This window comes from Populus trichocarpa, chromosome 12 (assembly GCF_000002775.5).
Source record: "Populus trichocarpa isolate Nisqually-1 chromosome 12, P.trichocarpa_v4.1, whole genome shotgun sequence".
NCBI lineage: Eukaryota > Viridiplantae > Streptophyta > Magnoliopsida > Malpighiales > Salicaceae > Populus > Populus trichocarpa.
In genome coordinates this window covers 6180546-6252354 of record NC_037296.2, presented here as the reverse complement: position 1 = coordinate 6252354, position 71809 = coordinate 6180546, and the positions used below count along the sequence as shown (strand labels likewise).

Here is a 71809-nt window from a genome sequence, read left to right as displayed (position 1 = left end):
TGTCTTTATAGCATCTTCCTTATACTTCTCGTTCATGATTTGCTAATTGTTGGGTGGGGGTTCGAATTCTAATTGTGTTGGTGCCTCAGTTCAAGATAATTGTTATGTCATGCTTTCTATCTCAAATCTTATTTTTGACTTTTCTAGGATTGTGTTCAAACTTACTTGTGGGTTTCTGAATCTTTATATCCATGAAGTTCACATCAGGTCCAGCCCACTCTCTATGCATAAGGGCAAAGGAAAAGTTCGATCTTGGTCGATATGGAGGTGGATAAGCAAGATGATGTGAGTTAACTAGCACTTGTTATCATAAAATTCTCGAGGATGGCAAGGAAAATGACGCTTTATTTTTTCCTTTGTTTTTTTCTCTCTTTGTTTTTTTAAGGTTGGCTGGATGTCTTTTCATGTCATGTATAAGGGAGGATATAGTGTGTGTGTGTGTGTGTGTGAATCAATTGTTCTAGGGATTTTCTTTTCAAGATTATTTTTTAATTGAACTAGGCTTGAACTAAAACAACCTGGGCTCACCTATGTTGTTTAGTCCAAGCCCACACCACGCTTTTTATTTTTTATTTTTTTTCTCATGGACAAAAATGGGGTGATTACACAAGCTATCACTAAAAGTATAAGAATATAGATTAGTTTGAAAAAAGATTATACTAAAAAATTTAAATTTTAATTAGGGGTTTTAAATAGAAAGTAATTATAACAAATATACTAAAATGGAAGGTATTAGGGTAGATTACACATGCTATCCAATGTTTTAATGTATAATAAAATAACCAAAAAAACCCCAAGAGTAAAAAAATCAATAGTTTTGAGTAGGGGTATTTAGGTATTTTTGTTTTTTTACACACTGTAGAATTATATATGTACCCTTGGATCCAAGAAATTTAAATCATATCAGGGATATTAGGGTCTTTTAGTCTTGAATTTTTGTCAATTGTCGGTATGGTTAAGGGTAGTGATGTGATTTTACATTAGAATAATATTTTTTAATATGAAAAAGCTGCCGGCGTGTTTTGTACACGAGTTAGCATGTGGGAAACACCATGTACTTTAGGTGGCACGTGTAGCGGCTCCCAGTGGTAAAAAATGGGATTTCATCGTGTCATTTTATTCTTCGTCGTCTCCTCTTCCATTTTGAGTGGCACGTGTCATCCAAATATGGCCGGTTTATTGCCAATGACCCTTTTTTCCCCTTCATTTCTCTCTTCTACCCCAATAAATACACTATGGTTCTTATTGTTATTGGTATTTCAAATTTAGCCCTTTTAGTTTTGATTTTTGTATTTTTGTCATTTTCTCTTTTGTTAAAGTTTTATTTGTTTTCAATTTAACCCTTAGTTTTTAATTTGTATACATATAATGTTTTTTTATTTGGTTCTTTTACTTTTAATTTCTTATTTTTTTCCTTTGCCATTTTGTCAGTTTTTATGGCTTTCAATTTTATCCTTCAAATCAAGTTTATGATTTTTTTTTTCAATGATAATAATAATGATTCCAATTTGGTCCTTCTTTTGATTTCTTATTGTTTTTCTTGATCCTTTTGTCAAAGTTTTATAGTTTTTAATTATATCATTCAAATCAAGTTCATGATTTTTATCTTGATCCTTTTGTCAAAGTTTTATAGTTTTTAATTATATTATTCAAATCAAGTTCATGATTTTTATTTTAATAATAATAATAATGATTATAGTTGTGGTGGTAGTGGTAATAATAATAATAATAACAATAATAATGATATTTTTATTGATGATTGTAATAATTGTGGTGGTAATAATAATAATAATAATAAGAATGATGATGATGATGATAAAAATACTAATAATAATAGTAGCAATAATAATAATGACAATAATAATAGTAGTAGTAGTAATAATAATAATAGTGATGATGATAGTGGTAATAGTTGTGAAAATAGTAATAATATTAATAGGACTACTACTATCATCACTAATAATGCTAATGCTAGTAATAATTGTGGTAGTGGTGGTAATGATGATGATAATAATAATAGCAATGGTAGTAATAGTAATAATAGTAGCAGTAAAAATAATGGTAGTAATTTTAATAATAATAGTGATGACGATGATATTACTTATTAATAATAGTAGTAATATTGATTTTTATTTTTATTTTTTGAATTGTTATTTTTTTTTAAATCATGTATGATTATTATTATTTTTTTAATTTCATCATTTAATATTTAATTTATTAGGAATTGAATTTCATGGTTTTTCAAGATTTAATGCTTTAGATCTAATGACTCGATTCACTAGTTTAAGAAATTAACATATTTTTTTATATAAAAATACTTTATAATTCTCCTCTTTTTTTTTTCCAGGTATTCCAGTTATATGACTTGGGATGTAAATAATTAGCCCCGTAAAATACTATTTATTAGGTCGCCTTTCGGCACTCGTCAGCTTTATCTTTGTTTTATCGAGTCATATTTGTTAGTTGGCACAGCCACGGTTGAAGTTAGTTATCTGTTAATTAACCTGCTGATATATGTACACATTTGACATCAATGTGAAGGAAGAAATGGTCTCTTTTCTATGATATTGATATTCTCACCTGTCCGTCGAGTCACCACCCATGGATATTCTCACCGTCCTTTGTTTGGTGACTGATTCCCCACATGCAAGATACGCGAATCTGCTGACAATAAACAGGAAAAGCTAGTAAACAGGAGTCGTCGAACGGCAAGGAATCTTAATTTTCCAGAAGATCGTAGTTACAGAAATGAACACAACGCTAGAACATCCCTTGGGAAATTAATTTGGACGCAAATTTGACACTTTCATGGTCAAGGAGGCATCATCAGCTGCATCGCACAGCAAACCTTACACAGATTTCACTAATTATAGTAGATTCAAATAGTCCTAATGGCTATTCTTCAGTGCCTTCACGATATCCACCCACAAATGAATGCGTGAAGAAGAACAAAAATGCAGCTATTTTCATTGCGTTGTCAAACAAAAAAAGAAAAATGTCGATCACAAGTCACTTTTGTTACATATACATCCGATGAACTTTTATGGACGATCAATTTCGTCCAGTCTCATCAATAGAAACCAGAGAAAAGTATTATACACTAGAGTGCATGTGGGAGGTCCAGCTTTTTATCTCCATCGAAGGCCTCACCGTGGCTGCAAAGACACAATCTTTAATAATTTGGCAGAAAATCTTAAAGAAAACGTAGATATTGATTAAGCAATGACAAATGATCACCTGAGATAGCTCAGAGCTGACATTCGATAGAGACAGGTGAACACCAGAATATGTAACCCAATTGTATAGAAAAATGCAAAAGTTCGAGCATATCTGCAATAGTTATTTTAAATTAGAACTTGAACTTTTGAAACATTGGAAAATACTTGCATAAAAAGAAGGTGGGAACTAAGTGCACGGTGTATAAGATGAATGCTGTGAACAGGAAAAGCATGTAGCAGCACACATCGTACAGGGGCAACAAGGATACTCAACCACAAGTGAACATGACACATACGGAACACGAATATCCATATTCATGGGTGAAAATTATATTTTTCCAAGCATAAGCTGAAGAAAAAAAAAAAAAGTTCATTTATATAAATAAATATAGCCTATGCAATGATGTGACAAGAATGTGATTGGGAAAGACAGGAAATAGAAGTGATGATAAATTGAAGGAATCAATAAAAATGTGTTCTGATTTGTTAGCACATATTATAAAACTGGCAAACAGCATCCAAGCAGTGGTGAAAATAAACAAATTGTGGAGTAGACAGGAGGAAATCTGGTCACAGTTCAAAGGACCAGAAAACTCAGTGAGCTGCCAAACACTGATTCATGTAAGATACCATTAGTTATGATGGTGAACCATAACTAGAGACCATAGTAATGCTGGTATTTGAGAGATGCATAGTTCAGGATCTGCACTATGTACTGAGAAATAAAGGGGGTAAAGAACAGTTGCAATACGGAAAAAACCAAACCATACTTGTTACCCAGAAGAAAGCGTCCACTACTAAGCGTGATTCTATCCCTGAAACCCAACTCCTTGTATCTTTGATCCCGCTCCTAGTCACAAATAAATGGTTGGTCAGTACATGATAAATGACTTCAAAAAGCCTAAGATATGCATCTGAATATTGAATCTGAAAATATGTCATTAAAGATCTCTTCGTTCAAAGTATGATAAAACAGACTATTACTAGCCCACCCCTCTCAACTATTAGAAAATAAAAAAATGGAAAACTGAATTGAGTTTTCTTGAAGAGCAACAATGACAAAGCCCTAGCGCAACAAAATCAGTCAGAACAGGCATGAGGTATTGAGGTTTATGCCCGTTCCATTCAATTACTACCTTCAAATGGGAAAACAAAAGCTAAAGAAGGAAAGTGACTTGGCAGGCCTTAAAAACCACTTTATGATCAAACATGTGACCATGAGTTTTGTGATGAAACAACTTTTAGCAGATGTGCTCAAAGAATACAACCTTCTTTGAAAAAGCAGCGAACGGATTTATGTCATCTTCATATATCTTCTTGTACTTAGATTCAACATCTGAGGCAAAGCCACTTTCCAGATCCTCAGCATGCTGAAAATGATCATATAACATTAATAAAATAGAACACTAGAAGCAAAATAAGGAAATAGAGATAAAAATGGATATGCAATGAGGTACCTTCTTTGATCCTCGAGAAACTACTTTCTCAAGATTGTAATCTTGGACATAGCGTATCTTTCCATATAGTTTGACATTATCAGCTTTTGTTTTCTCCAAGTCTGCTGCTAGCACCCCTATCTTCTCCTTCAATTGCCTCACCTCCTACAATATTTGAAAGAATTCACTTAAATCACACTAACATTTGATCTAGCAATGTGAATATTTCGCAATGTGCCAAACAAAAAACTGAACTATAATGAAAAGTCAGCATTTACAAAAAGATTGTATAGCATATAACATGCCTCTTCGGTCTCCCGCAAACGTGCCCTAAATCGATCTCGCTGATTGCAGATCACCTTAAGCATTGAGCTTTGATCTTGATCTACGGAAACATGTTTCTGATCTGCATTCTGGACCAAAATAGGCAAGTATGAATAAGAAAAAAAATTCATGGAGAAGAAACAAATCTCAAGAGAAAAAAATTACAAAATAACACTAAAATATTTAAATTGATGTTCCTTACATGATTTCCCTCCTTGGAGGTTCACTAGCCAATTAAGTTAATAATCCTTTAATTTTTTCACAAAATGTATACCCATATGTTGCAATTCCCTACCATTTTATTAATCAAAACAAATAGTAAAACCTGGCATGCACAAGTATTAATGAGTGAAAACAATGGCATCCATTAACTATAGAGCAATGCTATGCAGTGCGAAAAGAAATTTATAAAATAATCATGACAGACAATGGCAGCTGGTGAAATTTTATTTAACTTCTAGGTCATTTATTTTTTTAACTCTTGTTTGTGTTAGTTTCAGTACTCTTTTCATGCTAGATAGCTTTGCTCTAAACTATCTACTAGAGATGAGTGAAAATGATGGTATCCATCGCAATCACAAAGAACACATCAGTGATCAATGACTTGTTAATTTTATCTCGATAAACTCATTAATGGAAATTGCGGTGTAGGAAGAAAGAGAGAGGTACCTCAGATAACTCAACCCCCCCTGCTTCCGAAAGATCCCAAGCATCAAATAGACTGCCTTTCCGATCTTTGGAGCTATAACCCTGCATCAGGAAGAAAACTACTTAAATTTCACATTTTGAAGTGTTTGTAATCATCATATATGATGGGTGGATGTTATTTATTTATTATTTATTTGCTGATTATGTCTCTGCAAGATAGTAAATTGTCTAAAAATTGGATGCCTATAATCCTTTGACAATGATGTGTTCATTCAAGAATAGAATGATCATAGATTTGGGAACTTAATGGACATTTTAACACAATTAACAAGTTAAGACCTGTTAATATACATGCAAAGCATAATAGATTCACGGAGGCTAACATTAACATGCAGAGTGACCAAGTTACAGAATAGGCAATGCAAGAGATTAAAAAGTCATTGATCCAAACCTTTAATATATCATCTTCCAACTTTTGTATTAATTTTTGTTGTTCATTAACCTTTGCAGTAAGCTCTGTTATCTTGCCTTCAGCTGTTTCCAGTGAAGTCGCTTTCTCAGAGATTTTTACCTGAAAGCAGCAAAATTTGAGCATCATAACCAATCCTTAAAATCTTTAGCCACCACCTAAACATTCCCAAAGTATGGCCCTCAGCCTCGAACTACATGGTCAATGGATGGGGTAAAGATTGAAATCTTACCATAAAAAATGAATAAAAGAACAAAAAATAAGAAAGCATTTAGACAGTATTTATTTCCTTATAGTGACTTCAGCAAGATCTAGAATATCAAACACTAAAAGGAAAACTGGAAAGTAAACGAGGTAATGCAAGGACTACTTGGTACCTTCAACTGCGTGAGTTCATGTTCCATTTTTCTGTTTTTATCAAGAAGAAGAGACTCCATTTTGCTCATCTCTTCCCCACTTGTAGCTACTTCCCAATCCTCAGCCTCAATTGAATTGTAACCTACAGCCTAAATCAAATAATAGTGAAACCATTAACAGAGAGAAATAAAACATTGTAAAGGGTACAGAGGTGGGAGTTGAATTCAGACCACTGGGACTTATCAATGAAAAGACTTCAAACTGGCAATAATGGTGTGAAATCTTGGCTAATATAGCTAGATGTACGAAAGACAAGAATCCAGAGATTGAACCTATCCAATCTAAATAAAAAAACTTAACCTATCTGAGTTTAACAACCCACTAAGCAACTAACTTCACAGAAAAGACATGTTATTTCACCTTCAATACATTCAAAAGGCTATTTATACCCAAGAAATAAAAAAAAAATTTCAACAAATATTATCAGCAGGAACTCTTGTGTAAATCACCAAAATGGTGAGCTAACTACCTGCAAAATTTTCACTTTTTTACGCAAATCATCAACTAATTTTTCAGTTGGTTTTGCTTGAAGCTCTTTCTTCATCTCCTCGAGAGCAGCTTCCTGCATAAGAAAATGAAGGAATACCCAAGTAATTAACAAAAAAAATTCAAAAAGAAGAGATATATAAGCAAATATAAACATAGATCATTTCCATACTGAATCATTTTTTATTGGCATAGCAAATTAATTTCTTACAGCCATTCACAACAATCCTCAGTCATATATACTATGCAACATTACTTCATCAAAGTCAATGACATAAATCTTGGATATCTTATCCAATCCCTTTCACTTTGCAGCAAAGATCATCTATCAAAACCTTGTTGCCTGGGTTAAGGTGGAAGTATTGGCTAAGGATATTTATCTGTGTCTAACTTGTTATGGCCTAAATCCTTGGATGAAGGAAAAGATCTGGAATTGCATGTGTTGTAATTATTATCTATTCTTCTAGAGCTCAGTTTTTCTGATGGGCCATGCTATGTTAATAAAGCCCAAAAAAATAGTTTTAAGTTGAGCAAGTTGGATCGACCCCAGTAAAGAAGGCCGCAAACTAGAAATCTCCAGCCCAATAATAAGACATAAAAGAGTTTGTTATAAATTCCCCCTAATCTCTCTCATGAATCTGACCAGATCCAGAGCTCTTTGCTAATGAATAAGGATAACTCTTACTTCTCCTTCAGGAAATCTCCAGCCCAACCAATTAGTAGCCTAAGAGAAATTTAGCTCATACAACACCCTCGGTTCAGAAGATGCCAGCTTTTAAGATATAAACAAGAAACTGAGAGGCTCATACAGGCTCTATTTTCATTTATAATTTATGTAACTTTTCACATTCCTAGCACACAAATTTTTCCTGAAGTGACTTATTTAGGTACTGCTAAATCCTCAAAGCATAAGATGAACTTGTTAAGAAGGAAATTTTTTATGCAAAAAAAAGATTCATTTTGCATTCTTACAGAAAACTTGTAGCCATAAATTAGATGGAACTGCTAGAAATTATAAATGCTTCATTTTTACAGGTCTTATAGCACCACCTGAGAAATGATACATCCAATTCATTTGATTTTCATGGAGCAAATGAACAGTATCTCATGAGAACAAAAAGAGAACCTAACAAGTTTCAAGCTCAACAGGGTTAATATCTCTTGATAAACATTGAACCAACAATAAAAGAATAAAGTGCCATACCTTCTCGTTAAGTAAAATATTCAATTTTTTGATCTCATTAATGTGTTGTTCTCGCTCATTTGTCAATGTGGTTTCAATGTTGTGAAGTTCCATGTTAAGTTCAGAGATAAGCTTTTCTTTGGTGCTCAAAGAACTCTCGAGAATGCTAGTTGAATCTGAATTGTCACTGTGACACAGCAACAAACAAAACTCAAAAACATTGCTGTAAGAAAAAATGCTAGGTAGATTCAAATGATGCGAGCATTCATCATGGAAAGAAACAATCACTGGAGGAATGAAATATCATGAATGTGCAAATCCAATCCAAATCTTTAAAAAGGCCACCGGTTTATGTAGAAGCAGAAGCAAAGATAATGACAATGGTGCTGAAGTACATTACCCTTTCTTATCTTCAATCTCTTCATTTGCTGACTGCAACTGAGAGCGTAGGACACCCTGTAGAAATATCTAGTTAAAATTTCAGACCATTAAAAAGAAAAGAAGTCATTGATAAAAAGTCCATTCAAGACACTAATCATCTAGAATCACACAGAACTTGGCAGTACAGATCATATCATGGTGGAAGGCTATATGGCATGATCTTTTCAGTTTCTATTAGTACAATTACACATTCCTCCCTAAGATTTAATATGCAGTAATAAAAACATAGAAAAAAAAAACCCCAAAGTGCTTGGGATAAAAAAAAAATTGAAGAAATTCTTCAACAAATTATAAAACAAAAACTAGATCCTCTGGCCTAGGATTTATCGATACTCACAGATGCAGGTACATGACCATAAAGACGAGCAGAAATGAAAGCCTAAATCTGATTGCTAGGTGTCAAGAGGAAGGTTAAAGTCACATATTAGAACTGTATATTTTATTAGCCAAACAAAAGACATTGAGCTAAAATCACAGGGTAAAAACCCCTGCTGATATGTCCCATGAAGCAAAAACAACAAGGCAGTTTCATTTACTTGGTGTTGTTAACTAAATTCAATGAATGCTGAAATCTGGCACAAGATCCATGACCATTCAATACCAAATGTTCTATTTGAATAAAACTCTATGCACTGAATTGATTCATGATGAATAATAGTAATAGTAATAATAAGATTCTTCCTAGCTTATTCAGTTTTCCCTGCACAAGTTCTAGCAGTTAAAACAAGAACATACTGATTATCAAACAATCCAACAACATGTCTAGTAGTCCACCATAAAAACTGAACAATAGAAGATGACAAGAAAGCAGCTAAGCTAATTAGTTGTAAGAAGAGGAGGGAACAAATTGAGAAGGATAGATTACAAGTTGGAATAAACAAACTGTGAAACACATACTTTCTCCCTCTCAAGACTATGCAGACGTGTTTGTGCCCTTTCCACTTCATCCATCAGAAAATTGACCTCTGATTGCTTTGCTGCCCATTCTTCCTCTGATATTATTAAAAAAGAAAAAAAAGGCATAAGATACTTGCAATAGAAATAGAATTTACAGGTGAGCGTTTCTTGTAATAACAATTATGGACACGATAGATTTGAGAGCATGATTAGGACATAATATAGGAAGTCAGGATTTGAATATCACCTGATTGAGCACGAACTTCAAACAATTGGCTTTGTGCAAGTTCATGTAATTTCTGTATAGTTGCAACGCTGTCTTTAGCTTGTCGTAATTGATCTTGCAATGATTGCTCCCTGACAAGAAACAGAGATAAGTAAGATGAAAATTCAAACAACCACCAGCAGAACTTTGTTTTTATTTTTGTTTCTTTTCGTTTCTTTTTTTTTTTCCGTTGAAAATGAAAGATATCTCTGTCACCACAACAAACCACGGATAGATACCTTTCTTTTAAAACCTCTAATGTTTTCTGGTTCTCTTCAGCCAAACTACGTTGCTTCATCTCCACAATTTCCTTTACTTTTTCCTCCATCTGCATCAAACATCACCAAGAAGATAATCACAATTCTTATTTCAGAAATAATTTGCATATCAATATTGACTATGGATCTGACATATAATAGCAGTGATCTATGGAAGGACATCATATTGCTAACTGATAGAAGGTCTGCTACTTCAAAAAAAAAAAAACAGAGAGAATAAAAGATGGCCAAAGAGTTCCCATGTAGTAATAAACCCAATAGCTCAACCAGCTTACAATTAGTCAGAACAGATTGAATATCTCTATTCTTGTGTCCTATATACATATACATCTGAGTCTGACAATAATAAGTACTTCAAGACATGAATGAATTGATATTTTTTTGTACTTCTCCTTTGTTTCCAATTATGTGTGATGATATCAACTTTAGGGATGGAATTTCTAGCAAAGAAGAGAAAATTATGCAGCACATACAAACAATGTATGCTAACACCTCAAATACGAAGCACTTATGCATGAAGATATACGTCATTCATTTAACTCTTTTGTAACTATTAATAAAGGAGAAAAAATATAATGCCTTGTAAGAAAATGTTAGGCTCACATATAACATAGCAAATGAGCAAATAATATTCTAATCAGTACAAATAGCAAATCTCATAAATGATTGCCAAAGTTCAATAATAGATGGCTCAATATTTTAACCAAAACAAATTCACAAAGACAAAAAAGGATAAACCCTGTGCTTTTCTCTATCAGCCAAACTGCTTGCTACAAATCATGTAAGCAATATCACTATCATAATAGCGGTCAAACACCAAGGTCCTAAGAGCCCATGTGATTCCAAGACTTGCCAGCTACAGTGAGGGAACATCAAAATTCATTTCCTACTGGTAAGTAATGCATAGAAAAACAAACGCATACCTGCTGCTCTAACTGACGGTTGCGCTCTTCAAGTCTTCTTATTGTTGCTTGCTGATTCTTTAGGTGAGCTGCCTCAGTCCTGAACTCCTCTAGCTCAACTTTCATCTTCCGGCTCTCAGACTCTAACTCGGACAATTTCAGATCTTGCTCCTGCAAAGAGAAAACAGATTTTGCATAATGGATTGATGCTGTGCGGGTCATAAGAATTCTTATGCTGGCAGGAGGAGAGCAAGATGAAGAAGTCAAGATTTTCAGATATAGCTCCTGTACTTTGAGCTTTCACTGATGCTAAGAAGAGCACTTGTTTCCAACACAGTTACTAAATCTATGCCTAACTTAAAATAATGTTTTAACACGACTTCCCAAGCTTGCGCCGCAGACATCAATAGTAAATGTTAACAAGAATACATTGCCAACATGTGAAACCTTACGTCATTGGGATGAGACCTAAAGGATTACTCAGTTCTGAGACTTACATCCAACACTAAGCACTACAATATATGTGAAGGGCGGACAAATTCCTGATATTCATAAGATTATCACCGAGAAAAACAACAGATACTAAGCACTTGCCAGTTACAGATTACATTTGCAGACAGCATAAAGAAAAGAATATAACAATGCTACTTACAGAAATTGAAGCAAGAGCAGGATAAGGATCTGGGGCCTCATAAAGTTTCTGATAGATATTAAGAAAAGCATTTTCTCCAAATTTGGCTCTCTTAGTAAGATTATCGACTTCTTCCTGGAACCCTTTTAGCAATGAGTTAAACAAACCTAACTTTTCGTCGGATGAAGCCTTCTTGAAATCTGCCACCAAAAATAAATAAATAAATAAGAATCGATAAACCTTAACTTTTAGCAATTTAATTAATTGGTGATGGTAAGGGTACCTCTGGTGCTCTCGGCAAGCTTCCGTCGGTTTTTCTGGCTGTTTTCCTGATTTTCAGCAATTCTAAGCCCCTGCTCATCCAACACACTTTTCTCCTTCTCCAGCTCAAAGTCTAGATCAAGTATTAATTTGACAGAACAGATCATCATTATTATTATTATTATTCCTACTCTTGCAAAAATGCAGCATAAATTAAATATTAATTGCTAAATCAAATCATTATTAAAAAGGAAAGAAAGACATGAAAAATAATCATCGGCTCATAAATCGGGACAGGTCAATATTTAGCATCAATCAAAGGTGAATTCAAATAAAATTAGGTTTTAATTGATTAAAATGATACCTTTCCAGAAATTGGAGACGAGGGAGACAGGAGAAGTGGAGATCGTTTTGTCCCTCTCGGATCCTCCTTGCGGAGCCTCCATTTTTTAAGCGAATTTGGATCTGAGTACAAATTCAGTTAGGGAAGAAAATGTGAATAAACAATCAGATTCATATATTTACTAGCAAGAGATTAGATGATTTAAGGGTGTGAGTTTCAAATCAAAATCTTTTCGTGTTTGTAAAGTTCGCGACCGTCTGAAAAGGGAGTGGAGTGGGTTCGGTAAAGCCCAAATGTAATCTTTTTTCTAGATGGTCCATTGGACTCATCCAATATTATAGAATTCACATTGTTTCCATGGGCTTGTCTAATGTTGTCAAGATAAATAAAGATTATTAGCTCCTTCACTCTTTTTGAAAAAATTAAAATAAACAGTGTAGTACTTCTTTCATTGCATACAAAAGTGTAACTTATACATGCTTATTATTATGGAAACTATCTAATAATTTATTAAAATGTTATCGGTCTTGCTTGAACTAAGTTTTAAAGTCAGTTGAATTCACAATCATTCAGTTAATTCTATTGAAGAAAAAACTAATAGCCATAGTTATCATATCTGACCCGGGAGTTGACCTGATCAAGAAGCCGGGTTTCGAGATACACGGATTGACCCAGGTCAATCCGAATCAACTTGGAAAAATTTTAAAAAAAATATTTAAAATTTTAATATTTCATATGAAAAAATTAAGAAACAATCCATATGAATATAGGCTATACGTGTTATAAATAATGAAGTTTAAAAGATTATTTCAAAAGATTTTGTATCTCACATTGAAAAAAATACTATGTTACTATGTTATTCTTTTAAGTTGAAGTATTTAAACTAAAAAGATTTTTTATTTCACATTGAAAAATCATAACTTTTTTTCTTGTAAATATAAAGTATATATATTAAAGGGCTTCAAATCCCACATTGAAAAAAAAAAATTATGTGAACATAGAGTATATATACTAAAGAGCTTCAAATCCAACATTTAAAAAATAAAACATTCTTCTAGCATTTATATAGTGAACTTTGAAAAGGGTTAATAACCAACTAAAAAATATAAAAAAAAAGGAGTCTCTGGCTAGGAGAAAAAACATATTTGAAAAAAAAAACTCGGGTCTCAACCGGTTTTTGTCGAGTCGCCCGAGTCACGGGTCAACCGGGTTTCACTGAGTTTTTTCTTATTCCGATCTTTTACCTACCCAGACCGATCCAGCCACCAAGTCAACTGGGTCCCAAGTCGACCCATTGGGTCGGTCCGGGTTTAATAACTACACTAACAAGTAGCGTTTCAAACAGTCATAAAATAAAGAGACAAAGATAATGAAAATAGAAATGTATTTTCTTGGAGAAACAAAAATAAATATATCCTACTATTATTTTGGAGTGAGCTTCAATTATTCTAAAACAAGAGGTACAAAAAAAGCATGTTTCTAAATATATTATTTTTTATTTCTAAAATATCATTCTAAGAAATTCTAAATTCCAAAATTATCTAACTAAGACATGTAAAGATAAAAATAGTTATTATTATAGTTTTAAAATCCAACTTGGTCAATCCAAGGCAAGACCTGGGTTACAGGTCAGGAGAGTCAACCTAGATTTACCCGGGTCAATATAAGAATAAAAACAGTTATTATCATAACTTTAAAACTTGACTCAAGGTTCTACCCACAACAAGGCTCAAGACACAGGTAAATAGGGTCAACTTTAAAGATAAAAATAATTATTATCATAGTTGTCACACCCGGATATCACGACGACCGATTAAAGAAATAATCTCGATTGGAAAAGGAACAGATATCTGACATCTTGTTCTTTTAGGAAAAAATATCTTGTTCAAGGAGTCGCCACCTAATATTATGGTCACTAAGAACCCTAACTGGTCAACAGAGATTCTATGGTACGGGACTGGTTACGCAAAAGGAAAGATGTTATCACCCCTTAAGAGTTCTACCTAAGGCAGACTGCATTGCTGGTTTTGTCTAAAATTGCTAAGAATCTGTTCTCCTTTTTCCCTTTTTTTTATTCTTCCTTTCATGTTCTTGACTCTGGCGTCAGTGAACAATTCCAATGAATATTTCCAACTCTGGCATTGGTAAATATCGCACAAATCCAAAAAATACGATACTCCTGACTTTGGCGTCAGTGAATATTTTCGCAAAAAATGAATTTGAAGAAGAAATTTTCTATGTTATTTTTTTCTTGTTTATCCTTTATTATTATTTGCCCTTTTTAGATGGAAGTAAAAAAAACATTGCATGACATATTTGCATTTAACAGTAATAGTCCACAGATTGAGCACATCTACAAAAAATACAAACACAAAGAAAAAAAATAAAACAAAGTGCGAGGGGCCCACAAATAAATCAACGAAGGCCCCAAATATTTTTGGAATTTTATGTTATTGAAAAGGAGTTCGTTTGGTCAAATATCAAATTAGAATGGGCATAAAAATTATGGTCAAGACATAAGGGTGTGTTTTGCCAAGCACACCCTTAACAACACACAATTTGGGTCGGCTAGGCCTAAAGCCCAGACCCGACCCACTTTTTTTTTCTTTTTGGGCTGGATCTAGCCCAGTCATGCATAAAAGGTTCACGCATGCATGCAATAGTAACCAATTAATTATTTTAGCAAAGAAGGAAGGAAACTTACCTAGGCGTGCGGCCGCTGGAGGCGAAGTCGAGGGAGACTGGGCTAAAAAAAAGGGTTAGGGTATGAAAACAATTGGAGTTTAGGGTATAAAAACAATGGAATTTGAAATTAGTTTCTACATAGAAGTTATAGATAAAGTTGTTAACTTTACAACGAAACTAATTATGCATAATTTGGAGTTATAAATCTCTAGATATAGGCAAAAATTTAAGAATTAATGAATTGAAATTCATGCTAGACAATTTCGCCTAGTAACGATATTGAGTAAATTTAGGTACGTTAAGGTTGAATAAAATCTCCATTCTTTTAGTTTAAATGTAGTATGATTGTTAGAGTAGATAAGTTACGAATGAAACTATATTTTAGTAATTATAATTGTGAAATAAATGAGTGATGACTTCCTTGACTAAATAACCTAAATTGATTGGATTTGGTTAGTTCTATTTTCATAAAGAAAGCTATTTTGTTGTGGAACTTATTCAAATAATGAATATAAGAAGAAATTTGAATGTGTGTGTGTATTTGTGGAATGAGCATGCAGTGAGTAATAATATGAAATACCTATTGATATAGGAGAGGCTATAGGACCTGCGTTGCAGTAAGGAGGTATCACTCGAGCTATGATAACAGGTAGGTGTCATACACCTTGTCATTATCTTCCTTAGCTTATTATAGAAATACGTTGGAAATATTATTTTATATTGTACATAAATTTGTGGTTTATAGCAAATGAATTAGCTTCTCGGTGATGGAAACTAATGCCCGGTAAGGGGTGAAGAAATTAACTTTTCGATTATAGAAACTAATGCCCGATAAGGGGCGAAGGAATTAGCTTCCTGGTGACAAGACTAATGTCGGTAATGGACATAAGGGAATTAAAATTTTCCCTGTATTGAGACTAACATAGGAATTAGCTTCCTGGTAACGAGACTAATGTCGGTAATGGACATAAGGGAATTAAAATTTTCCCTGTATTGAGACTAACATCTAGCACTAAACAATGAAACTAGATTCTCAAAAATAGAAATGGGAATAACATCTAGATAAATGCGAAGAAAGGAATTACCCAGTATTGGGTATTACTTGGAAAGATTGAGTTTTAGAAAATAAATGTCAGGAGAAGAATGATTTATTAAGCTATTGATAAATAAAAAATCTCGATGTAGTGAAAGAATAATGCAGATTAATAAATGGATCACGTTGACAAATTATTGATCAATAATTAACAATAATGAGATGTAGTCTAAATGCAATATTATATTTTTTCTATTTGCTTAAATAATTTGCATATTATACAATTAATATATATTTATAAATTAATTACCGTTACCTCACAACAAAGATTAGAATGTTACTAGTTGCATGACCCGCACGATGCCGCGGGTCAATTTTTTTTTTCCATAAAAAATATCAAAAAAAGTTAAGATCTAAAAGTGTTAGGTCTTTCTACAAAACTATACCAAAGAGTCTTGGGTTTGGCTGCAACGCCTGATCCAAGAGTAATATTTATAATATTAATAATAACATTAAACTTGCATAACCCAAGTTTAAGTGGGTCTGGCTGCAATACCAAACTCAATAGCCTTGGATGTGGGTATGGCTGCAAGGTCGTGTTATAAAAGTGTGATAATTAAATAGATTAATTAAAAAGAAAAAAACAAAGAAAAAAAACCAACAAGAAGAAAAAAACGAAGAAAAAAAAACCAACAAGAAGAAAAAAAACTAATGAAGAAAAAGAAAAAAAATATGAATTAACTGGGTTAACCCTTTAAACCAGGTTAACCCGTCAAACCTTAGATTTGTGTCGTGAAAGTTTGATAACTAAATAGAAAAAAAAATTGACGGGTTAACCCATAATTAACTGGGCTAACCCGTCAAACCAGGTGAACCCGTCAAACCCGGGATCCGTGTCATGAATGTTTGATAACTAAATAGAAAAAAATTTAACATTAACAAACTAAATTAAATGAATAAATTAATTAAATAGGAAAAAAAACAAAAACAAACAAAATGCATCAGCCTTTTCACTGTGGACTACACTGTGAAGAAAAAGAAAAAAAATCTGAATTAACTAGGTTAACCCTTCAAACCAGGTTAACCTGTCAAACCTGGGATTCGCGTCATGAAAATTTGATAACTAAATAGAAAAAAAATATTGATGGGTTAACCCAGAATTAATTGAGTTAACCCATCAAACCCGGGATACGTGTCATGAAAGTCTGATAATTAAATAGAAAGAAATTTAACATTAATAAGCTAAACTAAACAAAAACAATTAATTAAAATGAAAAAAATAAAAAAAAAATTCCGGGTTAACTCGTCAAACCAAATTAACCCGTCAAACTCGGGATATGTGTCATGAAAGTCTGATAACTAAATAAAAAAAATTAACATTAACAAACTAAATTAAACAAAAAAAAATTCATTAAAAGAAAAAAAACAAAGAAAAAAGCAAAAAAAAAAAAAACCGAAAGGCATAAAAAATAAAAAAAAATGAAAAAAAAAACGGGAAAAAAAATGAAAAAAAAAGACAGCTCAGCCTTTAGATTGTAGACTGCACTGTGCAGTCCAAAACCAGGTCAACCTGTCAAACCCGGAATACGTGTCATGAAAGTCTGATAGTTAAATAGAAAGAAATTCAACATTAACAAACTAAACGAAAAAATTAATTAAAACGAAAAAAAAAAATTTCGAGTTGACTCGTCAAATCAGGTTAACCCGTTAAACCCGGGATCCGTGTCATGAGAGTTTTATAATTAAATAAAAAAAATTAACATTAACAAAAAAAATTAAACAAAAAAAATTCATTAAAAGAAAAAAAACAAAGAAAAAAGCAAAAAAAAAAAAACCCGAAAGACATTAAAAATGAAAAAAAATAGAAAAAAAACTAAAAACAAAAAAACTAAAGGTATAAGTGTAAAAAAATAAAAACAAAAAAAATTAAAAAAATAAGAAACTAAAAACATAGTGTTTTACTGTGGACTGCACTTTGCAGTCTACAATAAAACACTAATGAGTTGTATATGTTACAATATATATATATATATATATATATATATAACAATTTTTGATAATTTTATTTAAGAACTTGTATTAAATGTTCATTCGTATTGTGAAGAGTTCTATATTTAAATACCAATTATCCTCAAAATTATATAATTTTAAATGCGACTTGACTTAAATATATACCTTTAAATATAATATTAATTCTCTTTATTATGTTACAAATGATTGGTGCATGATTATACCCTTTTATTCTTTATGTTACGAAGTTTGAATGTGTGAATATATATATATATATATATATATATTTATTTATTTATATATATATATATAAATTTTTATGCGGTGCATGTCATGGGCTATGATTGAGTTTAATTTTAATCGACTATTTATAAAATGCAGTAGTTATGGTCGAGAGTTCATTCGAATGCTGGTGCAACCTGTAAGACAAATATGGAAAATGCTACCTCTATTCTTAGAGACTAAAAGACAGTTTGAAGAAATAAAAATATTAAATGTAAAAGTATTTTTGTTTTTGTATTTTAAAAGTGTTTTTGAAAAAATAAATTTTTTTTCCACTTTAAATTAATATTTTTTTTATATTTTTAAATCAATTTATTGAGTTAATATCAAAAATAATTTTAAAAAAATAATAATCATTATTAAACCCACTAGATTAAAAATATTGGCAGAGCATGGAACGGAAAGACTGCACACTCGGAGAGAATGGGAATGGGAATGATTGATTAGCTAGCACAGTGCTAATTAAATAGTGTCTTGGCCAGGTATTTCCATCCAGCCGAGCAGACACGTAACGCGCACATGGTTTCGGTGGTGGCAGCCGCGTTTCCATGAATCAACACCCTTATAAGTTTGTCCTGGTCAAAGTAAACCCTCTCAAAAATTCCACAACTTGTTAATAATTTGTTTTCTGTCACTGCACTCAAAGTCTTCCTTTTGCACTCTCATTATTAGTCGTCGTTGCCACCCACAAAATGTCAGAATCTCCGCAAGTCAACTGGTGCTTTGCACCTCTCCGCCACTCTCTGATTATTATTAGTCGTTTTCGAAAATGCTCCTGCTTGCTTCTACACTCTTAAGCTTTCTTTTTTCCAAGTTGCCCTCTAATTGTATGCGAAGACTTGGACACGGACGTAGCCTTTATAAAGCTCTCTCCTTAACTGCTAACCATCTTGCTATTATCAACATACCCCCTTCCTGCCTGCCTCTCCCTTTCTTTTTAGCAAGTAAAGAGAGCAGAGCAAATGGGACGTCCTGAAGCAGATTCTTCTTCGTATGAAACTGATCAGCCACAGGAACATTACGAGCAGACATCAGAAGCTACACAAACTCAAGATGATTTCTCTTCGCATGCATATGCAACTAACTATAATGATTCAACCCAACAAGATCACTACGGATCCCAGTATGAGGACACACCCGCAAATAACCCCCAGGATCAACAACCACCACCACCACCACCTCCTCAGCAGCAGCAGCAGCAGTACAACCCGCCACCAGCTAATCAGGGATATGGGGGTCAACCAGCCCAGCCCTCACAGTTCCCGCCCCAAGGCCCACAAACCAATCCGATGTACTCAAATGGTCCCACTCGGCCTGCACCATATCCACCACAAGGACCACAAACAAATCCAACTCAGCCCGCACCATACCCACCACAGGGCCAACAAACGTTTCAAACTCAGCCCGCACCATACCCACCTCAGAGCCCAATGAATCCTGCAGCATACCCACCGAAAAGTCCACAAACATTTCCAAATCAGCCTGCTCAGTTCCCACCACAACCCCCACAAACTAACCCAATGTATCCAAATGGGCCAAATCAGCCAGCAAGATTCCCTCAAGAAATGCCCCAGGCATTCCCACCACAGGCCTTTCAAAATGCTTACCAAGCCCCTCAGCCTCAGGTAGCTCAATTCCCTCCAAAAAGTCCGGCACCTGGAATTCCAATGCAAGTCATGAATCAACAACAGCAGGGATGGACAACTGGGATATTTGACTGCATGGATGATCCAACAAATGGTAACACATAAAAACCCTTAATTAACACCTCCGTTCCTCAGCACCCTTTTCTTTTGCTCTCTTCTCTTTGTTTTGTTTCTTTGTTATATAGGAGTAAAGTGTGGTTGATCCAACACCCTTTTTTCCCACACCTATCTCTTGTAATCGAGCAATAGAAGGAACTGATGTGTTTGCTGCTACCTTTCAGCTCTCATAACAGCTTTGTTTCCATGCGTGACATTCGGTCAGGTCGCAGAAATTGTTGACAATGGCCAGACGAGTAAGAAAAGAAACCTTAACCCTTTTTACATATATAAATCCAACTGATTATATATAAAAGTATAATAATGTTAATATTTTGTAGCATGCGGGACAAATGGAATGATCTATGGTATGGTGGCCTTCTGCATTGCCATGCCGTGCATAGTATCTTGCGGTTACCGCTCCAAGCTTAGAGCCAAGTACGGACTCATCGAGGACCCAGCACCGGACTGGCTCACTCACTGCCTTTTTGAATGGTGTGCTCTTTGTCAAGAATATAGAGAGCTTAATAACAGAGGCCTGGATCCTTCCATTGGTATTGCTTTTTATTCTTTTCCTTCCATATGTTTTTCCTTGTATATGATTCTCATGGATCTTAGTCCTCAAATCTTACATCTTCGCATTAATTCTAGATTTCCTTGAAGTCGTTTTCTTTCCCATCATATTATGAACCACTCCTCCAATCAACAGGATCTTGAATGACAAAGAATTATCCTTTGATTTGTTACTGTTGCTGTAGGATGGCAGGGAAATTTAGCGAGGCAGAATATGATGCAGGCTCAAGTTGGTATGGTGCCTCCAATGAACCAAAGAATGATGCCTTGATGCGCTAATGTTCATCACAAGGGACACGGATGTAATTTACGTTTGCCAATTCTTATATTTTCCATCTTTTTTTTTTTTTAATCTCAACCATGTTTTCTATGTAATGTTGAAAATTTAATTTGAGAAGTGTACTCATGCTTGTTGTAATCTTTCTTTTTTTAATGTAGTTTTCTTTCCCTTTCCTTTCATTTTTAATATTGGATTTATTAAAAACCGAGTTTCATAATTTATTTTAATTTATTTTCTTAGGATTGCTCTGCTTTGATAACTTGGTTACGTGTTTGGTGGGTTAATTCGAATTGATAAACTCGAGCCCGTTGAGTTTCCACCTCAAAGCTCTAATCTGTTTGCACTGTACCCATCCATAGCGAGAAATGAGTAAAAACATCAACAAATCAATTAAATCAAAAAAATAAAAAAAATAATTTAAAAAATTGAATCATGAAAGAAAAACCGATAAACCAATTAAAATATTTTAAAAAATATTTGGTTTGGTTCGGTTTCATAAGCTTGAAACCGGAAAACCTCAACCGAACTAAACCGGTTTAGTTAAAAAAAACCGAACCAAACCAAAACCAAAACCCATCAAAAAGTCTAAAAAGAGCCCAAAAAACAATATGCCTTTTGGTTTTTAATATAAAATAACTGAACCGAACCAAAATCAAACCGAACCAAACCGAAACCGGTTGGTTGAGTTTCGATTTTTTATATAAAATAATTGAACCGAACCGAACTGAAACCGATCAGTTGGAACCAGTTTCGGTTTTTTTTTTATATTTTATAAAATTTCAATTTTATTATTTTTATAAGTAAAGACCGGATTCAACCAAAAATAATCACCACTGCCCATCACAATTCCCTGACAAATCCCACAGGATTTTCATCCTAATACCCCCACCACAAGCCTTTCAAGATGCTTACCAAGCTCCTCAGTCAGTGCACTTCCGTCCAAGAAGTCATGTTAATGGAATTCCAATTCAAGTAATTAACTAACAACATGGGGCTCGGAGCTCTGGGATATTTGACTTCATGGAGGACCCAACAAACTGTAACACGTTAAGAATCTCTTATACTCCTGGAAACCTCAACTATCCCGATAATATCTGCTTTGATTCTTCTCTTGTAGTTTTCTTTACTGTTATTATGTACTCCGAAGGAAAAACAAAGAAGAAGAAATTTGGTGAAATCGCAGAAATTCTTGACAATGACCAAACATGTATATGAGCTTTCATTTTATTCTTTTGTTTTTGTTTTTTCTTTTTTATGGGAAGTGGATATTATTAATTTTAAAAATTATACATATTTCTCTCTCTAGTTCTCATGCTTTTAACAATGGAAAATCTACCATCTAGGTGGTGGTCTGGTGGTAAAAGCTTGGGACCAAGAGGTTTGCTCCCTCTGTGATCTCAGGTTCGAGCTCTGTGGTTGGCTCATATGATGACCACTGGAGGCTTACATGGTCGTTAACTTCAGGGCCCGTGGGATTAGTCGAGGTGAGCGCAAGCTGACCCGGACACCCACGTTAAACTAAAAAAAAAAAACAATGGAAAATCTAATGCCTCTTTCGGTCACTTTTGCCTACTCTCTCTCTCAATTATTTTACCATCTCTTCCTTTAATAGTAATTGATGCAGAGCACTAATAGTGTAAATGCTGCTATGTGGTCTTGCCTGCTTCCATCCTTTTTATTTTTATATTTTAAAAATATTTTAATTTTTTTCTTTAAATTAGGTTGGCCCTTGAACCTTTCTCTAGACTAATGTTTGGTAGTATGGTAGCGGTTGTTTTTCAAATAACTTTTCGTGCCGAAATACATGTCAATGATATTTTTTCATTTTTTAAAAAATTATTTTTGATATCAGCACATCAAAACGATCAAAAACATAGAAATTATATTAAATTTTAGCAAAACAAAAAAAATTGAATTTTTTAAAAATACAGTTTGCACCGTGTTTCCAAATGGTTTCTAAGCTAGGTTGCTTTCTCTTTTTCTTCTTCTTCTTCTTTTTTTTTTTTTTTTTTTTGTGTGTGTTTATTAATCTCATTCTCTAGGTTAGGTTGCTTTCTCTTAATCATAAATTCACGCTTCACGTGAGGGATGTTAGAATCCCACATTAAATAACACCATATTATTAAGTCCCTTGGAAATCCTCACTGCCATGAGAATGAGATTAATAAACACACAAAACAAAATGATGGTGGTAATATCTTGGCAATGTCTAGGAATTATTTAATTAATTTATTTCAGCATCTCAAGTCAGAAGATAATATTTCGGCAATGTCTAGGAATTATTTAATTAATTTATTTCAGCATCTCAAGTCAGAAGATAATAATTAATTAATTTATTTCAGCATCTCAAGTCAAAGAATTAGTTAAAATTTTGATTTATAAAACTTGTTCAAGAAATAGGCTTGCTGTAAGGAGAAGAAAGAAATAGGCATTGTTGACCCCAATTAAAAAGCAATTGATGGGAAGAAACAGTGGATGAAGATGATGATACCATGATAACAAGTTTAAAGAAAATTATAGAACACTGAGAAGACTTTATACACAGGCGTATAATTAGATAACAAAGAAAAATTGCAATGCGAGATGATATATAGATCAAAAGCCTCTATTTCTTCCCAATGATAAGAACTTGGGATCAAGACGGTTTGCTCCCTCTGTGGTCTCAGGTTCGAGCCTTGTGGTTGCTCATATGATGGCCACTGGAAGCTTACATGGTCGTTAACTTCAGGGCCCGTGGGATTAGTCGAGGTGCGCGCAAGCTGGCCCGGACACCCACATAAAACTAAACTAAAAAAAAAAGCCTCCATTTCTTGGCATAGATCATATGCGTCAGCTTCATTTGTTTATGGAGGTAAATTAATTCTTAAATCTCTCTTGGAATGTTTCTATATGCTGAAAAAGTTTTAGGATCGCATATGACTCGGTGAACTTGACTCACATGCTTATTTATGTTTTTTTTTTTTTTTTTCCAGACCATTTCAACAATCTTATATATATGGTATATGCCAGGATTCTTCCTTCAATTTTAAATAATGCTTTTATAAAATGTCTGCACGTCATCAGGATGGCTAGGATAATTTTATTATCATGCAAGAGAAGTTTCAAAAGATATGAGTTGACTTACATTTATTTACTTATATAGCACACATTTATTCTTAACGATGATGAAAGAAGAATGCACCTTGTATTTTAAACATCAACTCAACTAGACTATACTATACTATACTACAACTTTGTGGTATACTTGTAATTAATACCCTTAAAAATTGAATAGAAAATGACAACATTATCATTTAATTGAGTAATTAAAGGCGATTTGATATAGATGAAGAGGAACATCAAAGAGGAGATTTGATCTTGATCTAGGAACAAAATATTTGTTTTCTTTTATCAATTTAAGTTGCTTGTTCTCTATCCTTACTTTTTAATTAAGTTTTTGCAGCATGCATGTTAGGGTTATTGATAAATGTTTAGAATTTAGTTTTTTGATAAGCGTTATGGTTGAAATTTAGTACCTAGTTATAATATGTCATATGCTCTTCTATTTAATAGGTAATTTTTTTAAATTAAAGTTGTGGATGATTGGAATATGTTACTCGAATATGTGATTTTTTAGTTATAAGAATATAAATTTTTTGAAACTCACTCTTGGTTAATTAGAGAGTGAAAATCACCCTAAATGTTTTTATGGCTCCAAAAACTTGTTATTTCTGTTTAATATGTTACTAAAATTTTTTAATGTGTTTTTAATATTATTTAAGAAATTTTACAAATTTATGAAAAAAAATTTCTAATTATTGAAATTTAGTTGTTAATAACTAAAATTTGAAAAGTGAACAATTCTTAATAATTCTATTTGAAACATTTCAATATACTAACATAAATTGAATTTTTCTTCTAGAACTTGAATGCGTGGAAGATGTTTAATAAAGAGCTTGATTTTTATACAAATTAATCTATTTAATTGATAAATTATTTTCTAAAAACAGTCACGGTTAATAGTTTTTGACATCTCCATTTTAATTATTCTTAGAATACTAATTTACTTGAAATAAAAAAATTTCTTAGCCTTTTCTGATAAGATTTTGTAATGTTATTAGTTTTTTTTACCATAATTTGCATATGTTTTACACAATTATTTTTGGTACTTAATTATTAAAAATAGATATTTTATAAGTAAAACAAGGAGTTGTAATAACATGGTTATAGTGTTAGGTGATTCTTGGAGGGAATTTTAGAGTCATTTAAGCTAGTTATATATTTAAGTTTTGATTATATAAAAAAATCAGAAACAAGCTCATGTATTATATTAGATATTAGTGAGCATATAATTTATGGTGATTGTTATTGTTAGGAGTGCTTGATTGACTCTAAGGCTAATCTTGGACTTGCATATCTGGTAAGTAATTGATCATCTCTTTGATTAGTTATTTTGAGTTAGAAAATATATATTCATGCATTAAATAAGTTTTTTTTAATTAAAATATTTATTGTTTCATAAACTAGGTTGATCAGGCATGTTAAATGATTTATAAATAGTGTTAAGTGTTTTGTAAGAGTATGTTTAGGATTGCAAAAATGTTTTGAATATGTTTTGTTTTTATGAACTCATTTGTGGATTGAATATGAATATTAATTTGATTGACTATATTTTAGACCCGACCTTTGGGGGTTAAACATTGACACTTATAAACATGTCTGTTTAGAATTTGATCCCTAGTCATATGATAAAATATAATTAGTGATCTATGATGAATAAAGAAGTGATATTTTTGAGATTATAGTGAATTTTTTTTATTGCAATAGTAATTTTTGGTATTGAATTATTGGGGTTATGTTAAGTTCTGAGGACAAAACTTTTTAAAAAGTGGAGAGAATGTAATACTCTACAAAATTGAATAGGAAATGACAATATTATATTTTGATGAGTAATTATAGATGACAATGGTTGAGGGGAAATTAAGATATTTCACATAATCTAATATATATACACATACACACGGAAAAAAAAAGTATTAATAAATAAAATAATATAATTAATTAGGTTTTCTATTATGCCATTTTTATTAATTAAGGGTATTATAAGTACTAGTGAGTATATTAGTAAGTACATAATAATTCAAAGAATAAAAAGAAAATAAAACCCTAGAGTAACTAGCACTCTATTTTGTCTGTAAGACCCCGCACTTTCTCATCCATTTATACTTAAGTTCATTGATTGTGTGCGTTAAATAATAATAAAAAAGGATAATTTGTTTTTAATAATAATAATAATAATAAAGGTAATCTAAACTCACAATCTAACAATTTCATCATTTACTACAATGATAAAAAAAAAAATCCACACGTTTCTAATTACAACACTTACTAAATTACATACATATAAATTGTTCTTAAGATAGTCATTTAAAAATACAAGAATTCCTTCAACATGGAAATCTAGTTAGTTCGATGTCACTTTAAAAGAATTTAAGATCTTCAAGGAAAAATACATGTAACACATACTAGTATCTGTAAATTCACCACTGGAACCTCTATTAACTTAAACACAACAAATCAAATTATACACATGCATATCTATTGCCCGAAAACTTAAATCAACTATAGAAATAATCACTCCCTTGTGACCATTTCTCAAATACATTTCTTCCATACAACTTCATAATTTCTTTTAATAGTTATTTAAAATGTTATGTTCTTCTTCCTTCACCCCCATGAAATACTATCACAATCCTTATCATTTTAATTCAAATTCCTTTAATTATGGGCTTTATAGTTTGTTTTATTATACTAATGAATGACTATTTAATTTTAACAAGAAATTCATTAGTAATCGAACATATCAATAATTTTTTTATTTTGAAATTCTTAAAAATTAAATTAATTCCAAGGAATTATCACAATTTCGTTATCCAATAACCACATTCACGTTCTAAATAATCAATTTATATTTTTCTAACTTGACAGTCGGAGACGCATTTGTAGTTCTATATCAACTCCTGATTCACCCTTAATATCAATGGCTTAATATCTTTGATATCCAATGTTTTGAAATTTATTTTATGCTCACCTAGTGTTGTGGACTTAACTATGGATGTGATAATCGAATAATACTCATAGATCATACTCAGATTTAATTATGGATTCTTCAATCTATGTAATTCTCTCAACATTCATGAACAATTCGTTAACTTCAACAATCATGTTTATTCTTTTAAAAACATCTTAACTCAATTTCAACATTTAGGGACATATTTATAATCTTTTAAGATTATCAGTATCTTTACCAAAATTTCAGCAGGGTTTCTCCTTAAATGGATCATTCCTAAATTTTCTCAACCTATAAATCAAACAGACAACTCAACACACACACACACACACACACACACACAAAGATGTATATCTGATTCAATCATTCTGGATCTTATTCCAACATGGCTCCATGACAACCACACGACTACCTTATTAACACTCAACCATGATCAATCTTACAACATTCCATACCTTTTATGTTTGCTAAGTCATATTTTTCAAATTCAGACGTTTTTTTAATACCGAGTTAAAGTTGACGACGTAGAATTTCATTAAACCTTATACCAGAACATTCATTTTCTCTTTTATCTCTTCCATTTGGTTTTTATATGCTTTTCTTTATTTTTTATTTTTCCACTATTTTCATACTTTTATTTTCTAAACTAACACATGAATATTTTATTTCAAATTCTCAAAATTCAAAGTCATCTTTTTAACTCCAATACTTGATGTTCTCATTTAACATAATAGCTTTCTTATTAATTTCATAGATTTTATCCGGGGGTTTACATTATCAAACAATCAAAACCTATATCAACATAGAAAGGGAGAGGAAGATCAAGGATGAAATTTGATCTAGGGCCAAAATCTTTGTTTTCTTTTATCATTTTATGGAGTGTGTTCTCTATCCTTATCTGTTAATTGAGATTTTACATGCATATTAGGATTATTGAGAAAGGTTTAAGAATTAAGGTTTTTATAATATTTGATTTTTAATCACTTTTAAAGAGTTTATGTTATACTAATGGAGTCTTAGACTGATAGAAAACCATTTAAAATGATTTTATATGTTTTTGGTATATTAATTTAAAGTAAAAGTGAAATTAAGAAATTAAAAAAAAAGATAATAAGTTGGTAAATTTAGGCCACCAGAATTGGTTATAGTTGAAATTTAGTACCTAGTTATAGTATGTCATGAGTTCTTTAATTTAATTGGTCATTTGTCTAAATTGGAGTTGTAGATTAAGAATTATGATCATTGAAAACATGTCACTTCACTATATAATTTTTGAGTTATAAGAATATAAATTTTTTAAAGCTCACTCACGGTTAATTAGAGAATATAATTTTCCCCTAAGTTTCATGGCCTCAAATATTTGTTGTTTCTGTTTAATGTGTTGCCAAATAGTTTTAGTGTGTTTTAAATTTTCTTTAAGATTTTTTATGAATTTATGAAAAAATATTGCTAATTATTGAAATTTAGTTGGTAATAACTGAAACTTATTTTGGAGAGTGAACAACTTTTATAGTTCAATTTGAAACATCTTGATATACTAAATTAATTGATTTTTATGTAGAATTTGAATATGTGTAAAGTGTTTCATAAAGAACTTGGTTTTTATACAAATTAATCTATTTACTTGATAAATGATTTTCTAAAATAGTCATAGTGAATAGCTTTTGACACCTTCATTTTAATTATTCTTATAATACTGTTGTACTTTAAATAAAAATGTTTCTTGGCCTTTTCTTATCAGATTTTATAATGTTATTATTTTTTTTTACCATAACTTGCATATATTTTACATAATTATTTTGGTATTTAATTATTAAAAATAGATATTTTATAAGTAAAACAAGGAGTTGTAATAACATGGTTCTAGTGTTGGGTGATTCTTGGAGGGAATTTTAGGGTTATTTAAGATAGTGATATATTTAAATTTTGATTAAATTAGGAATTAGAAACAAACTCATGTATTGCATTGGATATTAATGAGCATATAATTTATGGTGATTGTTATTGTTAGGTTGTTAGGAGTGCTTGATTGTCTCTAAGGATAATTTTAGATTTGCGTATTAGATAAGTAATTGTTCATCTCTCTGGTTAGTTATTTTGAATTAAAGAATATATATCTATGCACTAAATGAGTTTTTTTTATTAAAATATTTATTATTTCATAAACTAGGTGGATCAGACATGATAAATGGTTTGTAAATAGTGTTAAATGGTTTTTGAGATTATGTGTATAATTGTAAAAGTGTTTTAAATATGATTTTGAATATGTTTTGTTTTTGTGAACTCATTCATAGATTGAATATGAATATGAATTTGATGGACTATACTTTGGACTTGACATTTGGGGTTAAACATTGACACTTATAAACATGTCTATTTAGAATTTGATGCCTAGTCATAAGATAAAATTATTAGGTTTCCCGAAACACACACACGCAATGGAAACAATAAATTCAAATTTTTTCCAGGAGTTCCAAGGATCCCGTTAGACAGATCTAGGGTTATTTAGGGTTTATGCGAAGATTACCTGAAGATCTGAACTTCTTTTCAACTTTGAATATATACTTTAAGGTTGGGTTGTCGCAAACCACAAGCTGTACAATTATCCGACCTCTAATAGTAATCCATTTAAACCACTGATGAGAAATCTTCTAAACCTTTTTAGGAGAGATGAATTGTTTTTTTTTTTTTTTTTTATCAAATGTAAGTATATATAAAGATAAAAAAGAAACAGAGCCGGGAAGCTAGTAAGTCACATATACAAACATGTAAAACCTAAGGGAACATCTTCCCAAGATAAGCAAATTAAGTTAACATATACAGATTACAATGCAAAGCTGGAGAGGGAAACAAGATCCCTTAACATAAAAATATAAACAAAATTGGTTAACTAAGGAACCTATAAGTAGAACAGGTGCTGAAGTTAACCAACAAAAAAGCCATGCAGCGCCAAAAAATCCAGCCACAACAGCATATCAACCACAACAGCATATCAAGAAGAAAAGAGAGGCCAGGCCATTCCGAACTCACCCACCAACAAAAACAAAAACCACAGATTCAGCACTGCATCCTAAGACCAAGCAGAAGCCAGCCAGGGGAGAGATGGATTGTTATACCTTAGAGTTCTAGCTCTTTTTTTTTTATTATTTTTGTGTTTTGGTATTGATATATTGTACTCTTCTCACTTTAAAACTCTTCTTGTGCTCGTCTCTAGGTTTGGACATTGTGTGAGGGTGGTTATCATAGTGTTGATGTCTTGGGGCAGGTCATCTATTATTTCATGTTCAATTATCAATTTCAAGCCTGAATTAGGTAAATCTTGGGTTCGTGAAATCAATTAAAATTCCTTTAGGGTTTGCATCAATACCTCTATGAATATCAGGGTTTGAATCCGACCCCTGGTCATGACATGATTCTAACCTATACGTACCAACCTGCCACGAGCCAGCTTAACTATTGAACCGATTAGCTACTGGCTACTAATATATAAGCTTAAGTATTAACACAATTGATAATAACATATTTTATCATCGTGCGATATGATGAGATTTGTTTTAGGTTGTAATGTAATAGCATTTTTATATGCTCAGGGTGTGCTATTAGTATCCCCTCATAATGAACAACTTAAATACACAATTGATAATATCGGCAGAATCTTAAATAGGAATGATGACTTAATTCAAATAGATAGATGCCAACCCAATCTGCTTGAATGCGTGTATTTTTTTTTAATAATCACTTTATCTAATAAGTAATATATAATCTATGAATATTATAAAACCCGATCTGAAACTTAATCTATAATTAACCCAATATATATTATTTTATGTTGAATAATAAATAAGTTGGATGATGAATACCTATATTCCCAATATCTTTGAGTATAAATATCTAAATTTTTTTATAAAAAAAATAATAGATAAAATATAAATATAGAGAAAGTCAATCAGTAATACTAATTGTCATCCCTAATTTAAGCATTTAAGCTGAGAATCTCGGCTCAAATAAGCAATTCAATAAATACTATTAAAATCTCGGATGAAGCCGTGAGAAGAAAACCCATTATCACCCCAAATCTAATTATGACAATGAACCAAAGATTTTGAAGGAACGATGGGGCATTTGAATGGCAAACTAAGATGGGCATTTTAGTGGGGTTGAATTAATGAATAAATATGATCACTTCTGTTTCCTTCATCACTCAGAAGAATGATAAACGAATAGGCAACCATAATATCCTTCACCGGAATACTGCTTCTAAAGGAAAATGAAACCATTTTACCTTACAACGGTAGCGAAGTGGCGGAGAGGGATTAGGCAAAGGAAAGCACAAGGATCACGTCAACAAGAAAACAAATACATTGAAAACATAATATTAAACCAATCGTCCAATACAAGTCGTTGAGGTCTAGCCTAGCAAACTTCATCGTGTTTTGATCATCGGCAAATAGCTCTACATGCCCAACTCATATTTTGTACAAAGCTGATATCCGTAGAAAGAAAACCGAGATATGTGACTGTTTATTAAGATACAATGAAGACAGCAAAAATTAGCCCCCATGCAAAATTTGGGGTTCATCTCCAACGCTTCAGACAATTTACACGCTCCGAGGTTGATATCGGATTTGGATAGCGCCACCATCAACATGCAAGCACTTCTCACCGCAACCTTTGACAATTTAAACTCTGATGAAAGATGTGATACAAATTAAATATTGATGGTCGCCTCCCATAACCTAAGAACTCCATTACGACCACCACTGCATATCCTTTTCCTTTCGAGATCAGAAGCCACACATCTAACCTGAATGCCACAAACAGAAAAGAGGTGAAACTCGTAAAACGATGACCCATGTTTTCCTCTACAATATTATTGTTTCCAAGGGACAGCAGAAACAAATGCCTATGAATATATCAGAACAAATATTCAGGTTCGACATTGATCAAAATTTAAGAAATATGCATCTAAGGAGAGACATGGTTGCATATGAAGCAAATATTAAAACATGTAGAGTAACCATGTGAACTGCAGCCTTAAAATGCCCTCAAACTGCAGGCTGCAACCAATTGTTATTGCATATGTGATTCCACTGAATGGAAGGCTGCCATTTGCTTATTTAGTTAAAGGTTCGACTGGCAGTAAGACACTGACAGAGCACTTTAACTGGACTTGAGCTTACATCAAATGGTCCTATTTAAGAATCAAACTAGTCTACTAATAATATTAGTTACATACCTATTGACTAATAAGCAAAATAATCAACTGCCAGTGTTTCTGGTTGAGTAGTCAGTTCTGGAGAGAAATTGAACACATAGGATGCCAGAACAAACAACCAGAACAGCACATCTGCTTTCTGGAGTTGTGACAGATCATTTATCAATAGGGGCTTATGACATCAGACAAGACCAAATGAGATTAAATGGGAAGGCAAATGATTGCTAGATTACACCTACCAGGCAAAGGACTTGCTGGCTTAAAAAGCAGGTAAAAAAAAAAGCTTGGAGGTATCAACTATCAAGTAACCACAATATCTTCTAATGGCTGATCAGGAGATAGAAACTTTGACACCAAGAGAAAGCTGAATGAAGAAAGATTTATAGATGGAATAGAACATTCAATTCCCTTGCAAGATCATTATCTAGGAATGTTAGATGAAAGCAGACAACAGCTGAGTAGGAAGTAGGCTCTACATGTCGAGGATTCAATTCCACCTGAGCATTAAGTGTAGATTAACTAAACACTTTCAAAACTATGGTTAGGGCAAAGCACAATTTCAACCACATTTCATCACACTACCAACAAGGCCCTTAATCTAAAAAAAATAGGTTTGGGTGTTTACCTAGAGGGGTTGGGGAAGGAAATGATGGTGGGTTGTGTGGCGTGTGATTGTGGAGTTTGTGCAATGCTGTTTTATTTCTCAAATCCATCTTTTACTTTCCTTCTATTTTCCTGGGTCCCACAATAGTACATTAGTTTTTATTTTTAAATTATATATGGTTTCAATTTAAATTTAAAAAATTGTTAGGCCCTACCATTACACAATTTTTACACCCCTACCACAACATCCTTTACACTCAACCCTTCAACCACATTTTTACACCACTCATCCTTAACACTTAATCTCCAACTTTCAACACCGTGCCAGAACAACCTAATACTCAATCCCATATTATAGCGAGTTTGGAGTCAAAATGTATTCAATGCACTAAATCACCTTGAACTCAACATTTAACACTCCACACTTGACATTTACTTATTTGACATTTTCCTTAAAACTAGAATGAAGATGCAAACCAAACAGCGGAAGAGATTGTTTAAACCTTCTCAACATATCTAAGCAAATTTTGAGTGGCACTGGATGAGTTTGTAAGGTTAAAAGAGAGAGTGGGGAGGCACCCCAGAGGACATATTAGATTTGAATGGGGTTGAGAGGGTTTATGGGATGAGAGAGGGAAATTCTTACTGTATTACACAAGGTCCAAAGTACCCAGTGAACAGACACACATGAGTAGCAGAAATAGCAGTAGTAACTAGGAACATAGAACAGTTATATAAAACCACCAAAATTCATACCATAGCAACTGTCCTTTGCGGTGTCCTGTAAAGATGCCACCCAGCCATTTTTGATCCTGTGCTAGAGAAGCTGCCAAGTCTATCTTGAGGCCGGTGAAAGAGAGACATAGAATTGTCAGCTGCGCCAATTCCCAACCAGTGTTCCCCAGCATTGATGGATAATATAGGAGCTGAATGAATGGTAACATTCTTCACGCATCTTATGCCTCCTGCACACATTATGTTAAAAATGATATCAGTGGTGCTCAAAGGAAAGGACGGACAAGAAAATTTTAATCAGAAAAATGATTTGTAAATGGAGAGGGACATGAGAAATTTAATTGGAAAAATGAAAATACAAACTTTTTTCTTGTGCCATATGACATATCATGCAAGACACTGAAAGCAGGCCATGCAGAAATGATACCCTTGTACAAAGTATAGAAACTGTTAAATTTTAAAGGAAGAATGGTCAAAAGGCTTTTTTTGTTGCTTGGCTTTCAACCATTACCAAGGTAAGACTACAGGCAAAATATGTTGCAATTCCAAAAAAAAATTCACAAACCAAACGTGGGTAGGCATTATGTTTTTACCATTGATATGGACTGCACTGGTATCAAATTATTTTAATTGACCTCTCAATATAAGTACATAAAAGACATTCACATACATAGTATATGTAAAAAAATAAAACAAATAGAAATGGAAAAAAATCCTCTTAGATTAAGGATTAAGTAAATGCCATACTTGCACTTACAACATGTCAATGCCAAATAGAGGGGGATAGAAAAATAAAAGGAGAAAATTAGAACAAGAAAAAGTCAAAATGGTATTGTTTGCAATATGCAACAATAAACATGAATGAAACATTAAGTGCTTATTAGCTGGTAGAGCTTGGTAAGTATAGTATAACCACAATTACATCCATTAAAATACATGTGTTCCTTAAAAATTCTGAGACACGATACTGGTATTTTGTGGACAAACACTGCATTACTTCCTAAATTAAATGAAACAGAGAGATGTTATTGGCCCATGTATGGACAACTCCTTCATGATATAATATCCTCTGATGCAAGTCAGATGAGACTCTCAAGTTGGAAAAATTACGTCTTAACAGGGCCAAACATAGAACAGCTCAAAAAACAAAAATAAAAGGATAGGAAGTTCAACTTGGCAAGAAAATATTACTGCTCTTACCCTCCTCATTTTCCCAAAACCGGAGAAGTCCATCAGTTGAACCTGAAAAGGATATCTCAAGTCAGTACATATCTTCAGCAGTTCATGTTGGCACTTGAAACATATTTCAGTATGAATCTTTAACATTCATTCGATTAAGATATCACGTAGCCCTTCAAATAAATGATAAATACCATAGGAGCACAAGGTAAATGCAATTGAATCTGAACAAAAAAAAAAGTAAAAGATATTATTTACCTGTTATTATTCCTCTGTCTGACATGGAATATTCAACGCATAATATTGGACCAGCATGGCAGGCTAGAACAGCATCGCATGTTCCTCGTGAAACAGACCACACTCTGGCAGTCCAATCATCACTACTAGTAATCAGTGTGTCTCCAACCATTCTAATTGACCTACATGATGGACAGACAAATAGCTCCTTCACAACTGTAATTAACAGTTATCATAAACAGAAGAAAAATACTCTGCTCAGCTCACCGAATCCATTTTGTGTGGCCTAAAAGCTTGTGCATCTGCCTACCAGCACGGATATCCCATATGTTTGCAACCCTAGTAATGCAAGTGTTGAGCAGGTTGGTTTTCAGTAGTCAGTAACAGAATAAAGATTCAAAAAAACATGCTGTAGCATTTGTAAGTTCAAAGTACATACGCATCTCTACCAGCAGCAGCAAGAATTCCAGTGGAATCATCATACTCCATGCATAGGACTGCACTAGAGCAACGGCCAACTGTTGCCACACAAGTATCAGTTCGAACATCCCACATCTTAACAGTTCCATCATGTGCAGCAGTAAGGACACGTTCACCAGACAGCATACGGACAGAGCTAACCTACAAGAATAAATAGAAGGATTATTTTCGAATTCAAATATCTTTTCCATATGTTTTCATTCGCCACCTCAGTGATGTGTTAATTACTTAAGTAACTAGCAAAGAAAAGTTGCTTAAACAAGAACTTTTGTTCGTGTTGCAAACTTGCAGTATGCAAGAGAAAGCATAAGTGTTATACATGTTCTCCAGAAAAGCAATAATAAGAAAATCATTGTTTAATTAAGTAAAGAAAGTAGCATAACAAGTAAAAAAGAAACGAAACACAAATTTTTTGATGTGGGGAACTTTCTTTAATATTTTTGGCCTAATGATGTTTATTGCATTATTTCATTAATGGTAATGGTTTTGTTCTCTAGAAAAGCAATAATAAGAAAAACATTGTTTAATTAAGTAAAGAAAGTAGCATAACAAGTACAAATGAAACGAAACACAAGTTTTTTGATGTGGGGAACTTTCTTTAATATTTTTTGTCTAATAATGTTTATTGCATTATTTCATTAATTGTTAAGGTTTTTAGATTTTGAGAAGTTTAAGAAGAGTCCAAAATGCAGTTTGATAAATCAGTCATAACTTTTAATCTAACTGTTGGATTGAGTTGATAGAAGATTCTAAATGCCCTATTTCCTATTGAATTAAAGTATCATCATGATTGGATATTGGGAAAACCTTTAAATAAGACTTGGAAGTTACTGTGTAAGATTGTCTTTATTTACCTTATTGTATTTGGGGTTCTTTTTTCAATTTAGCCTAGGACTTTTAATTTAATTAATATTTTACTAGTTAGGAATCCTAACGTTAGATGGATTCTATTAGTTAATTTTAATTAGGAATTCTTTTGTATAAGGATTTTAGGCCTAGAACTAGTATAAATAAGGATATCTAGTTTATTTAAAGATTCATTTTTAATGTTATGCTTTTTGTTCATATGGAAAGGTCGAATTCAATTTAAATTGAATTGAATTGGATATTTAATGTTATGCTTTTTGAACAAGTCGAATTCAATTTCTGAAAGTTAATTTGAAGGCTAGTCTTTCAAAAGTAAAGGGGTTGTGGGGACTTTCTTGATAATTTTGGCCTAATGATGTTTATTGCATTAATTCATTAATAATTAAGGTTTTTAGGTTTTGAGAAGTTTAAAAAGAATCAAAGACATGGTTTGGTAAATTAAACATAAATTTTAATCCAGCCGTTGGATAGAGCTCCATATTTTCTATTGGGTAAAAGTATCATAATGATCAAAGATCGGGAACACCTTCAAATCAGGTCGGGAAGTTATTGTGCGAGATTGTCTTTATTTACCTTGTTGTATATGAATTCTTTTTACTATTTAACTTAAAAAAATTAAATTAATTAGTATTTTACTATAGATGGATCTATTTGTTAGGTAAGTCTTAACTAGGAATCATTTCCTATTAAGATTTTAGTTTTACTTAGAAATCCTTTCCTATAAGGATTTTAGATCTAGAACTAATATGAATAAAGATGTCTAGCTTATTTTGAGATTCAGATTCAGATTATTCAGGCTTTTAATAAAATACTAAAGAGTTTTCTCTAAATTTCTCTACAGCTAGGGTCTTTAACCTTAGGGCTTGAGAACCCTAGCTTCTATCTATGCTATACACCGCGACATTTTTTCAATACTGATATCTTAATCCAAGCATGATGCACACAACTGCAAGAACCTTTCATGGGGCGGGGAGTGCTAGACTGAGGCCAATTTCTCACATCAAAATATTAGATTAACAATGCATGAAACTCTGCTAAACCTTTCTAGTTCTATTCTCAATCTAAATAACCTAGCATAGATGCCCTGCAAAGGCAAACCTGGGCATCATGACCCTTCAGCTCTTCAAGAAGCTGCGATGTTTGCTTATCCCATACAATAACAGACTGATCATCAGATCCTGACACCACTTTTCCTCGATCAGAACTTATAGAACGAACAGTTCTGCAGTTCATAAATTTTAAGGTCAACAACCACTATAGAAGCATGGTCATCAGCACATATTGACTCACATAAATCATCACGAGTACATAAAAACATGTAAAGACACCTGGTATGCCCTTTCAAAGTTGCACGGAGTTCAGAACCACGAATGCTAGGATCCCAGATTTTAACCTGCATGATCATTCACACGAAATAAATGTCAAATGATACAAGTGTTGTTAAGGTTACATAGTTGCATCCATCAATTAACCCACACAAAGACTATGGTCAACAGGGAAAACACGCATGCTGGATTACAGGATTGACAATTTAACAAATCAAATATAAGGCATGATTGTCTCAGAATCAAGGTGGCATAGAAGTTTGAAAGGTCCTGCCTTGATTCTGTCTATTTAGAGCAAAGAAAGAGAAGCTTGAAGCCATAAAGTGAAGAGTGCATCAGAAAACATGGCTCTGTGGTTAACTTCCAGGCATGACTTGTGTAAAAATAATTATACATCAAATGAAATTAATCTGTTATGCTAAATTACCATGCAGTCTGTGCTTCCACTGATAAAGAAACCAGCATCTTCACGGTCACCAACCAGATCCCACACCTCTCTTCTGGTTACACAATGTACAGCAGTAACGGCACCACTATGGCCTCTAAGTATGCGAACATTGGTTTGAAGTTTCTTCTGCCCATCAGCAGACGAATCTTGTTTTCTTGGGGTTCCATTTTCATTTACTGCTCAAATAAAAATTTTAACGAGCAGTGTTGTAATCACAGAAGAAAATAAATAAATGGTAGACTAATTATGGTAGTACAAGTGACCATTGCTATGAAAAGACAAACCTGAAGTGCCATTGGAAGACCCTTTACGAACTTGACCAAAAGAGTTTGCTCTGGATGAATCTCTGCTAAACATGCTTTGGACCCAGCTCCTGCCAATAACAGAAGCTTCTGCAGGTTGCTGATTCTCATCCATAGAATCTTTTGGGTGTGGAGATGACAATCCATGACACAACATTGATTGGGCCTTTAAAGAAGATATTCCCCAGTAACTGATACGAATTTGCTGGATATGTGACAAGAATCCTCTCAGTTTTATCTGAACCAAAAAACAAAGCAAATTTCAGTAGCATGAAACCATAAAAGATGCAAGAAAATAGTCAAAACCGAAAGGTGGAATGAGATATCAACAACATAACTAAGAATCAGGCAAATTTAAATCATCCCCAAATCACTGTATTTCATGAGAAAAATGTTGACTAGTCAGAATTTTGAAATGGAAAGAGACAAGAAAAGAAAAGATTTCTTTAATGCAGATATACTTAATTATCTCATTTAGTGCGAGTCTCCAAGGATTGAGCAACTCCAAAATGGATAGTAATTATGGAAGATGGACAATTGAACATAAGAATTATCATTTGGCATGGTACAGAGTTTCAAATAACGATCCCCAAATATCTAGATATAAAGACACAAGTCTTTGTGCAAATATATGAATTTATGATGTCAAGAATATTAAACTTGACTATGAGCATTCAAAATAGTCCAAAAAGGTTAAGCAATCATGAAAGAGTAATTATGTACAAGTTCTATCACAAAATGCATGAAATGCTCAACTTTCATTTCTAACATAAATGAACGAGTTCTGGTATCACTTTCCACACAAGTATAGAGCATAGGTGTACAGGATCATCATGCCCATAAAAGTTGAACATACCAAACAATCATGATTGAAGTGTCCTCCAAATCTAGTGACATGCTTTTACAGATTCCTAACTTCACATTGTTTAATGAATGCACTAAAGCAATGAACAAAGATAACACTTTTTTTTCCCATTTGGAATGCAAAGAACCATTCCACTTACAAGGAAACCAACTTAAGGCCTGCTAAGAAGTATTTGACTTCCAGAAATACCCTTCTGATAACTGGTGTTGAAATAGTTTAAACACATGGGTATTTGTGAATTAATTTTTTTTATTTCAATGTACAGCTCAAATGAAAAAAAAAATGATGTAAGATAACTCAAATTGAGGTTTTGAAAAAGACAGCTACAAAAATTCTGTTCATATTTTCTAGATATCTGACTCTACTAAATACAACTAGGAAAACAGAGAAAAATGAGAAACCCTACCAGCCTTACTTGGCTATCAAATCCTATATTAAGAGTTGGGAAGCATTGACAATTCTTTCCGTTTACTTTGGACACCATGGTTAATGTGACATCTCTCTCTCTCTCTCTCTCTCTCTCTAGAAGAACTACAGGTAGAATTATTAGGATGGAACATACTTGATTCATATTTTTTTCTTTCAAGTAAACCTAAATTCATTTTATTCCAGAATCCTTATGTTTCAAATAGTTTATTTAACACCCACTCCTTTCTGGAAACTGTTCTATTTTTTCTTTAGGATATGGCACATCACACATTCATTTGTTGTTCAGTTGCAAGAACATTTAAGTAAATCAGAACCAAAAGGCATTATTGAATCAAATAGTATATTGTGCTTAAACATGTAAAGGTCCAGTCACAATGGACGTTCCAACGCAAATACCATGGATCTTAATTAAACCTTAGTCAAGCAGTATATAAACAGGAGTTAACTTACAAACTGTTTGTATCCAATATTGTTCTTCTCTGCTATTGTTTCAATCATGTGCCAAGCATCAGTATCAGGAAGTCCCAATCCAGCCTTCACAATGACATGAAACATGATCAGAACAGGTGAAGCCTGCAGGAGGGAAAAAGATGTGACAGTAAAAAAGTAAAGAAAAAGAAGACCACCATGTGTAAAGCCACCAGAATTAACTGTGTTGTCACTAAAGCTGCATAATTGGCTGACCTGCAGTAAAATTAAAAGAGCATAACACCTGAGAAGCTTGTTATGGCCATATCTAAAAGATGAAATTGGTTAGAATGCTTCGTCAAGGAAAGAAGGGAAAGAACAGAAAGAAGGGTTAAATTTCATGCATCCTATCTCCTAGCACTCAGCAGCTGTATGTTTTGCATTCCCATTTTTCTCTTTATTTGAGTGCAGATGGAGCAGATGGCAGATATAAACATGCAAAATGGTTTTATCTATAAATGCTCTTTGAAATTTAACATGGCTTTTTCACAAAACCACCAGATAACTCAAGGGATTATGCTTGTTAACTTCTGCATGTTATTGTTATCAATTACTCAAAAGACGAAACATTAACTTTACCACTGGCAGAAGCTGCATTATTGACAAAAACCAAATTTGAAGGATTGACAAGCAGTCAGTTGTTTTTATTATAATACCAACAAAAACTTGGCAGCAAATAGTTAAATAATGAGAATCTATTAAGATTTAAGCATTACAGATAGTTCAGAATTGCAGCCTTACTTGCTTGAAGAATGCTCCATTAGATACTCAAAGAACACCTCCCAAAACCTGCAAGATAATTAAACAGACCATCTAAAATTTCCATTTTTTTTCTTCGCAAAGATTAATAATTCAATACAGAAATGCCACAAAAGGATTACGCAAGAAGCTCTAAAGGCAAAATAACTAAAGTCGGAAGTTATGATAAGATCAAAATAGACTCTGGGAAAGATAAATGAAAACAAATCCTTGTTTAAAGCAATGCTTATGCCAGTTACGAGAGACTGAAAAATTAAAGTTAACGAGAAATAAATGAAATTCAGTAGAAAATTACTATATGCATACCGTAGCTCCTCCCATATAGACAGAGAAATAAGATGACGCTGGACATAGTCAGAAACATTATTAGAATCTTTTTTATACATCTCAGCAGATACTTCAAGGGCGTCTCTAATGGTTGACACATCATTCCGGGATGTTGCACGACTAATTGCTGTTTTAAGCTGAATTTACACAAATAAAATTTAGGGGAATTAGATAACTCAACACATAAGGTCGCACAGTAAAAGGGGCCACCAGGGTGGATAGAAAAAACTAAGATTCTGAGGCAACAATTTAGTTGTAAGTGGTATCCAACAAAGAAAAGCTAAATCATCAAATCCATTACAAAAATCATAGTCAAATTCAGATTCAATGAAAATTTTGCAATGTAATCCAGAGGTATATACTAAGCATTTCAACAAATAGGAATTATTTCATGCAAAAGAAAGCCTTGTTGTAGCTTCTACATACCAGTTCTTTCACCGCAATAAACTGTTCATCGGTCAATTGACAATGCCATCCCTGCAATAATGTATGTAGCCAAAAGTTAGCTTAATCGTGAACACAGAAAACATTCAATCAGTTTATGCCCTCCTACGTACTGAGTGTATATGCTCCCTTATACATTCAACAAACCCACTACCACCAATCCCCTCCGCGTCAGACTCAATCAATGCTGCAAAGCCAGTAAACAAAATGCCTATTGGTTAGCAGTATTCTTCAAAACTATAAAGCAAATGAAATTGAGAATTGAAAGGCACAAAATAGCCGTCTAAAAGTGTCAGTGAGAGGCTTATCTTCTTGTAGAATCATACCAAGGATAGTGCCATATTCAAATGATGAAAGTGGGTCGTCAGTAGCTCCCAGTTTGAGAAGACGAAGCCACAATCCCTGCATAGAAGTAAAAATAATACTTCAAACAATATGTAATTATGGAAAGAAGACCATAGCAATATGAGCAATTTTAATCAACTTGAAATTCTTAAAAAGAAAAAATTACATTTTGTTTCCTACATCACAGAAGCACAGAAATAGAAAAAGATTCACACATAAATATTACCTTTTGTTGCATGTTCTGAAGGTAATATTAATATTGCACAAATGAAAGTTGCATCTTTGGAAAGTTAAATAATACTTGCTAGCCTCTATGAACTTAATCAATTGCATAACACGATGAATTACATGCAAGACCTTTGTCTTCCATCCAGAGAATACAACAGTAACAACACCCATCCCAAACCCATAAATACAGGAGCAAAATAAAGACCATGAAAAAGAAATTTTTTCAGGTGAAGTTTGTCACCATTATAAACAAGCATTCAAGAGGCTGATATGATAGAATGCCACCTAGAGCTATGCTTGGTATTCTGTTTGATTATATTTGTCCAACCAAGGATGAGAAGAGAAGGAAACTCTAGTTAGGAACAAAACCTTCTCCCTAAATCTAAGAATGGAATGCTTAAAGGTTAAATCTATTTAATAAAGGTTATTACATTTTAAGATTATAACATGATACATGGTTTGAAATATAAGAATCTCCAAGAAAGAACAAGTCTCTAAAAAATCAGCATTAACATCAAATCCAGCAACGTAATAACAGGCACTACTAAATGTGTAAAATACTAGAAATACCCAGATAACTCATTAGCATTCTAAAAGGAAAGGAAGTTTTACCTGCAGCTTAACTTTAATGTCCAAAACCATAAGCTCCCTTTCTGCCTGCGAAACATATATGTTCATCATTCAGATAGTTTCCAATTTCTAAGACAGAACCACTGTTGCACCAATCATGGAATAAAGAACTTACAGCCCTTTCCATGGGACTAAGAGAGTCCTTGCCCACTTGCACAGATGGCGAACTGGTAAGGATATAAGAGAAATTAGGAATTGAGCAATTAGGAATCAAGCTAAGACAACGAAAATTAGAATAAAGCCATGTAGAAACCCATGGACGCAAAATACAAAGATACCTAGGAGCATGCTTAATGTATTCAAAAGCTCCACTTGCTGCTGCAAGAATTTGTTTCCTCTTCTCCTCTTGTTCTTCTGACCTGATGTTTGAAGGAAACCTGTCATAAGTATATTTAGCACCTGATCCTGAAAAAAACAAGGGCATTGGTGTTTATAACTTTAGAAAATCATTTGAGACATGTTTGTATCAGTTTTACAGATTAATATACATAATCAGCAAAATTGAGACCTCAAATTTACCCAATATTCCGACATCTGGATCTGATATGGTTATAATCTCAGGTTCTACCACCGAAGTGGAAAGAATTGAAATAGGATTCTGACCCCTTCCAATTGTGTCTTGTAACTTCTCAAGAAGATTATTATTGTTTCCATCAGAATCAATACCTCTCTCCAGATAATCCAAGAAACCATGGGAATCTAAGAACTGTGTTATCTACAAACAACAAAAAACTAATTAGTACAAGGAGAACCAAATCACAATAGAAAAAATGGGTACAGAAATTAAAAACGGATTTCTAACACCCAAAATATCAAGTTGATAAAGGATCGTGGAAAATAACATCACCATGGGATCCGGTGGTTGGTTGGTTGACCTAGAGCGTTTCTTCAAAAATGCTTGGGCGTTGAAGGCATGAGTCACAGTGTTTTCCTGGAAAAAATGAACTTCATAAAATTAATTTGAAGGAGATCACTGTAGGAAAGTTTCAAATTAATTAAATGCAAAGAGAAAAAAGAAAAGAGCGCCATACAAGGAAATTCCGGTATCCACCTAAAATGGATGCAAAGAACTTTAGGAATATTAACCTGCATAGAACGCACAAATCTAAGTATTACAATGAAAATAACTAAAAATAATTTAGACCAAGTAAGACTTTATTGATCCTGCATTTTTTTGTATAATGGAAAACTTAGCACCAATACAATACAACATAAGCATTTAATTCAGGTTCATATAAGGAGCAAACAGCAATCACCTGATTAACCGTCAGAAATAGCAGGACAAATACAAAGTTATACTGCATTGTTACAGAAAACATATAACAAGGACAGCATTGATCTGATAAGATCATAATCAGATAGAAATAACTAGGTAACACATTCTATCTGATAAGATAATAATCAGAAGGGAACATTATATGGGATAAATATATAACTACAAGTAAGGATAGAGCATCATTTGGAAGGTCTTTCTCCTTAACATACATCTCCGGAAATTCAAAAGTTCCAGAATTCATGGGATAACCAGAAAAGTGTAGAATTTTCTCTTTTACCACCAAGAAGGGGAAATGATAAAAAAAGAGGAGACAGCGGGAGGCTGTACATTATCTATAATCACATGCTTAGCAGTGCAATAACAACCAACAAGTATTCGAGCTAAGAACTTAATTGCTGGCTACAAGCATAACCATCATTTGATTGGCATATCCAAAATAATTGCACGTCTTTATGCTTCTTCAATTTTCAGTTAAGCAATTCACATAACATCCATCTCCTCTAATATATAATAAATACTATAGAAATCTAACAGAAATGCAGAGGTCTTTATGAAGACGCAATACAAAACCTATCAGCATCTCCATGAAGAATATTGTGAGAAGAATCTTTGAGAAAATATTTATGTGAAAGAAATTAATTTAAACAAGGAAATCAATGAGTACTTCAAAGATTTCACGGTGCATCCAAGTATCACCTAAGTTGAACGTCATGATCTTCTCCCCAAGGCTTGTTGCAGCCCTTTAAATATTGCTCAGATGAGTTAACCAAACCAGCTTTCATCTGATCTATTCCCATGACATTAGGGTACAATAGCTTCAGTATCTCACTCCGCAAAGAACTTAATTCTGGCTCTGGAATAGGGGGTATTTCCTCTGAGGTGCTAATTCGGTTATACTCAAGGTCCACAACGACTACCTGCAACACAATAGAAAAGGGACAGAATATCATAAACCAAATCTCAAGAAAGTGACATGGACTACATAAATACATGCACAGTATACATGTGGCCGCAAATGATTAATCTAGTGATAAAGCTGAAAGTATTTCAGTCTTAAATATAAAATTCTCACATAAGACATAAAAAGGGAAGAAGATGAGTATTGATTGAATACCAGTCTATATAAGCAATGAAAGATTACTCATTAATACTCAAAGCTAAACTAAACCTCAATCCACTACCAGTTAGGATTGACAACAGAGTTCTACTTCCTCCATTCAGTTATGTCATGGGCTAAAAGACCATGCAGCAATCTGCTACCATGTAATAGTGATGAGAAATATCTTAATATATATAAATTTTTCCCAGTACCACACATGTAAATGATGGCTATACTTGACAAAATTTGCACAGAACCTTAATAGAAGAGAGAAAATGCACACCAATCAAAAGGAAAAATAAGAGATCAAGGAGCTCAGAGCCGAAGCACCAGATACCCCAAGATGAAGATGCAAGGGAAACGGTTTCCTAAGAATGAGCTTTAGATGTTCCTATAGTCGTTTAAGTTAACAGCTCATGAAGTGTAAGTTCCCAGCATACATGTGAATCAGATAAGATTACATAACAGAATCGCCACTATTACATTACCAATCGAAAAAAGTTATATACTTTAATCTTAGACTGTAAAAGTGACCCCTACCAGACATGTCATTATACATCTTTGGTCATCAACAACAAATATTTCAGTACTATGAAACTCACTCATCATGTTTTTCAGCAGATTTGATCCTACCAATTGCCTGCTATTGAGCTTCTATCTATGCAGTGTATGCTAACCATGCACTGTTTGCACTGCGTACCAGGAGAATCCATCCACAGTTTGCACTCTATGGCAATCATAGTTCTATTCATGTCAGGAGTCAGTTTCAATTCACATCATATGATGAATGGATCTAGTATTGTTTTGTATTGTGTGCACCTTGCTCCTTCACAGCACACTCACTCTTCTTTCCTAGCTACTAACTAGCAGCCAACAGAAATATCAATCCTTCTACGTAGAAAAATCAAGGCTTGCCGTGCTAAATTAACATGGATATTATTTCCTTCGAAATAGAGAAGGAAAGGCATGGGATAGAGGCTAAACAAGCATAACAAGGCCACAAATACCATTTAATCTGCCACCAGAGTATCATGGCAAAATAAAACTCATCGATTTCTATTGATTGAAATGGGCATATTATAGCTATTTCCTAGAATATTAAAAAATTGGACCAGTTAATGCTATGCGTTCTAGAAAGCAAAACCAAAAACCACACCATAACATAGCATTTTCAGAGCATTCTACTCAGTAGAGCTGTCCCTGACCCAAAAGAGCTGGCAGAAAAAATGCTGCCAAATTCCATGCTAAAGAAAAATAAAATAAACGAACAACAACAACAACAAGGCATGATAAATAATACTAAGCAAGAAACATAATTATAAAAGCAAACAAGTGAGCTCCACAATAAGTTTAAGGGAAAAAAAAAACTTACACCATCCATTGCAAGGTCAGACGTATCAACAGATGAATGAAGACCCATCATATATGGTGTTGGCGCATCAATATAGTCTACTCCACTGAAAAATAGCAATGGAATGTAGACATGCTTCAGCACAACAAACATGAAATAATTAGAAGTGTGCCCATAAGAGAATCATTGAAGGCATGAATATACCATCAGCTTATCCAGTGAATAAAAAACATTTTAACTGCAATTTTCAACTACAAAGATAAAAACTGTTGCCAGCAAAAGCAGGCAAATCTAATGTGTTATTCTAGTCTGATAAAAGAACAATGAACTTCCAATTCATTCAAAACTCACCTGCCACCTAAAGGGATAAATCAAATGACATATGGCCTCTGATGCTATGGTTAAAAGTGAATACCTGCCTCAGAAAATTAGAGTACAATTAAAAACACAAATGATATAGCAATCATTATTTGAAATAATGCTGGATGGTATACAAATCAAGGATTTCTAGGTAAGTATTACATAACAATCAGCTGCTTAGGTAAGGTTGCAGACAACATTTTAGTAGTGCCTGTAAAGAGCATGGTAAGTATGAAAAGGATTTTCATCTTCAGAAAGACAGCTGACTTGAAAGTTCAGATCATGATGATTGCAATCCACTTGCAAACTACAAAAGTGGATCTACTAAATTGCTGATGTACTTTTTCTTTGATGTATACAAATACAGGGATTAAAAAAATGGGAAAAGAAGGGCTATCAAATAACAGGAGCTACTGACTGAAGGAATGCATAAATACATCTAAATGGAAACCACACCAATTATCCATAAGATATGTGGACCCATGTTGACTTCTCTAACATTCCCAACAATTCTCTTTCAAGCCATCACCTCATAGTGGTAAACCATTGTATACAAGACAAGTTAAATTGAAATAATAATCAAACCAACCATATAGCTCACCTCTAATATAATACAAACCCAAGGAGGCTTGTTGGTCATTTCACAAACCCATAGCATCTCTGCCATTTAGTGTGGATTAAACAGATATTAAGCACCTATCAATAGCCTAAATTGACTCCATTTTTTCCAGAGAGAGAGCACTACATCATTCTTGTACACGTAGCATGCCAAAGTTGAAACAAATTCACCGGTTATCAAAACATAATCAGGAAAAAACTAAAGTTGAACAAATGATGATGCCGAAACAGGCCAATAAACCCAATGCACAAGTTTCAATAAGCATGCAAACATATCCTATACAACTTCTGAAAACTTTCAACATAGTGAGAGTAGTAAAGAGAATCAAATCAATGGTAATTATATTTCTTTACTTCTCTTAAACAATTATTTGCTGTCAAAGGTTCAGAGAAATACTTGTTGGAACGAAGTAAAATCCTCCTTTCAAGTAACACGGCAGTAAAAAGTTTGAGTAAGTTGTCCACATCCAAACACTGTACCAATGGCTGAAATGATATCTGCATTCACCAAAAATAAGAGTCATTTACTGTGTAGTAAAGTGAGTTTTTGTAAACCCTAATCTGCATGATACAATCAGCAAAGGCAGAATCATGCCAACAAAACAAAAGGGATAGGAAATCACACATCAACATGGGGGAGTCCATCTTTTGGTGGAGCTTCCAATGAAAGCAGGCAGTTCTCAATGGCAAACAAGACCCGATCCTTTCCAGGAGTAGGCAAAGGGACATTCGAGATCATGTGAGATATAACTTCCCATAATGGCTTGCTGAAATTTTTATAGAGCTGAGAACGTTAAAAGCAATGAAAACGATACCATAGAATTCCATTTTTAAATGAACTGATAAACTCAGTCAAAACCACAACATAAAATCCTAAAATCTTATAACTATTATGCATATTATGAGAATATAAAGGAGGTCATGTGCGCATGTCTACCAAAAAAAATAAAAAAATTGGTAACCGCATCCCAATTTCCACCCTTTTCTATCCATATAACAGAGAACCTTCCATAACTAAAAGATACCTTACCTACTTCCAGCAGGGGAAAAGCAAAGTGCAAATAACTCTTCCAGTGCATTTCTAAGAACACCAAAACTAGGGGATCGGGAAACAAGGCAGATGCATTTGTCAGCAAAAGAGTTTGCAGGAATGCGGTAAGCTTCAGCAATATCCTCGCTAACTGGATCCCGGAAGGCAATGCAACTAACATAAATTTTTGATCCATCACCCTCTGCCAAAAAAAAAATTACATTGAAAAGGACTATATATCCTAAAAAAAAAAAGTATCCATCACCCTCCGCAAAAATTTTCTAAATTAAAAAAAAAGGACTATATATCCAGTGCTCTTTGTCAGAAAACATATTTTCACCATGTATATATAACTTAGCTTCAAAAGTTTCATGCCGTCTTCAGCCCTTCTTCAAAAGATCATTCTTTTCATTTTCCATAACAAGGTACAATAAATCTCTACACAAAAAATGAAATAAAATCTAATTGCAGTAATTTTAAAAAAAAAAAAAAAAAAGTACCGGTCAAAACAATGGGGTAACTTCTTGGAAATGTGGAGGAATCATCAGCATCGAATCCCGAGGGGTAAAACTGAACACCAGCAGGAAGGACACACTGCCGATCACCAGAAATTAAAATAGAATTATCAGATCCACACACACCCACACACAAAAAAAAAAAAAAAAGGAAAGACATATTATACAATTGGGAGCTGAGGAGGAGGCGGAGGATAAAGAGAGTGATTATCAGGAGGATATTGATCGAGTAAAGAAGATTGATAAAACACTCGCATTCCATGATATCCTTTGTTTCTATCCACCGTTCTCATCTCCGGACCCAACCCACACACTACGAAATACTCGAACAGCCTTCCCATCTTTCTTCAACACAATTTTCGCTTGGCTTCTGATTATTTCATTACATCAAGAAAACAAAACTATTGACATTTTTTGTTTCTTTGGAGAGAAATTAGTCCCTCGATTTGAATTTTATTATAGCTTTACCTCTTTATCTTAAAAGATATAAAAGTCATCCACGTTTGCAAGATTTTTTTTATTTAGCCTTTATAAAAGATTAAATATCTTAATTGCCTAATTAAAGTGTCCAAATTGAGAACTTCCTAGTTAGAAACTTATTTCTAGGACAATTTTAATTCCATTCTTGTAAAATAAGTTGTTATATGCCTTATAGTAAGTATCCAAGAGAGTCTTGCTCATTGTAATTCATTCTTTGACTAGTTTCCCATCAACAAGTGAATTGCTGCAATAAATTAATCTTCACACCCCTTAATAGAAAAGTTGGAAATTTGGAATACCGGGTTTTTTACACTGATTTATTGGTTATTAAAAAATTGAATATGGATATTATTGTTTTTTTAGATTATTTTATATAGTAAAAATATTATTCTACTCTCAAGATCAATAAAATTTAAACCTGCTAATCTAGAATCTTTTTTACTTTGCATAAACTTTAAAATAAATAAAATACTACTTTGCCATTATATACATTCAATAATATTTTGGTACTTTCACATTAGTTTATTTGTTATTTCCAGGGTTATGGGGGCTTTTTACTAATTAACATTTATTTTTAACATTAAATTTGAAAAAATTGTTGGCATGTGTTTTTCATTGCCAGTGTGTTGGTGGCGTTCGTGCTCTTTTGACGATGTTTGTCCAAAAATAACCTTTCATCGTGTCACTTGACGCGCCGCCACATGCTCTTCCTCGCGTGTCAATGGTGGACCGGTGGTCCTTTCTTCTTTCTTCTTCTTACATTTCTCTCTTTTCCAGGTAAAGTACATGTTTGTCCTTTTTTCTTTTTATTTTTCAATTCTAGTCCTTAATTTTTTATTGCTTATTTTTGTCCTTGACTTTTTTAGAAAAGTTTCTTATATTTTCAGTTCAGTTCTTAAATTATAATTTGTCATATATTGTTTTCTTCAATTCAGTCATTATTTTTTTGATTTGTCATTTTTACTTTTGGATCTTTTGTTAAAGTTTTATCGTATTCAATTTCTTTCTTCAATCAAAGTTTATGCTTTTTTTTTTTTTGCAATTTAGCATTCATTCTTTTGAATTCTCCTTTTCCTTTTGTTAATTGTATTTTTCTTTTTTATTTAACCCTGTAATTTAATTTTTAAATGCCCTCAAATTTATTTTTTATTTCGGTTTCCACCCTTATTTTTTAATTAAATTTTTTATGTGGTTGATTTTTTTCCCGGTTACATCTTTCGGTGTTTGATTTATTTGGGATTGGGTTTCATGATTTTTTTCATTTGTCATGCTTTCAATTTAATGACACGGGTTACAAGTTTTAAGTGTTAATACGATTATAAATTCTTTTTTTTTCTCATTTTATTTTATGATTTTATCATTCTATATTGTTTTAAAAAATTGTTTTGTGGTTAAGTTCATATTATTTTATATCAGTTTGTCTCAGTCTCATTACCTAAACCACGGGTTTTGCAAGCTGTTTTTTGATAAAGATTTTTTTAAAAAAAAACTGTTTTGTTTTGTGTTTAATTTTTTATGATTATTTTATTTTATTTTATACAAGTAGGTTTTGTTTAGTATAAAAAATTTGTTATTTTGAAACAATATTCTTAAATGTTCGACCATGCATATTTTTTTTTATTCACTCTGTTTCATATGAGTTTTTATTTCTATTATTTTTATTGATTTTAATGAATAAATTTAGTGGACACAAACTGGTAAATATCTTATTTTGAGAAATCAAATATCTTGATCTAAGTTTATTTCTCAAATTTTTCAGTTTCTCTTTTAGTTATTGTTAATAGATTATTTTTATTTATTTATATAGATGATTATTAGATGTTTGAATAAATTTTTTGATTTACACTTATAATTTTTATTATGTAAAAAAAATATATCAAAATATTGAGAAAGAAAAATTACTACTTGCAATGGAGTGAACATCAAATTAATTTTTTAGTTGCTTTCTAATTAATGTTTTCTTTCACCCTTATTTTTCAGATCATTTTGTGTAATTGATTTTTTTTTTCATGATTTCATCTTTTGACATTTGATTTGTTTGAGATTCGACTTCCTACGATCTTATCGCTTTGCATTTGTTTTTTTTAATATTAGTTTTGTAATTATCTTTAATTTTTTTTCTATAAATTTATCTTAGTATTATAATTCAGGTTACGGGTTTTGCATGCTATTTTTTAATATAATTTTTTTTAGAGTTGTTTTGTTTGTGTTTGATTTTTCAAGATGTTATACTAATTCATTTAGAATTTGTTTTTGGGTTTTATACAAATAAAGTTTATTTTTAAAAATAAAAAATTTTCATTTTTAAATAATATTGCTGATATGTTTGGCCTTGCATAATATGTTTTTTGGACATAAGTTTATATAATCATTTTTATTTATGTTTATCTTTTTATGTCATAAGTTTTTTAAGGTTGTGAACTTATTTTTTATTGATTTCAATAAACAAGTTCAGTATATATAATCAGGTGAATGTCTCATTGTGTGGTTGAATATATTAATTTACATTTATTTTTTAATTTTTTTAATTTTTCTTTTAGTTATTGTTAATGATTTTTCCCCGTTTATTTACATAAATAATTTTTAATTTATTTAATAAGATATTTGCATAGACTTTTCAATTTATACTTTGAATTTTTAATATTAAAAATACATTCAAGCAATTTAGTATTGTTTTTTTTATTTAATATTATGACCAGCAGCGAAGGTGGATTAAATGACTAGTCTATCTTCTAATTCCTGTAATTTACTTTTCATAAGTCTAATATTTTCATCTTTATAATTTATTCTTATTTATAAGTTTTATTAATCGCTTTTCCTACAACTTTATCTACTTACTTATTTATATGTTTTATTTACAATCGATTATTTTATTAATTTATGGCATACAATTTAATATTACATCTTTGCGTTATATAAACTTCACAATTTATTGCTCAATGTAAACCTTATTATGCTTAACTCTAATTGAACTTAATAGTTTATTATTCAATATAAATATTTATGTTTTATTGCTGAATTTGAAGTTTATAATTTATTGTTTAATATAAACCACATTGTTTATCTCTCGATCTAAAAGGTGTTTGGAAGAGCGGTGAAGTTGTGGTTTCTCCTGAACATAAATGTTTGGAATCTCATGTTTAGCTTGCGAAACCCACAATAAAACAAAGGTTTGGCTGCAGATATGAAAGGCATCTTTTTCTTGCTCTTCACATGAAAAAGCTGGGAAGAAGAGCAGTAAAAACATGGTTGCTTATCATCGTTGAAAATGGTGGACAAACTAGCCTCCCCAGAGAGCATGGAAACACCGCAATCCATCTCTCCAGAGAGTTTTTTTTATTGCATTGTCTCCTCCAATCTTGCATAAGCCACCACTCTCCCTGCAGATCTACAAACCCATCAATTTTTGGTAGCAAAAGGTTGGAGAATCTGGTTGAGCAATCACCGTTCCAGACCCACCCTGCAGATCTGTTTTCTTCTTATTTCTTCGATTCACTCTTTATGGAGGGTTTTTCAAATAGAACTTCACCTTTCTTTGACAATTTGAAAGGGTCCCTTTTACGTTCACATTCTATTGAGATGGCATCTGCCATTACAGAAAAGGGTTTTCTGATGTTCATTGCAGTTAAACTTTCCCTAGTTAGAAATATATCTGTTGTTTCTTCTTTGTCAAATTCGATCGATAGAGAGTTATTTGTTAGTTTTAATCCCTATGCCAATATGTATGAATATTCTATTGTTCCAAATTTGTTCAAATTCGATCGATAGAGAGCAACCTGTCATTTTCTTTCAACTTGCGATATAAACCAGCCAGAAATCTACTAATCATCAAATATCTGTCATAATTCATGAGCAATAGCATATGGTTTTGCCATACTTTATCTTTTAATCCAACCTTCTGTTTATCTGATCTGGTGCTGGATGATTGGGCAACAGATGCTGCCATTTTCTTGCCGTCGTTCATACTCAAAGCTGCAAAACTTGGTAAGAAATCTTTGTTTTTGCATTTTATTTTAGCATTCATATAAATATCCATCAATTAGGCTCTAAATGTTTCATAAAACTCTCAATTTAATCCTTTTATCAGTATTTAACTCCTTTTTGGCCAATCATTTTCCAATATATCTGGTAAAACATTCACATCAGACGTAAGACGCTAACAAATATTGACCAAGGCACTTAACTGCAAGCTATCTCAAACGTTTTGGACCCACTTGATATAATCTTTTGTTTTAGTATTAAATTGAGAATATTAGAGACTTAGATCCTTCGTGGTCATAGTTTTGAAATCCGACCCGGTGATCAACCCGGTCTAATGATCAGGTCACGGGTCAAATGGGTCAACCCAAAAAAAATTAAAAATAAAATAACTCATCAAACAACTCTTCTGCACTCTCCATGTTCCCACTATTCGCATAAGCAGAAATCAACTCCGTCCAAGAAATCAAATTCCTATTAAGCATTTCATTAAACACTTTTCACCCACATTTTATATACATATCAATCATAGAATTCCCAACATGAAAATCCTCACCAAACCCCCTAACCAAAATCGTTTTCCTATGAATTTGCCGCCCCAAACCCACTCCATTTTAGCACAAAAGAGCAGTAAATGTGAAAGAAACAGGCACAACACCTTCTTTTCTCATCAAACTATAAAACCCAGTTGATTCATTTAACCTTTCCTCAATCAAATAACCTCTGATATGTTGTGTCGAGGCAGGGGTTGTCCAGGCTCGATGAATTGGAGGGAACAAGTAGGGATCACTATGAGAGGCTGCCGATAAGGGTAGAGCCCATTGACAGAGGGGACACCGTGTTTAAGGTGGAAATGTATTACAGGCACAGGAGCTATGGATTGAAATTGCTTTTCTTTAATTAGGTTCTCTTTGTCTGCAATTCTGCAGTGTTCACAGTTATGTATATATATAAAACAAGAGGCTGGGTCTCACCCGGGTTTGTCCGGGTTCCGGGTCAACCCGCCGGGTCGATCGAGTTTCGCCGGGCCAACTCTCAGGCAGGTTTTTACTTAGACCCGGACTGGTCCCAGGCCCGGGTCGGCCGGGTCCTGAGTCGACCCGCCGGGCCGGTCCGGGTTTCAAAACTATATTCTTGGTAATCTTATTACCACAAACACTTACAAAAACTTATTAACCAAATACACATAAACTATTTTTTTAATCAAATATAATTCTAATTACAGTTTTAACTAACGAAGTATTTTATTTTATTGCAACAAACCATGATTTTATAAAACCAATTTCTCTTCCAAACACACTTAAGCTTAATGCTAAATTTGACCTTACAGTTTTCGATCGATGTAACATCTTTGTCTATTACTTCATAGGTTCCAAGCTTTTGTGGAATCTACATCCTTCAAGTTCACAGGCAAAAGCAGAGGGGTTGAGGAGGTGAGATGGGCTACAGCCCAGGTCAAAAAAATAAATTATAAAAAACCCAATAAGTCACCTTGACCTTTAGTAATTGGTCCTGATACAATTACATGAGATAATTACAGTTTTTACAGAAACTTTTTAATAATCCAAAACCCAATAAAAAAACTCTCTTCATTCTTCACTGAAAACCACAAAAAACCTAAACACAAATAATTAATTCATCGTGAAACAATCAGATTCAAGGTAGCTTAGGATTTTAGCTTTTTTTTTTCCAATAACATACCATTTTAGCTTGGGCTTTGAAAAAAAATTCATACAGAGAGCTATAAGAGTGCAAACTTTTCATGTAAATATTTTATTTTAAATTCAATGGTTCATAATTTTTCAATGCAGCAATTAATAGTTTGCAGTGCTATAATGGGTCTCAATTTAATTTCCCTAAATGTATTCCCATCAATGCATTTGTAGGCATCCATACGTCCAGAGGTTGATCTTGTTGACAAGCAAGTATATTCCTCATTCATTAAGTACTATAATTAATTTCAAGGCGTGGTTATGAAAATAGGTTCCTTAATATAATCTCAATATGAATAGTTTGTTAATTTATCGATCAAATTGAAGAAATTGACTTAAAGTTCATTTGGTAACTTTGAGCTTTTGTTTGTTTGTTTCTGTTTAGCTTTCGAGGCTCTTGTTTCCAGAACCAAGAAAAATAAAAGAATTTGGCAAGATTTTAGAAGCTATTTTGACTTTAGAAAGTTATTTGGAGGCATTGTTTTGAAACCGACCGGGTCGATGTGATCGCGTCACGGGTCAGATGGGTTGACCCGGGTTGACTCGGGTCAACCAAAAAAAAAAACACCTATAAAAAAAAAACACATAACTAGTTACAATGCAACACTTACATAAACCAAATTTAAATTATAAACCAACAACATAAATTTAAGTCAATATCCAAAACACAAACCACATAAATTCTATAATATTTAAAACAAAACATCCAACTACATAAATTCTAAAATATTTAAAATAAAACATCCAACAACATAAATTCTAAATCAACAACACATTCACTTTGGTTGAATGAACACATAGCATGCATTTTGGCTTTAATAACCTGTTTATTAAAGTCACGAGAATTTGATCAATATTTCAAAAAAATAAAAAAAAAATATTTTGTTTTGTTTTAGTATCAGGGATTACAAATTTATACGTAAAACGTATTCCCAATATTAAAAAATATAGTTCTTTTATTGACGTTAGGACGGTACCATAAAGGCCGAGCAGGGTAAAATTACAAACATTCTGGAAAAAGAACTACATAGGCCAACTCGAGTGGGCTAGAAGCTAAGAGATCATAAATAACAAACCTTACCAATCAAGCAACAAAGAAGATTGAGAAGAAATGATGGTCTATATTTGGAATCAGGTAAGGATACATGTATATCATCTAATTTTAAAACATTGAACAATGTGTTTTGCAAAAGTTTATAAGAGAAATCCCCGATGGGATCCATCATAAGGAAGGTCACCCTCAAAATGGCCAAAAAATAAAAAAATACTCTTGAAATTTTTTTACTTTTGAGAAATTTTTTATCAGGGCGGGCCGCCCATAAGAATTAGGCCACCCAAAAAATCTTTGTAATTTTTAATTGGAAAGGTCACCCATCACAACAAGACCCTTCGAGTTTTTTACTTAAACAGGTCACCCATGAGAATTAAACCAACTTGTAAAAAAATCTTCATATCTTTCATCAACGGGTAAGTCATTCATTACAATGAGACCAATGTTGAAAAACCTTCATGTTTTTTTCACCAACGGGCAGGTCGCCTAGAACAATTTGACCACTTCTGAAAAATCTTTGTATTTTTCACCCACAATTAGGTTGCCTGGAACAGTTAGACCATTTTAAAAAAATCTTCATATTTTTTCACCAACGGGCAGGTCGCCTAGAACAATTAGACCATTTTTGAAAAAAAAATCTTCTCATTTTTCACCAACAAGCAGGTCGCTTGAAACAATTGGATCACTTTTGAAGTTTTGCAAAAAAAAGGGGGAAGGGTTTCATGCATATTTTTCTTTACAAAACTTACTATACAAAGCCAAAAGAAAATAAATTTTCCATTACCTTTGTACCATAAGTATTGTAAAGAGGGAGTAATTGTTATAACCCAATTTTGACCTATTTGCTTTTAATTTAATTTTAAAGGGATTTAAAATTTGAAATTAAAAGATTACGGATTGATTTCGGTTAAATGTGTGATTTGTCAACTTATGGGAAAACTAGGGACTATAATGTGTTTTTGTCGTTCTCTCCTAATCTTTAGTTTAAAAAGATTATCAAGATAATGATAATTATCCATTTTCAAATTTGATTTTTAATCAAATTTAAATTAAAAAAAAAGAGAGAATGAGTTTGTTTGAGATTTTGTTTCCCATTTAAAAGCTCTCCTTTCCACCAATAACCTGTCTCCAACGTGAAAATCAAGTTGGATTTTCAACTGTGAGCAGCGCTCGACTGTCTACCTCAGTTTTGCCTTCAGCAACAGCCGTGCCAAACAAGTTCTTCATTCCCCGTTTGCTAAATTAATTACCCTGTTATTGTTGCATGCATGCGTGAATTATTCACGTATGCTTGCAATAGTGGCCGGGCCAGCTGGATCCAGCCCAGCCCAACACTAACAATTGAGACCGGGCTGGGTCTAGGTCTTAGGCCCAGCCGACCTAATTTCCTTTGGGCTAAGGGTGTGTTTGGCAAAACACACTCTTATGCCATTTTCCTTTTATTTCACTTCTTTTTATTTTGAAATCTAGCAAAACAAGCCTTTTTAGATATCAGAAAATTCCGAAAACATTCGGCGACCCTTTTGGATTTATTTCTTTCACACTATTTTTGTTGACTTTACTATATATATATTTGTTCGTAGACTTTTACTGTGAAATGCGAATCTGATATGCAATACATGTTTGTCTTTTTTTTTCTAAAAATAATAAATAAAAACTGTTTTTTTTTCAATCTAAATTTTACTGATTTATTTACTAATGCTAGGGTCAGGAATACCATATGTTTTGGGTTACATAATATTTACCAACACACCAGAGTTGAAAATATTGATAGTCGAATATTCATTAACACCAGAGTTAAGAATATTATAAGCAGACCATAAAAAAACAAAAAAAAAACAGAATAAAACAAACTCTTAGCAATTTAAGACAAAAACCAGCAATGCAGTCTACCTTAAGTAGGACGCTTAAGGGGTGATAATATCTTTTCTTTCGCGTAATAAGTCTCGTATCATAGAATCTCTATTGACTAGTTAGAGTTCTTAGTGACTATAATACTAGGTGGCGACTCCTTAAATTAGACATTTTCCTCTCTAAGAACAAGATGCTAAATATTTATTTTTCTTTTTCTAAGAGAAATTTTTAAAGGTAACCACGATATCGAGTACGACACCTATTATTATAAGGATCTGCATTAGGGAGAAATCTTCCATATCATTCTTGTTGGGTTGGAGAGAACTTGTCCTCAAGTTTAAATTGTTCATATCCTTATCTCGTGTCTAATCAAAATTCCCTCAGCTTCTTTCATTATAAATATTATACCTGTCATCAACATGTTTATCCTTCAAAGCAATGAGACCAATCTTATGGTTAATTTGAAGACTATATGCAACAACTCTTGCAACAGTCAAACTTTAACTCAACTAACAACTTAACATTATAAGGACTAAACAATCTCTCTCCTGTATCTTTATATCATCACTAACAAAATGTATCCTAATTTCTCAACTAGGTGAAATTTTAGATATTTGTTTCATAACTTTTATATGAAGTCCAAGAACATCAACTTTGACTCTTTCAATTCTAGAGTTTTCCTTAAGCATATGTGATATGTATCCTCCGCAATATGCTTCATAAAAAACTACCTTTAGAGCCATATCTAATTTGGTTCCTTTTTTATGGATGGTTTTTCTATTAAGATTAGAGCTCATCTCAACTAACATAACATGAACATCTTTTGCATACTTGGTGTCATCACATACCAAGATTTCTGCATCAAAATCTTTTCCTTCAACATCATCTTCCTCATTCTCATTAAATTTTGATGGTTGATTCTGATACATAAAGAAACTAGAATCATTTTTTTTTTAAGTTTTAACACCATATTTATCCCGATCAAGAAGTGGTCTCCTCTGATTATGCTTCTGAAAATGTATTCTCAAACTAGCCATGTATTTATGATTACTCTTCTCACAAGTGATCATTCTTCTCACGATCCTCTAATTTCTCTTCTTCATCTCTGCTAATCGACGAGATTATTCTTCAACTTACCTCTGCATGTTTATTACTTTAAATTAACATGTAAATTTTGTAATTTGTCTTTACATGCCTTTTATCACTAGTTCCTAAATGTCTCTTCCCGAAAAAGAACCTTATTATCCCTTATATTTGAGCACATCTCTGCAACCACCTCTTGCAAAAAAAAAAAAAAAATATAATAATAATAAGAAAAACAAGAGGCAAAAACCAACACAAAATTCTAATAAATAGGGTTATCACACAAAAAAAAACCCTAATTCTAAAATTTATTACTCAATATTTTTTCTATTCAAAACTTAATATTATAGCTCTTCCAAGTTGATTATATACTAGGAAAAACTTACTAAACAAACTTGAACAAAATAAAAAAAAAGTTCTAAATTAAATTGTAAAAAGAATTCTAAATCAACTAAAAAAAATATAATGAATTTACAATAGTAACTTTTTGGTTTCATTTGAAAGCTTTCTTCCCCTTATATGGCTATAAAATTTTCACTTTAAAGGACAAAAGGCTTTTAGAACTTCCTGATAATAATTTGATTGGTTTAATGGTTTGATTGAAAGTTATACTTATTAATATAAAACTATGTATTATAGAAAAATATAATGTATTAATAAATTAACTATAAATCGCAATGTTATTTTGATATTCTCATGTAATTCAGACTGCACCTGTGTTCATTCTATCACAAGAATTAGGATGTAAAAAAACCGATGTAGAGAAAGTTACCTTGAATCATTGATCTTTGTATACTTGCTTGCTTTAAATTTAAGTTTTCCTCCATTTAAGATTATATCCGTTTTCATTCACTACATTTCTCATTATATTTTTTTTTTATTGGTTTGAGTGAGAATTTTTTTATTTTTATCACTAGAACACCTCATGATATGTTTTATAGAGGTTAATGCACTCGGTCATCCTTTAAATTTAATATTATTCCAGTTGCTGCCTTCTTCTTTCTCTCTACTCGTTTCAATTCAGTCTTCAAACTCATTTTTGTCATACAATTACTTCCCATTAGTCTAAATGAAAATGGTTTAACATGGCGCTTCTTGGACTTATTTTGCAGTTACTGATGGAAGTTACTTCTTCACTGGTATCTGTGTAGGATATAGTAAGGATGGATCAAATCAAAAGGAAAAGAATGTTTAATCATATGTTGAAAGAAAGATTAATAACCATATGAAATAGGAAAAGAACACAAGAAAAGTACATTTTTAAGGCTACTTTTCGTTTTCTTCGTTGGCTTACTAGGTTCAGATGCTCCCCCTCCCTCTAGAGTTCTTTGGTACAGGGATTCACCCTATCCCAATTCTAGTGGGAATTTTTCTATTTTTATCATCGTTAATTCAAATCAAAAGGAAAAGAGTGTTTAATCATATGTTGAAAGCTATAAAAATAGGAAAAGAACAGAAAATCTTCGTTGTCTTACGAAGTTTAGATGCCGGAGTTCTTTGACTATTATATGTCCCAATTCCATTGGGAATGTTCTATTTTTATCTTCCTTAGCACCCTGTTAATATTTTTTCCTTGGCTTTACTATCTTATCAACTTCTTCATATGTTAGCTTATATATAATCCTCTTCTGATTTCAGCCTTCATTTGCTCACCTTGATTATCTGCATAAACCTGCGTTTTGTTTCTTTTTACCATTCTCCATTATCTGTCAAAAATTGTTTGTTGATCATGGCGCACAAGACAAAATTGCATTTATCTATATTTCTTTTGTTAATCGTTACATTTTGTGAGCAAGATCATGTCCATGGAGAACCAAAAGTGCCTTGTTATTTCATCTTTGGAGATTCACTAGTGGATAGTGGCAATAATAACAACCTTGAAACTATAGCTAAAGTCAATTATCCTCCATATGGGATTGACTTCCCAGGTGGTCCAACAGGAAGGTTTACCAATGGTCGAACTATAGCTGATATAATGGGTTCGGCCTTCTTCTCCATCTCTTGATATATAGTTTCCTAGAAGAAGAGGTTTAGAAATCATACATGTTATGTCTCAAATACAATCTTGTGACTAAAAGTTTTCAAAAATCTGGTGATGGGTCCTTCTGCTAGGACCTAGCTAGGAAGCTAATTCCTACTATGGATTTATCTATTTATGGTTGTTTTAGTTAGGATTCAAGCTAAGCGCACAGTTTCTCCTTACAGGTGAACTTCTTGGCTTTGACGATTTCATTCCATCCTTTCTGACTGTCAATAGCTCTGAAATTCTCAGAGGAGTAAATTACGCATCTGGTTCCGCAGGAATCAGACAAGAAACCGGGAAGCAATTGGTAAATTAGTTATACTTTTTTTATATTTTACGTGTCTGTCCTAAATCTAAACATGAAAATTTATGTTTGCAGGGTGTTAACCTTGAATTAAGCAAACAGTTGGAAAATCATCAGACTATTGTCTCACGCATAGTTGATATGTTAGGGAGCAAGTCCGCAGCCAACCACCTAAACAAGTGCTTTTATTGGTCCGTAATCGGCAGTAACGATTATCTAAACAACTATTTCATGCCACAATACTACAATACAAGCAGTCAATACACTCCAGACAAATATGCAGAAGCACTTATTAAACAATATTCTCAACAAATTATGGTCAGTATAGCGATAAGTATACATGTATTTGTTCTCTGAATTTGAAGCGTATATATTTTGCTAAATGGAACATCTATTATTATTATTATTATTATTATTTCCTTCTTCACAGACATTGTACAATTCTGGAGCAAGGAAAGTGGCGCTGAATGGAATCGGACCTATCGGCTGCGCACCACATTCTACTGCTAACTAGGACACAAAAGGCTCATTATGCGTTGACTACATGAATGATGCAGTAAATTACTTTAACAGCCGACTCATATCACTTGTAAATCAATTGAACAACGATTTGGCCGATGCAAGATTTATATACCTTAATGCAATTGGATTTGGGTCAGAATATACTGCATCTCCAGGTAATGCTTACTACTCAACATTCTTCGACTCTTCATGTCCATTTTATTGTCAAATCTTTCATTCTGTTCTGTTAGTAATAACATACCTATTTCTATTCACGAGTTTCAGGTTTCAGTTTTGAACTCAACGGCTGCTGTAAAGTAAATGAGCATGGCCAATGCGTTCCTAACGAAACTCCATGTTCTTTTAGAACTCTTAACTTGTTCTGGGATTTATTTCACCCTACAGAAATTTCGAACAAGCTTTCTGCAACATCATCATATCTCACTTTGAACAACATCTTGTAAAATTTTTGGAATGTCACTGACATCTATCCAGTATATACCTACCAACTAAACTAAAGTAAAGGTGCTTTATTTGATGTGGAAGCATTCTGTTCGATGGAGTCGTAAATTTTATCTCCTATATCTCCATTTCATACATTAACTCTTTAACATTATCGATAATAGATAAACAGCTAAATGTAATTTATAATCAAGCTAATCAACATCTCATTGAATTTAGTGAAAACTTTAAGTGATCATGTAAAGAACTCTAAGGTTTTGAACACGCTAATATCTATCATTTGAAGAGGATATGAGCTGAATACGTCTTGTTTACTGCTTTGGCACCTTTTTATCTCAGCATAAGATATGCTGGTTTTCTTTATGCCACTTGCATTTAAAGCTTTGGTTGCTTCAAGAAATGGAGCACCTATTTTCTCATCTTACTTCGCCTGCAAAGTTTTAGCATTTAGAGGGCTACTGAAGGTGTTTTTGATCTTCTTGAAGCTGTTCGAACTCGTGATGGCAAAAATCTAATTCTTGATTTGATATTGTCCGAGGTTTTTGCCACCGCTGACACCTGATGATATCTGCAGTATTCTATTGATCTGCGCATCAGCACTGTTTCTTTATATGGATACCTAATTGCATAGAATGGTCAAATTCACATCATTCATGTATGTGCTGGAGTCCTACACTGCAAGTTTATAGCTGATGACTTTGTTGGAAGAAAATTAGTCCAGTAGTTTAATATGGATAACAATATTAAATTGCAAAGCTAGAAAACAAGAAGAAATTTGAGAGAAATATATATTTTATTAAGTATTTTTTTTTATATACTTATCTTCTCTCTTCTACATTTATATTTATGCTTTCGATTACAAGTCTATTTATAGGTCTAAAGTCTTAAACAAACAATGAATTAAACTAAACAAAAAAAAACTTATTATGAACAGGAAAAGTAATTCTACCGACTTAACCAGTAGACCAATTCCTTTAATTCAACAGGTCAACTGGTTCTCAACCGGTAGACCCGTTCCTCTGTTTTTCGAACCAAGTGCAGGAGTGTAGCTCATGTTTGCTGGAAAATTGACAAAACTAGAGAAGAAAGAAATGTTTTTCGAACACTGTTTGAGTTATTTTCTACTCTTTTTATCCTCCCTATTTGCTACCGAAATCATCAGGTTTCCTAGACTGATTAGGAGTCTTTATAATGCTAAATTCATTCCTTTTTATTTGGTTTTTAAGGTTGGATAAATCCCTCAAAATTTACACTAAAAAAATGATTCGTGATTTTTTGTTCTAACTTAGGCTCTAATTCTGACTTGGTTTCATACGATATCTAACCATCCTAGCTATATTCTATCACTCATGACATGTTAAAAAATTGACCTACACCTTTATTGGGTCCTAGGGATCACTGTTCTTAGGGCAAACTCTCAGTCAAATTTGAATGCTCGGCATTGTCAGATCAAGATCTTTTTTGACCAACTAGATTACTTGCAGATTCTGTTCTTTAAAATGATTTTATCTCACTTCGACTCCTTCATCAAAGTTGTAGTCCTGGACGCATAGATGAATTTGAGCTTTTAAATGATTTCAATATCAGAAGCTCAAGATATTCCCGTTTGAATATCTAACGTGAAAGCAGAGAATTTTGTCGCGAGAAGGATCCTGACCCGAGTTTTGCACTAAAAACTCTATTTCCATCACCAATTTTGTTGATTTTTTTTCTTAGGTCATACTCTCAGTGGCATTGTCAGTTTCTGAATTAGATTAGGAGACCCTTTTTGATGAACCAGATTACTGCCAGATTCTGTTCTCTAAAACGATTTTATCTCACTTCGACTGCTTCATCAAAGTTGTAGTCCTGGATGCGTAGATAAATTTGGGTTTTTGAATAACTTGATTTCGATATCAGAAGCTCAAGATATTTCCGTTTGAATATCTAGTGTGAAAGCAGGGATTCCTGCCGCGAAAAGGATTTTTTTTGCCCGAGTTTGCATGGACACAATTGCAAGATGCTTAAAGTTTGAAGACCAATTGCAGGCCAATTTGAAGCTTTTTGTTGGACCAAGGACTAAATGGAAAAGGTGCTAAAATAAGAAAGATGATTGAAGATAAAAATTAGAAGGAATTTTGCCGAAGGAAGAAATTGAAGAAACCACATTTTTACCTGCACAGCTAGCCCATTTTTTTTCTTTCCTTTTTATCTGCAATTTCCTGTTTGGTTTCCATGTTTCTCTCACTTGAATGGAGAGGTGCAGACCACGTTTTTATTGCCTCATTTCAAATGGAGCAGCTGGCTTTATGGAAGGAAAGAAAAGAGTCGCACCATCCTCTAACTTGGAAAGAAATCACTGCTGATCACAGAATCAGAATCAAATATTCTGGTTTCCTATTTCTGCTCACCCAAGATTACACTCTAGAGTTAATGTAATATATCTTTCCTAAATAAGAGCTGCGTTTAGGCTACGTAAACCCTTCACTAACCTAGCGGGAGGGAGACAACAAAAGAAAGACAAGAAAAACGCAAGAGAGCCAGAGAGTAAAAAAAACGTAGAAAACAGAGGGAGTTTCTTTCTTGCATTCTTGCTTTACTGTGAGGCAGAGAAAAAAAAGAAAGAAAGAGCAGAGAAAACAGAAAAACAAAGACAGAAAAAAAAACGCTTATTTGCTCCATTTTTCTGCAAATAAAAATTTGCAGAAACGGGAGAAGAAAGTGCAGGAATCAGTAGAGAGAGTGACGAAGACACAGAGGAAAGAAAGAGGCAAGAAGTAGACGCAAATTTAGAACAGAAGGAGAAGGACGAACACAGACCGAGCAACAATCACGCTTTCAACGCCACTGCAGTTTCTTCGTCTCCAGGTCTGTTTCTCTTCACCTCTTGCATGCTTTGTTTTTCTTTATGTTTGCACTGTTAGCGTGGTCTCTTTGCATTTGTTTTGTTTTGTTTTGTGTCTGTACTGTTCAAGTGAATTAATTCACTTGAACAGTAGCTCTCCATTCTTTGAGAGGATTGCGCCCCTTTTATGTCCAGCCGGGTCACTTGCTTGGGCAAGTGACCCGGCCGGACCTACTTTTTTTTTTCTTCTTTCAAAAAAAATAAAAGAAAGAGAAAGAGATTTATGATTTTTTGGCATATTTATTTTAAAGTGTGAATTTTTTTTATGTTGTAAAAAAAAAATTAATCTCGTATTTAGAATACTTGGTTTTCGACGCAATGTGACAAATATACATATATATCAAAAAATATTTTCTTATGTGTTGCATACGGCCAATACCCTGACATGTTTTGAACGCTTTTTTTTAATGCAAAAAATATTGGAAGTTTCAAAAATATGTTTTCGCATGGATTTCTTAAACACAACAAAAATTATTTTCTTGCATTTCTGGATTTTACAACATGTTTGTAAAACTCCAAAGGGTATTGGCCAATATTCCAAAAAATAAAAAATCTTATTTTGGGGGGAATTCATCTATTATTCACCGTTAATGTTTGGATAAAAAAATCTCAAAGGGATGAATATCCAAAATATTATTGGGAATAACTTGTAATTATTCACTGTTAATATTTGGATAAAAAAAACCCTAAGTGGTAAATATCCAAAATAATTTTCTAGGAATAATAAGTCATCACACATCCTTGAAAGAATCCTTGATTATAATCGAGGACATTTTATTTTTTTACTCCATGGTTTACGAGCCGTGAGAGTATAAAACACTAAGGCAAAAATAGGCTTTTAAAGCACCCTAGATTTCTAAATTTTTGTCCCTTCTCCTTGCAATTTACAAGTCGCAAACTCTTGAAATACTAAGGGGAAAATGAGCTTTTAAAGCACATGGAACCTCCTGGATTTCTATCTTAATAAATTTACTTTGAATCAAACTTAGAAAAACTGATGGGATTGGAAAACACCAACACCATAACAATTATAAAGCAAACCAAACACCAAGCAGCTTACCTTAGGTAGGGCGTACTAGGGATGCTAATACTTTTCCTTTACGCAACCAGTCCCTTGCCTTAGAATCTCTGAAAGACCAGTTAGGGTTTCTAGTGACCAAATACTAGGTGGCGACTCCCTTATAAAACAAAACAAAAAAAACCCGAAATCAATCGAGGGTTGTCGCGCTCCGCCGCGAGGGTGCGACATAGTTGCTAGACCCAGGTGCGCATGTCTGACCAATCTCAGGCACCTGGGTCTAGCATAGTTGTCAGGCACAGGCACAGGCACTTGCCCAGGAGCATGGGTCTGGCTTGGTTGCCAGGCCCGGCGCATGGTTTTGCCATGGTTGCTAGACCCAGGCGCCCGAGTCAGTCGTGGTTGACAGACCTAGGCGCCTTGGGTTTGCGTTGTCACCAGGCCCATGTCGCTTGGGTCTGACATGCTTGCCAGACCTATTTTTTGAGGTTTATCTTAGGCAATCCATTCATCTTGCAGCCCCACCCAAACGATACTAAGTAAACCCCTTGCCTTTTCTTCTTAAAACTTTTGAACTAAAAAAGGGTAAATTTCTTGCCCAGGACAAAGAATGGAGTGAAGGAAGTTTCGGGATATTTTTTTCCCTTATTCTTTTCGGCTCCACAATATAGATATTGGGTTTTTTTAGGATAAATATTATATATACCAATAATAATTTTATATCCAAATTATTTTTATATCAATCTTATCATTGAGCTATGCTACAAATTATAGTTGTGACATTAAAACTATCAATATAGTTGTAAAATTTTTTATTTGGTCCCTAATTCTTTGACAACTCTTAATTTCTTCATTATCGCCCCTAATTCTTGGATGATTCTTCAATTTAATCCAAATTTCATACAACTCGAGCCTAATTGAGGCCCAACCAGGGAGAAAAGATGGGAAGAGAAATGAATGTGACAAATTACCATACCAGGTTAGCTCATTGTGCTCATGTCATGACCCGAACTGTGAATTTAATAGGTTAATCCGGGTTGACCAGGATCGATCCAATATGGCGTTGTCTTTTTGTTTTAATCCCTATGTTTTTGTTTTGTTTTATTTTATCCTTTGGCGATTAACTATTTCACAATTTCACTTGATTAAGTTAGGCAAATGTTAGAACAGTGGCAAACTTAATTTTTTTTTAAAGCCTGATTGAGTTTTTAACAAGATGACTAAGTCGTATGTGGATTAACTTGGTAAAATGAGCCACGTTGAGCCAACTCCAACACAATTGGAGTTAAAACTTAAACCATGTAAGAGACTACAATGATGCAGAGCTGGATAAATAAAAAGCACATGAACTATGTTAATAAGTTAGTTTTTTTTGCTTCAAATTGTATTTTCTTTTTTTGTCAAAAATAATATTGGCACATGATTAAATAAATATGCTAAATAACATTACCCATTATGTAATTTTTTTTGTCTTTATTTATTATTAATAATTCCTTATTTATTTATTAATACATGTAATAATCAATTAGTTTTATTGATCATGTTGAGTAAACTTTACTTTGAATGTGCATTTGAGATTTTCTATTACCTTCCCAGACCTAGGGTGCCTAGGTCTGACATGTTTGCTAGGTCCAAGCACGGATATGGTATGGTCGCTAGACCTAATTGTTTTAGGTCTGACTTGGTTGCCAGGCGGGGCACATGGATCTGGCATCATCGCTAGATTTACGCGTTCATACACGAGTATAATATGTTTACCAGATCCAAATAACTTAGATATGAAATAATTATCAAATCTAAAAATATAATTAATAATTATCTAAATTCAAGTAACATGAGTCAAACCATCCACTACACAGATTGGGTTTCAAAATACTAGTTTATTGTATTATCACATACCTATACCATGTCGTGACAATGAATTTGGGAACACAAACTCTGAAATTACACGCAATAAATATGTTTCAGATTTTCTAAATATCTAACCGCTCCCTGACCCAACTCCATCAGCAGCCGTCCATCTGTAATACAACCCCACATGACCTGCCATCAACGATCCACATAAATTCTAATCCACAAACCACGTGCACCTAATTATATCCACGTTTAAGACTCCAAGCATCATGACTCACCCTTACGTGTAGCAAAATATACACAAGTGTCCCATAGGAAAGCGACAACTAAAATGACTGTCCACTCACATCTCCCCACGTGTACACATTAAAAATCAAAAAGAGAATCTAAACTATTTATTTTCCTTGATTTTTAACCAATAAAAAAACTTCCTCAGGACGGCAAGAACCGCCGTTGTTTCTTTGTTTGGGTTTCCTCATAAATCGGCGAGGCGATAGATAGAGAGAGAATTGGTTCCCAACAAAAGCAGCTTTTGCTATAGATATTGCAAATTCGCAGTTATTTCCGCGGTGGATTTGGAGTCCTATCAAACACAGTAATAAAAATTTAATTTCCCAAAATCTTCGCAGTTATGATTCAGAGATTTGTTGACGCCGTCCTAGCTGTTACCAAGGAGTGAGTCCTCTCTCTCTCTCAAATCTTCTTCATTTCTCAAAATATATTTCTTTTAAGAAGAAAGATGAAAGCTCTGTGGGTTTTGATCATATTGTGATTGAAGCAGCTGCGATCAATTTTAATTTGGGTGGGTGAGTGAGCGGGCATGTAATTTAATTATGTTTTGATGAGTTATTTGGTGTTTAGAGCAGGTCGGTGAAGACGGTGACGTATGAGTCGTTGAACAATATTGCGAGGTTGATAAATGGAGTGTCTGCGATTTTGTTGACTATTTTGCCTGCAAAGGCTAATGTTCTTGAAGGTCTTCAAGGATGGGAGCTCAGGCCTACTTTTCGTGGGCCTCGATTACCCCGCTGGATGGAGAAGTAAGCATTCACTCTGTTTCTGCAGAATTAATTATCATATTTCTTGATCATTTGAGTGAGTGACTTGCTGTTGTTGTTGTTTTTAAACATCATATGTGCATAAAACCTGTTGTCCAACCCAGATGTCTCGAGTGTCAATACTCTGTCTTGTTAATCCACACTGATAACCTCTTTTATTTGAGGCCCGTCCTAGCTTTGATGTTTACTGATTGAGGGAGTTCCCTTTTTACCATCTTAGCTGACCCTCCTAGTTAGTCCGTGCTTTTAATAAAACCAACTCCTCCACCGTTAATTATATCCATGTGCATTCTTAGTTGATCTCTTCCTCTTCCTCTTACTCTGTTTTTCTTTTCTTTTTTTCCTCCTTTCTGATGACGGTAGTGGCGTGTCCTCTTTCAACAAATTCATTCATGAGCTACCCATGGATTCTGATACTTCAAGCATGGATTATTCATCAACAGAGGAAGATGGTGATGGAATGTATCCTCCAACACCATCATCTCAATGCTCACGCATGTCGCGTGCAAGTACTTTCAGCAGGAATCGTGGGCATTCTACCGGGTGGACCATCTTCTTATTTTCATGGATTCTGTTTCCCTTAAGGTTTCTGCTGGGAATTCCTATCCGTTTCTTTCGTTTATTTTACATTAGGAGGTCAACAGCCTCTCCTAGAGGAAGCCACCAGAATTCACCATTACACACCTTTAAGAAAATTCATTCGTTAAGGGACCATGTCATTCACCGCACCACTGACAGGAGACGGGGAGTCATTGAGGTATTTGCGTGGACTTAACATGTCAGTTAACCTTTATTCTTTCGTTTTCTCTGCCTTTCGTATCCATTAACATGCATGATCTTCAATTTTCCCTGTGATGTGTTAACAGGACCTTCATCTTGCAATCGAGGTTTTCATAGAAGTTATATTTGATTTTTTTCATAAAGCAGCACATTTTCTTCTTTCGCCATCAGAAGTTCTTAAAGCAATCTGTAGATGGTTTCTGTCTTGGACAAGTGGCAACGAAGATATCCATGGTGGTGTTTCAGATACATCTATACCTGCTGCTACACTTGGAGAGGATGATCCAGCTCCTACAGAGACGAAAACTACTTTGCACAACTCTTTGAATACAGATGCTCGAACCTGCCAAGATGTTATAACTGAGCTTGGGTATTGCAGTGTTTTGCTTACTTTAGTTGCTTGTGTTCCTATTGCTATGCTTTTCATCTTCTTCAAATTTATTATCTTCTTTCTGTTAATAGATACCCTTATGAAGCTATTCATGTGATCACTTCAGATGGATATGTTCTGCTTCTGGAAAGAATTCCTAGGTATGGTTATTTCTTTTCCACATTGTTCTGTTACTTTGTATTTTAAATGCGTGCTGCCTGATCTACAGTTTTACATTGCAGACGTGATTCTCGAAAAGCTGTTTACCTCCAACATGGGATATTGGATTCATCTATGGGGTGAGTTATTCAATCTTAATTCACACAAGGAAAGAGTGGTCTGGTTTGTAGAATTGTTTTTTGGAGGGGTGTTGTCAAATTACTTTTCTATTCTATATTTGCTTGGAAAAATTGGAGGTCATACCTAAATCACCACCTTGATTAGTTTACTAATAATACATACCATGGTGGAAGTGGAAGTAGAAACTATTAGTTAAAAAAAAACCAAATTGCTTCTTTAAAAAATATTTCAGAACACTATTTACAAGTTGCTATGATTAATAATCATGAAAGAATTTTTACCCTTGATTTTGTTCATATTTCATTGCTTTGTGTAACTTATGCTTGAACTGGATTAAATATGTGTTGAGCATCTAAAGAAATAGAGATCTTATGGTACTTTATGATTTTGAGTACATATTGCTGTTCTGCCATTATTCTTCTTTGTACAGGTTGTATCACCTTAAGATTCGCATGCCATATAAATTGACTGCCAGCTTGCCTCTTCTGGTTTAGTATACCACTGGACGTTTATTTGACATATAAATTGAGATAATTCTATGTGTGTAGGCTCCAAATGAGTACCATGCATTTACAGAATGAAGACGGTCTCAACACAAACAAGTACCCCATATCCAAGCTACATGTAAAACAAATAACCAAAGCTTAAGAAATCCATCTGTTTAGTAATAGACTCCCTCTTGTACCAGTAACATATCCTCTGATGCTTTCAACAAAAAGTATAATTTTCTACAGTCAACTGCATGTAAAATTGTATAACAAAACATTAAATTAGCTTAAGAAATCTAGTGTAAATTTCCTTGTGCCAATAATCTGCCCCCTGAGCCATAACATACTTCAAACAGGTGAAGGAAGATTCTTTTCCTTAAATACTCTCCTGTTCCATCCTTCTGGAACCCGAAAATTAGCTAGCACCTAGCAATTGTCATATTGTAATTCATTTCCATTCTGATGTCCTGATGTGTATGGCATGGTGCAAGCATGTGTTATGTTCCACTTCAAATTTAAATCTATTTGTCTCAGCAGGGATGTCCAAATAGGAATTGATTATTTTCTTTTTGTCTGTCCAATTTGATATTCTGCTTAGTTATGCATAGTAGAGACATTTTG

General features: G+C 33.2%; 5 protein-coding genes and 1 long non-coding RNA gene across 10 annotated transcripts in view; 4 read left to right on the top strand and 2 right to left on the bottom strand.

Moving 5' to 3' along the window:
• Nucleotides 1–2945: 2945 nt before the first annotated feature.
• On the bottom strand, nt 2946–12443 carry LOC7484710 (protein CASP). Its single transcript, XM_024582814.2, has 19 exons — nt 12221–12443; nt 11879–11989; nt 11617–11795; nt 10986–11135; nt 10024–10112; nt 9767–9876; nt 9520–9614; nt 8582–8637; nt 8203–8368; nt 6982–7074; nt 6473–6601; nt 6078–6197; nt 5648–5728; nt 4960–5067; nt 4676–4819; nt 4487–4588; nt 3989–4068; nt 3238–3330; nt 2946–3155 (listed from the first exon to the last, which is right to left on the bottom strand). Exons 1-19 carry the CDS (start codon nt 12300–12302, stop codon nt 3101–3103), a joined length of 2043 nt encoding a protein of 680 aa, XP_024438582.1. The 5' UTR covers nt 12303–12443; the 3' UTR covers nt 2946–3100.
• Nucleotides 12444–18883: 6440 nt separating this feature from the next.
• On the top strand, nt 18884–21008 carry LOC7487097 (uncharacterized). Its single transcript, XM_002318533.4, has 4 exons — nt 18884–19949; nt 20137–20208; nt 20293–20505; nt 20710–21008. The coding sequence occupies exons 1-4, from the start codon at nt 19172–19174 to the stop codon at nt 20793–20795; spliced, it is 1149 nt and encodes a 382-aa protein (XP_002318569.4). The 5' UTR covers nt 18884–19171; the 3' UTR covers nt 20796–21008.
• A 10181-nt stretch (nt 21009–31189) lies between these two features.
• Nucleotides 31190–49464, bottom strand: LOC7487096 (DENN domain and WD repeat-containing protein SCD1). 3 transcript variants are annotated; one of them, XM_052445917.1, is made up of 31 exons: nt 49156–49464; nt 48974–49067; nt 48474–48675; nt 48069–48210; nt 47841–47941; nt 46817–46880; nt 46487–46600; nt 44712–44932; nt 43771–43825; nt 43587–43670; nt 43259–43454; nt 43018–43144; nt 42855–42906; nt 42722–42766; nt 41863–41938; nt 41650–41723; nt 41519–41569; nt 41072–41229; nt 40748–40795; nt 40223–40274; nt 39989–40111; nt 38227–38482; nt 37922–38118; nt 37498–37562; nt 37268–37391; nt 35262–35443; nt 35090–35161; nt 34844–35004; nt 34607–34648; nt 33428–33636; nt 31190–31657 (listed from the first exon to the last, which is right to left on the bottom strand). In XM_052445917.1, exons 1-31 carry the CDS (start codon nt 49327–49329, stop codon nt 31562–31564), a joined length of 3657 nt encoding a protein of 1218 aa, XP_052301877.1. In that variant the 5' UTR covers nt 49330–49464; the 3' UTR covers nt 31190–31561. The 3 variants fall into 3 exon arrangements, with proteins under 3 accessions (XP_052301877.1, XP_052301878.1, XP_052301879.1); XM_052445918.1 differs by lacking the exon at nt 40223–40274 and adding an exon at nt 40165–40222 and having other exon boundaries at nt 39989–40072; nt 49156–49463; XM_052445919.1 differs by lacking the exons at nt 48974–49067; nt 49156–49464 and having other exon boundaries at nt 48069–48227; nt 48474–48606.
• A 2966-nt stretch (nt 49465–52430) lies between these two features.
• Nucleotides 52431–54604, top strand: LOC127904112 (uncharacterized). Its single transcript, XR_008056985.1, has 2 exons — nt 52431–53452; nt 54192–54604. It is a non-coding gene; the product is annotated as an uncharacterized LOC127904112 (long non-coding RNA).
• A 6229-nt stretch (nt 54605–60833) lies between these two features.
• LOC18103715 (GDSL esterase/lipase At1g29660) lies at nt 60834–62048 on the top strand. The gene is made up of 4 exons (XM_024582771.2): nt 60834–61125; nt 61319–61476; nt 61549–61791; nt 61904–62048. Exons 1-4 carry the CDS (start codon nt 60876–60878, stop codon nt 61985–61987), a joined length of 735 nt encoding a protein of 244 aa, XP_024438539.2. The 5' UTR covers nt 60834–60875; the 3' UTR covers nt 61988–62048.
• A 6564-nt stretch (nt 62049–68612) lies between these two features.
• The window catches only part of LOC7487095 (uncharacterized), a 5195-nt gene continuing 1998 nt past the window's right edge, over nt 68613–71809 (top strand). For 2 of the 3 annotated variants that reach the window (XM_002318532.4, XM_024582461.2), the window contains exons 1-6: nt 68613–68867; nt 69059–69232; nt 69614–70007; nt 70117–70400; nt 70493–70561; nt 70643–70699. In XM_002318532.4, the coding sequence (XP_002318568.3) occupies nt 68824–68867; nt 69059–69232; nt 69614–70007; nt 70117–70400; nt 70493–70561; nt 70643–70699 (1022 nt within the window). In that variant the 5' untranslated portion in view covers nt 68613–68823. Of the gene's footprint in view, nt 68868–69053; nt 69233–69613; nt 70008–70116; nt 70401–70492; nt 70562–70642; nt 70700–71809 lie in introns of all 3 variants that reach the window. The other variant, XM_024582462.2, reaches the window with a different exon arrangement.

What these genes read in the sequence shown, in the direction of transcription:
- LOC7484710 (XM_024582814.2), bottom strand. Translation starts at nt 12,302, where the DNA reads ATGGAGGCTCCGCAAGGAGGATCCGAGAGGGACAAAACGATCTCCACT. An exon ending in TGAAGTTCGTGCTCAATCAG is followed by an intron (nt 9,615 to 9,766) that starts GTGATATTCAAA and finishes TAATAATATCAG; the next exon opens with AGGAAGAATGGGCAGCAAAG. An exon ending in TCAGCTCTGAGCTATCTCAG is followed by an intron (nt 3,156 to 3,237) that starts GTGATCATTTGT and finishes GTGTCTTTGCAG; the next exon opens with CCACGGTGAGGCCTTCGATG.
- LOC7487097 (XM_002318533.4), top strand. Translation starts at nt 19,172, where the DNA reads ATGGGACGTCCTGAAGCAGATTCTTCTTCGTATGAAACTGATCAGCCA. An exon ending in CATGGATGATCCAACAAATG is followed by an intron (nt 19,950 to 20,136) that starts GTAACACATAAA and finishes GCTACCTTTCAG; the next exon opens with CTCTCATAACAGCTTTGTTT. An exon ending in AGGCCTGGATCCTTCCATTG is followed by an intron (nt 20,506 to 20,709) that starts GTATTGCTTTTT and finishes CTGTTGCTGTAG; the next exon opens with GATGGCAGGGAAATTTAGCG.
- LOC7487096 (XM_052445917.1), bottom strand. Translation starts at nt 49,329, where the DNA reads ATGGGAAGGCTGTTCGAGTATTTCGTAGTGTGTGGGTTGGGTCCGGAG. An exon ending in TACATTAAGCATGCTCCTAG is followed by an intron (nt 42,907 to 43,017) that starts GTATCTTTGTAT and finishes TATCCTTACCAG; the next exon opens with TTCGCCATCTGTGCAAGTGG. An exon ending in AGACAGAGGAATAATAACAG is followed by an intron (nt 34,649 to 34,843) that starts GTAAATAATATC and finishes TATCCTTTTCAG; the next exon opens with GTTCAACTGATGGACTTCTC.
- LOC18103715 (XM_024582771.2), top strand. Translation starts at nt 60,876, where the DNA reads ATGGCGCACAAGACAAAATTGCATTTATCTATATTTCTTTTGTTAATC. An exon ending in AACTATAGCTGATATAATGG is followed by an intron (nt 61,126 to 61,318) that starts GTTCGGCCTTCT and finishes TGTTTTAGTTAG; the next exon opens with GATTCAAGCTAAGCGCACAG. An exon ending in AAGAAACCGGGAAGCAATTG is followed by an intron (nt 61,477 to 61,548) that starts GTAAATTAGTTA and finishes TTATGTTTGCAG; the next exon opens with GGTGTTAACCTTGAATTAAG.